This window comes from Zonotrichia leucophrys, chromosome 2, assembly GCF_028769735.1.
Source record: "Zonotrichia leucophrys gambelii isolate GWCS_2022_RI chromosome 2, RI_Zleu_2.0, whole genome shotgun sequence".
Classification (NCBI taxonomy): Eukaryota; Metazoa; Chordata; class Aves; order Passeriformes; family Passerellidae; genus Zonotrichia; species Zonotrichia leucophrys.
The window spans coordinates 65878999-65951087 of NC_088171.1; the positions used below are offsets into that span (position 1 = coordinate 65878999).

Below are 72089 nucleotides of genomic sequence, written 5' to 3' on the forward strand. Positions count from 1 at the left end.
CTGTTCCCCCCCTCAGGGTGCATGGGGGGCACCCCGATTTCCAGCAGTCAGGGATTAAGTTCACTGACTCACACAGCTCAGCCTCCTGTCTAACTCGAAATTTATCTTAGAAAATTAAGCCTGAAAGAGACCTGCTGAGATCATCTCATATCATTTTCTGCCCACAGGCAGGGTCTAATATCTGTGGGCTAACCCCAACATGTGTTTATTTAACATGCTCTGGAAGGCATATGAGAAAGGAGAACCCATAAACTCATTCAGATTCCTGCTTCACTACTTTATGCTCACAGAATTTATCTTTTTTGTCATACAGTCAACTAACTAATCTTTACTTCAAATTTATTTTCTTCCTTTCCCAACATATCTGAAAGGAAATATTAACTTGATGTTAAAATACTGAAATTAAATTTCAAAGTAAATCTGCTCCACTGAAGCTAGTAATTAGTAGGCAATTTTTTAAAGCAAAATAAAAGGGAATTGCTAAAAAGAGTCATATCTTAATGCTGTGTCACTGTGTATGGAACCTCCTTTTGGAGCTTTGCTGTAGATGTGGCAGCTCTTTGTTTATTTTGAAAGGACAAGTTAAGCAGTCACTCAAGGATGGGTAGGAAAAGCCTGAGGCTGGAGATTACCATGTAGCTGTCTAATTAAACTGGAATGAAAATAGGTCTAAATCCATTGAGTAAACAAAATATGTTTGCACACTTGGTAATTGATAATAATTATGGTTCCCTTTAACAACACTAAATGCTTAGTTGTTATTTTGTGACCTCAGGCAAATGAGTAGGGTATTTGTTTTTCTTAAGCTGACAAAACTTGTAAAAGAGGCCACCACAATGACATTCCAGAGCACAGGGAGAGCTGTCATTTCATCTGCTGGCTGGTAAAAAAATAATATATGATTTCATAATGTCATCCTACTAAATGCTTGAGGGATTGCACATTTCACTAGCTGGAAGGATCTGAGGAATTAAAGTTGAACAGTTCTAACTGTGAACAAACTTGGTCTTACCTCAGTGCAGGATAGGCAGCCATGTACACCAGCAGCAACACAAGAACAAGCTTGTTCTAGAGAAACCAGTGGAAAAGTCTGACTCTCATTTCTTTACATTTAACAAATTAAAGAAAAGCAATCAATAAGTCAACTTTCAAAATACCCAAATGCAGACACAAACTATGTGGTGAACATGTGTTAACTGACAGACAAAAAATACCTAAAGAATAATTGTGGTTATCTAGGGAGGGACAGGAAAAAACCAAGGGTACATTCATACAATGGATGGTTGTTAAATGGTGACCTTTTTCTTTGGGATCTGATTTAAATGGTCAGGACTTATGCAAAAAGGGGAGAGATTTTCAGCTGCATGAATAGAAGTTATTCAAAATCACTCCCAAAGCCACAAGCCTGGTTAGCACGGAGAGAGGTCGAGATTTGTATGTTGAAAGCATGACAGCAACCACGCATTGCCTCGTGCTCATTTCTGAGAGCCACTTAGCACTGCAGCCCCTGTAAATGTGCCACAGGACAAAACCGCATTCGAGGGACCAGCACAGTTTGTTAAACTTGTGAAACTGATCCTCAAACTGACCTACAAAATGCCCATCTGTATGAGTGTGCACCTGTGGGGGTGGAGTGTGTGTGTGCCTGGTTTCCTAAGGAAATGAAAGCTCCAGGGATGCACGTGTATGTATTTATTAGAAACTTCACTGTGCTTGCAGATGACCATTTAGCTAAAGAAACTCCCAACTCTCAACTTCCAGAGAGCCAAGGCTGGTAGCACACCCACAGCCTATCGCAGTGAGATGGAATTCCAAATTGCCTGTGAAGCCCTGGATGTAGATATAGTAACATCACCAAGAAAATCATCTCTTTGCAGTGCAGAAATCCCCTTTGTAGCAGACATGGAGCTGCAAGCTGATTTTGCATATTGAAAATTCTGGGGATTTGTCAGGGATTTCACAAAAGGAGATGATCTATCTGCACCTATAAGTGTCTCTGAACACTTTATAAGACAGCTTCTTTCTGCATTTTTTGTATTTGGGATTAAACTTGGCAACAGATGTGGTTTTCAGGTCTGGGAGATATTTAATTTCTGGACATGCTCAAAGCAAGCTGCTCAGTTTTCCAAAGATTTGGGAGATTCATACATATTTAAAAATACTTCAGTGCATTCCAGTGGATGAGTTCCAGATACTACAGTGTCCTGCAGAAGCTTCTGGCTACCTCCTTTATGGCAGCCTGGATTTTAGAGAAGGTTTTATTAACAACAGGCATAAGTCCTTTACAGCACTACCTGAGAGAGCAAGAACTGTTCTGCTGGGTAGGCAGGCAGAGCCTTAGTCTTCTTTTGTTTATGTGAATAAATAAACTACTTCAGCTGTTAGCAAAACCATGATGAGCAATAAACACAGAGATTTGGTCTTCCAGTGGAAGGTGTTTACAGCAGTAGACACTCATAAAAATATTGGCCTAAAGGAAGAAGAGGTGCTAGCCGTCCAAGTGCTCCTTGGAAGAGGGAGAAGTAGATCAAGAGCTTAAATTTATTTACATGTTAAACAAAATGAAAATAAAAATTAACCTCCCCAGTTATTGCAGAGGTTTTATTCTCTGTAATTTAAAAATGCAGGGAAATATTTGTATAATCTTAGGAGGCAAAGGGAATAAAACACTTTCATGCAACATCTGTACACTATTCACAACTAGAAACAGGGTACTACTTCCTCAGACTAGAAACCCCAAAGTTTCAACCTCCTTTTGTACATGAGAAAAAGGAAATAAATCAGTCAGAAATACCCCAAAATAAAAGCACATTGTGTCTCTTCCCAGAAAACAATTAATTACATTGAAATAAAGATCATTTGGCTTTTTTTTTAAAATCTCTGCCACCAAAAGTTTAACAATTCCATGTAGAAAGCTATGCAGTTTTTTCAATCTGCCTCATTACCTGCTGTAAACAGATTTTTTTGATACACATAATTTATTTGCCAGGGTGCCACTATTCTCAGCACCCAATGTTCATTTGACTTCATATACCAAAAATCTCATACACTACAGTGCTTAGCTAGGCTCTCTCCACCTGCATTTTCAATATAAGGGGACAACATTAGTGGGCAATACAATATTCACAGGTAGGGCATGGAACATAAGGAAAGAAAGGACATTTTTCTTCATTGTCTTAAAGGTTTTCTTCAATAGTAGGAAGGAAACTACTATTTTCTAGTAGAAAATTGTTTCCATAAAATTAATTTAGCTCATAGAAAAATTATCTTAAGATAAAGAAGAACGAACAGTCTTTAACTATCAGCCATTTATAAATCTGTATAGAAGAACTTCACATACATGTATAGTCCAAAATCTATGTAGCAGTTGGATGTGGGTGGTCATATTCCAGGAGAAATGAAGGCTTCCCATTCTGAAAACACCTGCAGAGGCAAGTAGAAGTTCCCAAGTTCCTTAATACAAATCTTTTGCTAGGAGAATTGCAATTCTAAATCCTATTTTGAAGAAGCCCAGGGAGGTAGGGAACAATGACTTTCAGCAAACGCATCCTCAGTTTTAAAACTACAGAGGGAAATGGTGATGATATTCACATTTCCAGCTCTTCCTTGTTCTGTCACCCAGAAGGGGACCAGGTTTAATTACTCCATGTCCATTTACTGGTTGGTTGTTTTTGTGGGGTTTTTTTAAGCTGAACTAGAATGATGGAAAGATTTTTAGATGCAGTTTCAGAAAGTGAGTAAGGAGGCAAGGGGAACAATTTTTCCTCATTAGCCATCCAGAAGCCCATCCCCTCAAGAAATAGACAGAATTTTCAACCAGAACCATCTATGTTTCTTATTGATCTGATTTTTGTCCTTTTGCAGAGGACTAGCAACAACTACAGAAGTCAAAGATCTATATAAAGGTAAAAGGGAAGCTTCTTCTTGATTGTCTAAGAAGAGGCAATTGAAAGGTGGGAAGCAGCATGCTCTAAAGGTCTGGTACCTCTTCCAATCTAGTAGAAAGATACTGGACCTTAATCCAATGCAAATGAATGGATAGTCAGTCATAAAAACCTTGATTGATTATCATGCAGTAGAGGTCATTTCACTCAGCCATTTTGAAAGGCCAAGTCCCTGATAGTGAAGATGTAAGTTGATTAATTCAAATCAGTGCATCTGGGATGACTTATGCTAAGCCAAGGGAAAATCCTGCAGTTTTTACACTTCTTCTTCTTCTGTCTGCACTTGACACCAACTGGGGACTTCTTTACGTTTCAGATAAATTGAGTTCCAGTGGCTGCTGTTTAAAATATTTTGAAAACAAAATTTTAGCCACTCCTTTCCCTCATTCAGGAGGATACCTTTTAAGTTGGAATCTCCAGCTCTTCAACTCAACCTTTCAATAACTGATGTCATATGGCATAAAATAGGAAAAAATGTGTCACATTCATTTTGAATTCCTTTCTCTTTGAGGTTTTTGTTGCAAAATTCCTCACTACATTAATCGGCAGAGGTGCTTGGGTCACAGTTGGTTGCACTTCCTCAGCCAGAATATTTACTTTTCACTTGCACTTATGAAAGAAGACAGACAATTTACCCAATACCAGTGCTTTGAATGAAGTATGCATTCAGTACTCACTCACTGTGTTAAGGTACACTTATGGTACTTAAAAAACAGAGAAAATTTACTCTATCAGTTGTAAACTGATTAAACTGTAAAGTGAGTATCTTTACACATAGATATAATTTTCACACATATAGATATTTTAATATCCATTATTAAATTGGAAGTAGATTGCTAAAAGCCATTATTCTCTTCAGAAAGTACTGAATCCAATATTTGGTTATCCAGATTGAAAACAACTTGGTCAATGAGTAGCATATTGAAATCAGTCATGATGCTTCACAAATGAAGAAAAATCCTCCCCTAGACACAGATTTAATAATCTGGCCTATGGACTTCTGTTGAACTTCTGTAAGAGCTGCTGCAGTCCTCACCATTGAGATACTTGCATGCCAGGCTGGTAGGAACAATTTGAAATATAAGTGTTCAGAAAATATTCAGAGAAAAGAGTGGCCTGGGAGCAGATCCTAACAATGTTATTTAAAGGGAAGAGCATCCAGTTCCCCTGGCAAACTTTGTTCCACGTGAAATAAATGACACTATTAGCAGAACAAAAGATAGCTAAATGTACACAGAATCAGGCAGGGTTCAGATTATTGGAACCACATCCTGGAGTGCAAATACAGAATGACACTGCTGTTTGATAGAAAGGTCAGGGCCATTTTCACCTGTGTTTGGTATTCTCTGAACTTGGAAAATTAAGTTAGAGAAAAGAGACATGCTCACATGTTAGCCCATCAAAAACAGTGCTGTTAAACTGAGGGCTGGCTCAGTAACCACAAGATCCACCCATGAGTGTGAGCCCCCTTGAAGCTCATTCACTGCTTCAGGAAGAAGCTTCACAGCTGCAGAACAGGGCTGCAATATTAAATTTGACATAAATATTGCATGTTGACATGGCTAGATTTGGAAAACAGACTGTGAAAAACCAACTAATGCAAGATTTTAGAAACTTTGAATGTTATGAATGGTTCAGTAGACCTGCGGCTACGTTTAACAAAAAACAAACAAACTAAAAAAGAGCTGGAGAATGTATCTAGTTTATTTGGGTTAATGCAAACATGCCCTGAGCTGGCCCTATATTTTTGCATCCCCACACTACCACGCAAATCAAAGTGGGTTTTTTTTCTTAAGTATGGGCTTAAATTTTGCAGTAACATCAGATCCAGCAGCACTTACCATCTTTTACCCTGAGTGCTCTTCTGCCATACCAGTGGCAGGATGAACTGCTTAGGCCAGAAGCCATTTTGACAGCATTGTGCCACTCATTAAAATCCCAGATGAAATCAAGACCAAAAGTAAATGGTTGTGAAGCCTGTTTTTCACATTCAAAACATATTTATGGGAAAAAGAACCCAGCCTATGGATGATGATTATGCTCTAAATATTTTCTTTTGAGAAAAAGAGAAGCTTGTCCAGCAAAAATGAGATACTCTGGAAAATTATTAGAATGTAATACAAAGTGATGTTCTTGTTCTTTTAATAGCTCTTCTTTGAAATGAAGTCATGAAACTAGGTTGTGGTTTTAGGGAAGTGTTGCTTTTTTTTATGAGGTCAGAGACCACAAATTATGTAATAATCTCAAAAGCCTGTCCTTAAATATCAGTTTACTAACTGGTGGGCAAATATTTCCTTCAAACTTTTTCTTTGGTATCAAAGTTTCAAACCATGATTCTGAAGGATTTTAGATTATAAAGCTTTTTTTTTTTTTCACTGTATCCTCTAAAGAAGAAATGGTTCCAGTGCCAGCAGTAAATAACTCCATGTTTACCATGATCCACAGCTCCAGTTCTGTTAAATGTGATGCTGATATAAATTTATCAGGGAGAATCAAGCAAGCCCTCTGGCCAAAGGCAAGTGTGGCAAATGCCCACAGGATAAGGGCAGATATTGAACAGCCATGCACATCTCCTGGTCACACCAGCAGCAAACAGCCTCAGCACACAGCACAAATGGCCTCAGCTGTTTGCCAGTGAGCAGAGGAAGGTCATTAGCATGGTAAACCCTCTTTCTTCTCCATTTAATAGCAAATCTGTCACAAAGGAGGACAGAAAGCCTTTGGTCTTCCTGTACAAAGACGCACGGACTGGTGAGCTCTAAGCAAAGACTGTATCCCTCCCTGAAGATATAGCTCCTCTGATGGTGAGCAATGACTGCCTGCCAGAAAAAAAGGAAGGACAGCCCTCTTTCCTGTGTTATGACATTCACCAGGACTGAGTTAGGTAAATTAACAAAGCTTCTTCAGCAGCACAGCTAGTCCCTGCTGAACTAGTGCTGTGTTCCTAGAAAGTAGCCCGTTTAGAAGATGCTTCAGGACAGCACTGCATTTGCTTTTCCCTTTCATTTGGTTTAAGGAGTAGATGTCCCCACCTATATTTCATCCATGCTAAGCCTCTCATAACTGAATAAGATCTAGTTGCAGAAAGTAACTCCCACAAGCTCCTCCAGCAAGGCCCTTTGCAGACCCCAAACCCAAAGGGCTGACTCTTAAACACTGGCAAGGACTTGGCAGATCCTTGGAAACCAAAAAGGTGGCAGGCATATAAGGATTCCTTATATAGGGAAGCTTTAGGTATGGAGTCAAACCAGGAGGCAAATTCTAGTTATGCACCCACCTAGGAGGATGAAAAACTCGAGATTTATTGCAGTGATACCTTCAATTTAAGCAGAAACCAAAACAAAAAGTAAGGGCTAGTTGTACTGAGTATCTGAGCAAGAATCATTGTGCTGCATATTTCCATTTGCCCTCCTGTCCCAGCTATTGTCCTACTGTACCCAGAAAGCAAGCTAAACTGAGTCTAGCCTTCCCAGCACGCCAGCTGCAGTTCAGAGGACTAAAACAGTGGGTTTCATCTCTTTGAGAAGAATAAAGGCAAAGCATGGATCCCAGCTGGCACACTATACAGCAAACTTTCTGAGTCCATTTTGCCCTTGCTGCTCCACATTGCGAGCTGAAAACCACATCCTGAATGTATGTGAGTTTGAAACCCCCGGTGTGAGGTGTGATTTCAGTCTAAAAACACAGAAAGACACATTTTGTCATGGCAACTAGCAAGGCAGTCTACTGATGCACAGAGCAGGATATTGATGCATTAATCAGTGTTAATCAGTGATGGATTTGAGGGTCTTTTACATATTGTACAAATTAGTAGAAACAGAAACCCGGAGAGAGCAGTTTTTCTGTACACTGTTTTTGCCTTCTGTGTGCATTCCATCAAATGAACAGGCTTTTCAAAAGTCCTGGGAAAAACTTACTGACTACTTTGAGCACTGAGATGCTTGACTGCAATGAATCATTTTCTGGTCCTTGCTGGACCAGGGAAGAGGCCACATTGTTTTCAAAGGATCAAAGAGGCAGAGGTCGTGGTCGCCTAAGCAAGCAGGCTGTGACAACTTCACAATGGATGAATTTTCACTTGGCTGAACCTTAGGGACCAGAAACTGGCCCCAATTTTTATACCACTGTTACTCTAACTTCCAAATCTTTCCTGCTCCCAGAACTCCTGGACCAAATTTTTACCTGGAAGAAACTCAAACATTTTTTGAAGATGTGATGATTATTATTTTATGTGTTTTCTCCTCTGCATGTCTGGCTCCTACCAGAAGAAATGATTTGAAGAGAGGGAGAAGCAGTTCTCAAACTCCAGCTCAGCTTTGCTGAGCCAGGACATTTAGGTATCTTGGCCATGATCCAAATAAACATTCAGGGGTAGGATTTAAAATTCTCAGGCCCCCATTCTCAACTATCCATGCAAGGGTGGGTATAATGCAGCTGGGCACACTGGCTATTGCTGTGTTCCTGGAGCTGCAGCTGTATGTCAGCTGGGGCACCCCAAGACAGATGTGTCCCAAACTCCATGCCCAGGGAACCCAGTCCCATTCCTGGCAGACACACATTTACTCCTGAAAGTCTCGCCCTCAATATTCACATGCCTAAGTGAGCCAAACATCAAAACCACTTTGATTTTTGAGGACAAGGACAACACAGGCCCTAGAGCAAGTGAAATCCAGCCTGGTGATATTTGTAGCACTACCACACAGGCAATGATGTAGTGGGGGGGATGCAGTGAAAATACAGAAGCCCCATCTATATGTAATAAATCAGAATTATTACCCTACACATATGAATGCAACTATCAGCTACTTCAACACAAGCTTTATCAACTGGACTGGTGTCAAGAAACAAGTGATGACTCAGAAAACTGAGGAGCTTCATTGTAGCTTGTGGGTTCTCAACACCACCAAGATCCTGAAGCAATCAAACACCATCTTTAGGATGTATGGCTCGTTTAATCAAGCAGTTATATCAGATATGCCTTTAAAACTGGCATGCCTGATGTAGCTTAGATTATCTGGGGCACCTTCTTACAGACAATATATCTGAAATCTAGAAATACAACTATATAAACATGTCACATACATGTTTGTTTTCATGTTCTGCAGAACAAACCCTGTGAGAGAAAACAACAAAGGCTAAAGCTGAGCTGAAAGCTGTCCAGAGCTGCAGGTGGAAAATTCCTCTCTCCAACAGGTGTCTTTCATTGTATCACCATGCAAAGAAAAGGCTGAAAGATGCAGACATACTTTTTACTCACACAGATTTTTGGGTGGTGATAAATAGAAAAAAAGTTGACACAAAATCACAAGTTTTCATGGAACTCCAATTTTTCTAGATAGTAACATAATGAAACATCTACTGTCATACTCAAAGAGGAGAACTGAAGTCAGCAAACAGAGCAGCCTCAAAGCCTGAGAGAAAGGGGCACTTGCTACTCACCATATGAATGGCAAGCAAAGGAAAAAGCAGACCTGACCTTTCAGGGAGACCTGGAAACAGCCCCAAGAGCTCTGGTCCTTAAAACAAAACAAAACACACAAAAAGGCATTAAGAAAACCTCACTCCAGTGGGAAGAGGAAGTGGTTTAAGGGGATTAGCTCCCAAAAAACAAAGCTCCACTCTTCCTCAGACTGCTGAGGAGCCCCAGAAATCTTCTATATTGAAGAGGGCTGTGAAAATGGACAAATGTTGGCAACCACTCAACAAATGATAGTAATGTGAGGTGACATCTCTGGACCTCAACCAGCCAGCACACAATTGTCTCATTTTCATGCTGTGTCAAATTAAATTCAGACTTTAGCGCTTTGCTTGTCTTGCGCTGTTACCTCCTTTCCAGAGCAGAACACAGAGGAACATTTACAAATTTACACTGACTTTGACCTGCAGACACAAATGCCAGCCCGCAAAAACTAGTGCTGAATCATTTCTTTTCCTAGCTGCGACCTTTTTACCCCCCCTCCCTCTCATGCCACACCATTTCTTCATGAGAGGCTCTCCTGCATCTGTATCACAGCAGCATTTGGGAAGAGCTGGTGGGTTTGCACTGAGCAGCTGCAGGGATGTTTTCTCAACCAGGAGCCTTTCATGTTGGGCAACAAACACGGTGCCCCTTTTCTGGCTGCCCTACAGCAACAGTCATGGCAACCAGCACAGCAACAACCACAAAGCCTGGGCAGCTCAGTAACCTATTTCACAAAAGTGCAACGCCCCAAAACCTTGGGATGTTAGAGAGTGGCAAAGCATTGATTGGATACAAAATAGACATCAGTTCTGCCTTGGCAATGTGAAAATGGGATAATTGATTAAGTCTTCTCTACCTTGAGGCTAAACTGATGATACAGTGGCGTCACAGCCACACTTGGGTCAGCTTTGACAGGACCAGGATTACACCCTCTCGCTCTTTTACTGGAGTAACAGCCCCTTCAACTGTGCAAACCCAGCCCATCTGGAAGTACTGTTACTGAAACCAGACACTTTAAAAGCCTTGATGCATTTTTTGGAACATTAGGAGTCCAGTGTCTTGCTGCATCAAGGCTAAAAACATCAATCACTTCAGTTGCAAAAATACTCAGAGATTTGAGCTTTAAAATGGGAGGGAGTTTATGGACTCAAAACAGGGCAAAAATTATAAGTCCTTGAAGATGTATAGTTGATTGTGTGACTTCAGGAGACTCTGAATTTGAATTTGAATCTGACTGAACAGAGAGCACTTGCAGAGGTGGATAAGGAAACAGAGATATCAAAATGAAAGCAGGCAGTGCCAGTTCTGGGTAACTGCTTGGGGATTTTTGAAAAGAGCTATCGGTATGACTGCCAAATTAGATCTGAATAAGCCTGAGTTTACCACAGAAAAAGAGGCATATCTTGCCCCAACTGCTTCTGCTCAAGCTGGAAGTACTAGAAAAATTCCCTCTGCTTGTGGCATTTTGGCACTTCTGAGTTTAGATGATCAGTACAGAGAGATGAATAAAAATCAGGGAAGTACCTGAACCAGAATTCTATCCAACATCCATGTATTTGAGAACTCACTGTGTGGGGGCCCGAATATATGTTGTATTGTAAGACCTGTGTGGGTCCGAGTTGCTCCAAACGAGCTGCAGCTGCAGAGTCCTTAGCTGAGCAGCAGCTGTAGCTCGTGAAGGTAACTGAAATAAATAGGGGTGGGTCAAGAGCTTAGGAGGAGCCCCTGAGAAGACAGAAAGGACTGTGCTGCAGAGATGAGGAGAGAGCTTCAGCAGCGAGGCAAGAACAACACTGCAGTGAAGATTACAACATCACTGCACATGGATCAAACTTTGTGGATAAGTTCAATGGGAGATGGATACAGGAGAGCAAAAAGCACAGTGATTTCTCAAAAACACTGAAAAACTAACTCTTCTGGAACAGAATTTTGTTGTACAAGTAGACAGAGACTTATCAGGAACCCAGTTCTGTGAAGCACAGACAGAAATTAATAAAGGACTTGAGAATGTGTGTAAAATTAGCATTAGCATGTGCTCAGTTGCTCTGCTGATCAGAATGTAGATTCTACTCCCTAGCAGTCATTTCCCATTTGGAAACCCTTGTCAGGAAGAGAAAGGGGAAGAAGGAGGGTTGTTTAGCATGATATTTTTAGATAGATTTTTAATGGAGTATTTGTTAAGCTTTCTTCCACCCTGACTCCCCCCTGCCTGCTGTCTGGGTTTTGTGTGTGTTTTTTTAATGGCTAGCAATGCATCACAGTGTGGCTGCTGTTTAAATATTTGCCTGAAAAAATGTAGTCTGTGCTTAAGAAAAGTGGTTTGGCACAAACTGGACATTTTCAAACATCCATTTACCAGATGGATCACTTTGTTCAATTACAAAGAAAAAAAAAGATGGTGAAGGAGTTGAAAATCGAGTGGAATGTTCCTAAGCACACAGCATTGTTTACTATCTGCATGTCTCCTGGCATCCTGTGAGAATCTATCAATAGGCTCTTCAAAAATGTTCCTTTCCTTTCAAAAGTCTGCATTTTTAACTATAATAAAAAGGCAGTAAATATATTCTACAATAGCCTGATGGAAAAATGTGCTAAAGTATTTCTATAAATCAAATGTAGCAGTTTGGCATTAGCTCTGAGGCAGTAAATTTAGTAAATTAGGACCAGATGATTTTAAAATAGAATCTTACATAACTTTCTAGCATGATATATTTTTGTTTTAATTTAACACAAGTTTGTCTGTCTTCATAAAGTTATCTTGGCTGCTACCAGAATGTGGTTCAGTCTTTAAGGACTGTATTTTTTATTTATAAAGTGTAGAATATTTAAAATATCAAAGTAAGAAGTTGAACAGATTTCTCAAAAGACAGAAAAGGCCATAATATGTACTGACCCACATAAGGTGTGGGCTGCTTTGTATCCCTGATGCCCCTATTTCACTCCTATTATTTTGATTAATAAGAGTTTATATCTCTATTCATCTTGCTTTTTTTGCCCTCCTTCCCTTTTCCCACAAATTCAAGGAATTGTCTCCCCCCATTACTCTCTAGAGTGGTTACAGCTCCTATAAAAGCAGCTTGGTCCAACAGACTTCTCCCTCACCCATGTGCTTAGGTCAGCATTTGGGACTTTGCATTTCTTATGTTATCCCACTTTGATCTCTGCACCAGAATATCCATCTCTGAGAAATAAGCAAAAAGAAATTATAAGAGGAGTCTAAGGACCTTATGCCACCAGCTCCAGTCTAAACCTTTTGGCCCTATCTACACATATATCCCTGAAACCTGCTCTCCCAGCACACCTTTGATTTTCCTTTCTGTGCCAACATCTACCTCACCAGATAGTCACATCAGATCACTGCTTATGATCTGAGGAGAGGGGATGTCTGGCATACATCTGTGCTCCATGGTCTTCTTTTTGGGCAATCACTCAGCCATACCATGGTCTTTCACTGGAGGCAACAACTTGTGGAATAGCTACAGTGAGCCATCCCACAGCAGCTGTGCTCACTAGGGTGCTACAGTGGCTGGGAAAGCATGATCCTCTTACAGAGCACTCTCACTGAGCCAGACCAACACCCTCTATCTCAGGACTTGCAGATAAGGGAGGGTCTCTGCAGTACTGACTCATGGCTCCCAGACAAATGTACTTCAGAGCATTATGACACAACTGAAGAGCTAAGCCCCTCCTCAGAAGCTGTAAGGACACATGCAGACAGACCTTAAGAGCTCCCAGACAGGGCTGAATTCTGAGGATGTGAAGTGTCAAATCCTTGTGACTCAAGCCCTCATCAGACTTCAGAAGCAAACACCATGAGTCAGCTGGGGTGTAAGGGAAAGGGCAGACAAAGACAAGAACTGAGGTGTTGAGGGTGAGGCCAGCCAGAGTTGTGCAGAGTCTTGCTTTCATATGAGCCCGAGACTGGGGCTCCCATCACCTGTGCAAGTATCCAGATCGAAGGATACCGAAGGATAACTGAGGTGGATACTTGTGAGGGCTGGGTTATCTGCAAGTGCTGTCTCCCTCAGCAGAGCCAGCCTGCTGCGAGGAGCCAGTGAAGTCCTCAGTCCAAGGCTTGGGATGCTGCATGGCATGACCAAATCCTTGTCCCAGGCAAGATGAGAGGAGCTTTGCCAATGGGAGCATGCTCTGTCCTTTTCACCCTGTCTTTGGCTACCCTAGTGCTGGAAGCATTCAGAGTTTGCAAATGGAAAAGAGAGGGAACAGAGTTCCCACGTTCCTTCTCCTCTAGCATTGTTTCCTGAGAGTCCTGCAACACACAGCAATGCAGTGATCTTTTCTCTAAACGACACCACGCTGAAATGCTTGTTAAAAATAACAGAGGAGGAGGAGGGGTTTGAAAGTCAGTCATTTTCCTTTAAAGAATGATTTTGGGAGAGTAGACCATAAACAGATTTAGATGGCAGCAGAGAAAACCTTTTTTGGCAGTTTTGTAGAGATGCAAATTTACGCTGAATATGAGATGAGAGCTTAAGCACCAACAACCCAAAGAAGAGAAAAATAAGTCAGACACTGTGAGACATTTCATATGCTGTTCTCTGTTGTTATGGATATCAACTGATCTCCACAGATCTGTTTGAAGCAAAAGAGAGAAAGATGATTGCTTTCCTATCTTATATCCTCCCTCCAAACGAAGGAATTCCTCAGGCTTCAAAACACATCTAGTCTGAGACTTCATGGGAAGCTTGGCAGTAAAGGCAAAACAGAACTTTCTCCACTGTATTTTTTTTTATCCCAAACTTGCATTTTATTAAAGTTTTATTTTTGCTTCTCCTCCTACTGGAAAAAACTGGCTGCTGGCTAGTGAACAACCACTGAGCTGATGGCCTTTCCAGAGAGAAATGCTTTTGGTTTGAAAGAGTTGCTGATGAGAGATGGGGAGAGAGAAAACATGAATATATAAAATACAGCAACAGCAAATATTTTTTTTAAAGAAGTGTGGGAGATTTGCAACAAAAGGTTTTAAAAACAGAGAGAACAAATCTAACAAGCTTTGCAAAAGCAAAATGGATAGTCCAGTCGCAGGATAATTCCTTGAATGATGTGTAAAACTGATGGACAAGTTATGGTCAGGAGAGATTATATTTTTGGGTCATTACTGATGTTTTGCCAAGTTAAAGTAGTGTGCATTTTGCAAATCGGAGGAAGGAGAGAGTATTTTGACAAGGTTGGCTTTGATCCTGACTCCCAAAATGGAGTTAAGACACACAAATGCTCTGTACAGAGGATTCATGGGTTTTCAAGGATTTTTATGCAGTATTTTAAATCTATCTAATATATGTATGAGGAGTTCAGCACATCCCCCTCATTACACACCATTTTTGTACCTTCATGTGTCTGTACGAGCTCCTTCCACACAAGTTCGGAGCAAAGTGCTAGCATATGTGCCTGGAATTGGGCCTCTCCACCCTGCCAGCTGCAGGGCTGGGAAGGCAGGAGGAGGGGAAGGAGAGGTGGGCAGGAAAAGCAGACAGGAGCAGGGCACTACAGACTGGAAAGAGCAGAACTGTGCACTACTGTGCTCAAGAGAAAGCTTCTGGGGATGAGTGTTGCTGAATATTATTCTCTGTGCAGGTGAAGAGGTGAGAGAGGTTGTATCTCCTGAGAAAAAACTTGCTGATCCTAGTCTACAAAACCTTACCTTTCCAGGGTGTCACAGGAAAATGAACCTTTTTATTCCTGACCACTCTTTCCTACTTAATTGTCCGCACTCACACTCCTGCTTCCATTTAGAAACTCCTCTGCAGGTGGGCTATGTGCTAATTGAGTCAGGATTTTGTTCCCACAAGCCCAGTATGCTGGGTGAATGTATTCAAAAGAAAATAAATTCTTAACTTGATTAATTCCCATTTTAACAGTTTTTGTATCTAGTGGAATAATGTAATATGTTCCATGTGAATAAAATCCCAGCTCTGGAGTTTCACCCAGCGTGGGGAAAGCTCAAGTAGAAAGTTCAGGTAAACATCTGAGCTTTTGGATGCCAGCACTATGAATTCTTACAACTGCATGAAAAGGTTAACATGCCTAAACTTTCTGCCCAAGTTTCTTGTCTGAGGCAATTCCGGTCCCAATTCTGGATTCCTTTCATCTTAAACAAGCTGTGATATCTAAACATACATTTCCTCTTGAGCAACCTCCCTGTATTTATCATATTTCATCCAAACAATTGTGAACCAGAAAGAACAGAAGTCCTTTGCAGCCTCCAGAGTTGTGCTATTTCTCAGTTTTTCTTAGGAAAAACAAGAAAAACTCTTTTGGCATCAGTAGGTTGAATGGCATGCACGCCACATGTCTGGAAGCAAGCTGGTATTTTTTAACCCATGCATTAAACATATTCTGTGCTGGAGGGGAAAATAAGGGAGTGTGGCCTGCAAGCATGACTGTTAGACTGGTTTGTTTGTTTGGGAAATGAATAACCCTTTGACAGTATCTCTGGAAGGAATAGGCTAGTGCGTGCTCCATGCTGACATTCTTTTCCCTCTCCAGTCTTCCCTGCATACCTCACATTCTTCCTCCCCTCCCAATAACATCAGTTCCTAGGCAAAGAGTCATTGGAGACCCAATCTGCCAGTCTGTGCTCACCTGGAAGCCATGAGGGGCTTCTGACATCTCTCCTCCCACCAGTGGTGCACCAAATCTGCACCAGTGCACGTGCCAAGGTTCCCAGAGCTCCTGCAAAGGGCGCACGACCCTTTGTGCTGTCCTCCACAAATTCCTGCCAGCACTGCTGAGAACATGAGGACTCTAGTGCTCCAGCCATCTCCATGGGGAGCTGCTGCACGGACCTGCAAAAGCTTTCCACAGTATCACAGAATTTGCTGATCTGGATCATTGAGTCCATCTCCTGGCCCTGCATAGCATACACCAAGGGTCACCATGTGCCCAAGAGGTTCTGGAACTCTGTCAGGCTTGGTGCTATGACCACTTCCCTGGGGAGCCTGTTCTAATGCCCAACCATCCTCTGGGTGAAAAACCTTTTTCTAGCATTGGCCTTGTCATGGCAAATTTGGGAGGAAACTTCCAAAGGGGTCTCTCTAGAAAGCAGATTCAAGTGGCCCCTCCCCCAACTGGTTCAGGAAAAATTTCCTTGGAGAAAAGTGGAAAAAAACTGTTTATTTAATAAGCAAAGTATTCACAAGCATAAAACCCCAAATAATATTACACAATAAAACCTCTTGCTGTTCTGAAGAGATGGCAAGTTCAGAAAGTCCTTTTCATGGGGTGTAGGTTGGCTCACTCAGTCTCTTATCAGTCCCTCCGGTGCTGGAAAATGCCATGTCCCAGGCCCAGGTGGGCCACAGGTGTGAGCTCCTGGTGTTTTTCTGGTTTTTCAGTCCAGAGCAGGGCTGATCAGTTCCAAGAAAAAGAAAAGCCACTGTCCAGAGAACTTCTCTGCCTCAGCTCGCTAAAAAAAAACTAACTGAAAAGCAAAGGAGAGCTCTCTCCCACTGTCCATGCTGTGGACAACACAGTCCATGAGAGAGAATGTGTGGGAGCAAGTGCAGCTTCTGCAAACAAACTCCACACTTCTTTTCCCCCCCTTTACTCTCACAACCAGTCTAAAAGGTGCAGAACTTAATATCCAGCATAAACAGAACAGACAATTGGGGATACAAGCATCATAAAGTCACCCTAGGACAAATATCCAACCTGAACTTCCTCTGGCACAGTTTCACACCATTCCCTTGTGCCCTGTCACTGGTCACCAGAGGGAAGAGATCAGTGCCTGCCCCTCCTCTTCCCCTCATGAGGAAGTTGTAACTGCAGTGAGGTGTCCTCTCAGTCTCCTCTTCTCCAGGCTGAACAGACCAAGTGACCTCAGCTGCTCCTCACACGGCTTCCCCTAAAGGCCCTTCACCATCCTCATGGCCCTCCTTTGGATGCTCTCTAACAGCTCTATGTTTTCTTTGTACCCATGTCCTTTTTCTTTGCTTGTGCCTCCCAGAACTGCCCCCAGCACTGGAGGTGAGGCTGCCCCAGCTCAGAGCAGAGCAGGACAATCCCTCCCTTGCCTGCCTGGCCATGCTGTGCCTGATGCCCCCCAGGACAGGGCTGGCCCTCCTGGCTGCCAGGGCACTGCTGGCTTGTGTTCAGCTTGCCATTGCTGAGAATTATTTCTGTGGCACTGATTTCCAGTGCTGGAACAGAGATAAATTTACTTCTTTTCAATTCTACATTATTTGCCTTTTCTCCAGAGTAAGATGTGTCCCTCATGCTGTTTTAATAGTCATTCCACTGTTTCCCTTTCCCATGTCCGTTCTCCCCTGAGAAAGTGACTGTTTGCTTCTCATAACAAATGAAAATTGTAGTGGTATTTATATCCACTCTTTTTTTTCCTTTTTTTTTTTTTTTTTGTGGTTTTTTGTTTGTTTGGTTGGTTGGTTTTTTGTTGGTTTTTTTTTGTTTGTTTTTGTTTTAACTGAACAAAGTTTTCAGGTTTTATTCACTGAGTAAGTCTGGTGGCTTAGTGACAGCCAGTGCCAGAATATCTAAATTCCAACTGCCTTCCATGATTTCTCAAGCTAACAAAGGCTGGATTCACTTTCAAAACCTTTTGGGTGGGAGGAACACCAGTATGTTTCTTTCTGGCTGGCATTTGAAGCAAAACAGAGAGGATAGAAGGAGCTGCATTTATTCCCCTTATCTGAAGGAGGGGCACTAAACAGGGCCTTGATGGTTGACTTACAAAGTTAAATGAGCAATTCCTGATGAAACACTGCATAAAATGCCCTTCTCAAGAATGTGAACAGCTTTTGTGCCTTATTGTGAAAGGAGGTGGGATGCCTGTAAGATTAGTTAGTATATATTAAAGTAAATGTAGAATTCTAAAGCAAGGCAAGTGAACTAACCCTGTGGTTAAAAGGCACCTTAGGCATCTTAAAATGGCAAAGCACAGGCCAATTTAAGAAGATAATTCTATGCCACAATTTTTATTCTCATAATTTGACCTTGCATTTAAATCTCACCACTACAATGACTGTACCCACTTCTCCATCTGTCAGGACAGATTTCTCATACTGTTAAATGAAATAGAACATTTGCTTAAAAATATTTCCATCACTGCTCAAAGAAAAACCAAGCAGACTTTGCTTTGGTTTGCTGAAATGCAAAATATTCCCTTCTTTGGGTGAGAACAAATCTTTTTCTTATTATCTCCTAGTGAGGTGGGAGAAGGAGCCTCTCTATGCAGACAGACACAGAATCCTGCCCGTGTCAGTGGTGAACTTTTGTTAACGTTCCTCTCAGAAAACAAGAGCGTTTCATCTTTTTTAACAGATATGTCCAAACAAGCAAATTCCACCACTCTGAGTGCGTGTACAAAACCATTCTGCACTGAAGAAATTCCATCCGCTTCACATCTGCTGAACCAGCCTGGGTAGTATTACATAGGTGACAGGACATTAAGCTAATTATGACTCCTATGCTCAGAAAGTGCAGTGGCACTATAACTAAATTAATTTTATTCCAAACCCACTGGCCAAGTATCACAGCAAGAAGAAATGCAGATGCCGCCCAACATTATCCAAGAGATAGTTAGGCCTTTGTGAAGAGGGGGAAAAAAGAAAAAAGACAGCTCAATGTTTCCCAAACACAGAGCTCACAGACCCTTCCTGAAAGGACTCTCTCAACTGTGAGGGAGACACTCTGCCGTGTCTCTCTTTTCTCAGATTGTGTCAATGGGGAAACGGGAACAAGGGGATTTTTGTTTGAGTAACCATTCAGAGCAGGATATCTGCCTCGTGTTCCCCTATCAATTGTCACAAGGTGATAGCTGGCTGCGGTGCTTCAGCGGGTATTCCCTTCCCAGCCCTCCGGCAGCTCTGCTCCGTGCTGCATGCCGAGGGCTGGGGCAGGCCAGCCGCAGAGCCCAGCTGATAAGCAATCCCTGTGGCTGCCCCATGCGGTAACCTCACCTGCTGCCACCTCCCAAACACCTCAGCACCCCAGCTGGCAGCCAGGGGGGCAACGGGAAGACACAGAGCACAGACACGATTGGACATAAAGCGAGCAATAGGCTCAGCAGGGTGGGGTATGAGAGCGGGATACAAGCAGTAGGTTGCCCAAATGAGCAGAGAGTAATATTAATTGCCCTCAGCAAAAGCAAGGAAAAAAACAAAAGCCACTGACAGAGGCACAAGACGAAGTCACAGAACCCATTTGCTACTCTGCTAGAATTGCAGTGGAATAAATATGAGGCAGTGAATCAGGCCATTGCTGTGCTGTGAAGCAAAAAAGGCACATTACATGAATTACCCTCCTGAGAACTTCAATGGGACCTTGTAGTTATAAATCCTGGCAATAGAGCTCAAGTTGCCTCTGAAACACAGACATCAGTAATGCCTGGTCCCAGCTTCCTCATCAGCAAGTTGCATTGTATAATTGAGCTGATTATCCAAGGCAACCGCCTCAAAACTTCCCTAGGCTGTGCCTGAAATACAATATTGCACAGCAAAGGCACGCCCGCCGCCAAGGTCACCAAGAGCAGCGGGGCGCTTGCACCAACCACAGACGTGCCTGCTGCAATCCCAGCTTCTTACAGCAAAGCAAGGAACTCAGCGGATCACGTTTACAAATCCCTCTTTCAAGGTATATCCAATTCCCGATATCCGTGATAGACCACGGAGCTCCGCCATGCTGCCGGCTCTACTGCGAGTGTCCCTCTGAGTGGGAGTGTTCCACCCTGGGGGAAATTAAAAACCCCCTCAGGGTAAATGCAGTAGGTGAGAGAGGGGCAGGGAGGGTGAATAAAACGAGTAGTGGGACTTTGCTGCGCAGTGCTGAGCTATGGCAATCTATTTTTCTCCCCGTAAAACACCAGCTCCTGTGCCTGCTCCTTCAGAGTGTAAAGTACAGCTACTGACAGCACTGTAAAGTACAATTACTGTAAAGTACAACACTGACAGACTTTGTGGGTTTGTGCCCAAAGTGTCGTTCCAGTGGCATCTAAGTAAAAGTATTTCATAAGAGTTATGGAGAGCGATAAAGGCAAAACAATACACGCGCAGGAACACTCCAACTAGAATTTCATATTGACACATCTGTTGCCTCATATTAAAATCAGTCAGGGACTTTTTACTCACATTAAAAGCAATGCAAGCTAAAATAATAGCAGAAGGCACAACTTCTCAAATGTGCTTAGGTTTCACAATGTGATTGTAAAGCATTCTGAAAAAACACCAATTACAAGAAAAGCACAACTATTGGTGGGATGACTGGAAACCAGATGCTCTCTGAGTTTAAATATAGGTGAAGTCAGAAATACGATGTTACTTATTTTTGTCTCCAATACTTACTTGGTTCTTACTGATGTGGTTCTACAGTCCTTAATGCATTTATCTTCATGGTAATGGTGCCATGGGAAGAGATTAAACAGAGTTTATTCAAGGAAGGAGATCTGGATGCTAGTCCAATATTATACTAACACCTTAGCCATTGCATCCTCTGTACCTAAAAGTAATTTTCTACTTGGAGTATGAAGAGCAAAAACATGCAAAAAGAAAAACAGTGTTTCTTTGATTTTTAACTCTTCAATTAAGAAATGCTCCAAAGAGATTTGCACTCTCTTAATAGTAAGCTGGTTACACATAATCACTGGAGGAATTCCTTTCTTAATTACAGTGTCTAAGGACGCAGCACACAAGTAAGTTTTAGTCTCTTGAAACTACCCACATTTATTTTGATGCTGCACTTGAAACAACCCTACCCTAAACCCAGTGCATATAAAATATCATCTGTCTCACGTTTCTTCTTGGGAAATCAGAAGAATCAACAGCAACAACAAAAATGGAAAGAAAGGCCCAGAGAAAAACCCCTACAGGGGATTGGAACAGCAAATCTACAGCCCAGCCACAGTGGCTCTTTTGCACTGCAGAAAGCAGGAGCTTGTTCTTCTCACAAATTTCTGAGACTTATTTTGTGCTGACAGGGACACACACCCATGAGCTATTACAGCATGTGCAGTCAAGAAGACAGCATAGGGGAAAAAAAAGCATTTTTTTGTGGCTGTACTCTACAAATTAGTAAATTTGTAGACTACAGCCACATATTTTATGCTGGAACTGGAGAACAGAGGAGACTGCAGATAAAAGTATGATATTCCTTATCAGTCAAGAAGCCATTTTAGCAATAGGATCCCTCTCTAGAGGATTAGTCACATGAGAATTTAAGGATAACATTGTACTATGGAATGTAGTTATGTTTGTAATCTGCTAGTACAAGATTATTCTTTGCTATTTTTCCTTAGGCCACCAGAAATAGCCTTGAGTCCATCTGTGACCTAAAAATGTTGGGTAAGATTCAGGTCGGGCAAAAAGGAGAGAATTTATTTCCTGTTCCTCTAAACAAGCTGGAGTATGTCCCATACACAAAGATTCCTATTATGTGCACCATATTAATCATGCCTGATTAAGAGATCTAACTTGAAAAGCATGGAGGATCACCACACATCTATTTTCCCCGCTCTTTCTTGCTTCCAAGATACCAGAGTTAATTATTACTCTCTTCAAAATAATCCTTATTTACAATGGTCACTCTTTATAGTGGACATCTCCAGGCCATTAAAGCATTCTAGGCCTCTGGAGTCTAATCAGCGTTAAAATAGCAGCCAGGCAAAGCCAACACTTGGCAGATTGATTTGAGCAGTAGTAGTTGAAAAAGATCCTCTTCTGAGGATGAGTGAGAACAAAAATAATTGCAAAGACATGAACAAGGCAGTGTTCAGTGCCTCCAAGAGCTGCACGTGAGAAAAATGGCTATGGGAGGGATGGACAGAAAAGGTTCACTGACTCAATTAGGAAATTGGAAAAGGAAAAGGTCTCTGAGATCATGGAGTCCAACCCTTGACCAAACACCACCTTGTCAACTAGGCCATGGCATTAAGGGCCATTTCCAGCTGTTTCTTGAACATTTGCAGGGTTGGTGACTCAACCACCTCCCTAGGCAGCAGATTCCAATGGCTTACCCACCCTTTGCAAGACAAAATTCTTCTTTATGTCCAACCTGAACATCCCCTGGACACCTTGAGGCTATGTCCTCCTGTCCTGTTGCTGGCTGCCTGGGAGGAGAGACCAAATCCCACCTGGTACAACATCATGGCAGATGGTTGTAAAGAGTGTCAAGGTCCCCCACTAGCATCTTTTTCTCCAGGCTAAACATCCACAAGTTCCTCCAGTCTCCCTTCACAGGACTTGTGCTCCAGACCCATCACCAGCTCCGCTGCCCTTGTCTGGACCTGCTCCAGCACCTCAAGGTTTTTCAGTGAGAGGCCCAGAAGTGGACACAGGACATGAGATATAGTCTCACCAGTGCCCAGTACAAGGGATAACTGCCCTGTGGACCACTGCTGGCCACACTAGTGCTGATCCAGGTCAGGATGCCATCGGCCTCCCTAGGCAGACGCTGGCTCCTGTTCAGCCACTGTCAACCTGTGCCCCCAGGTCCTTTTCCACCGAGGAAAAGTGAAGGCGAGCAGCTTTGAAAAGGCATGGCGGGGTCCCTGGGAGCAGGGCCGCCAGCCCTCGCTCTGTAGGGCTCTCTCTTGCCTGCCATCGGCAGAGGGAAAGGGCGGAAGGCGCCGCGCCCGGTCTCGAACTCGCGGCCCCGCCGGCGCCACGGCGGTCCGGGCGCGGGGGGGGCGGGGGCGGGGCCGGCTCGTGCTCGAGTGCCGTGCAAATGAGGGCGGCGCTATGCAAATGAGCGCTTTGGGCTGGCGGGGCGGTGCGCGGCGGGGCGCGCAGAGCGCGCGGGGATGCGGCGGGGCGCGGAGGCGGCGCAGCCATGAAGTACAAGGTGAGCGCGGCGGGCAGCGAGCCCGCACCACGACCCGCACTGCACCGCGGGCCGGGTCCGACCGCTCGGGGATCCCCTCCGCACCTCCTCGAGGCGAGCCTGTGCCCGCGGGACGGCCAGCTCTCCCTTCTGCCCTCCGCTGCGCTGCCTCCGGGCGCAGAGCCCGGGAAGGTGCTCGCGCGGAGTGGGAAACGAGGGCGCAGGGAATGGGTCGGGCTGCGGGGACCCCCGGGTGCTGTGTCGGTGTTGGCGGTGCGGGGAGAAGGAGCTCCTCTCGCTTTTGCCGCTGGTGCTGGCTCTGAATAACGGGCTGAGCCCGGGATCGCGGTGCGCGATGGCCAGGCGCGTTTGGGACAGGTACCCCGATCCTCCCCGGGAGCTCATTCACCTCCTTCCAGGCGCTTGTGGATGTTTCCTCATCACAGTGCGGTCTGTTTGATGGATCACAAGCGAGGGGGAAAAAAAAACCCCTAGCATTTTTTTAAAATGGGTAGCCTATCCCCTGTACAAATTCCTATCATCCCCGCTTATTCAATAATCACTTTTAGCGACTTTTTACCAGAGGGGGTTGTGGTTGGTTGGTTTTTTGGGTTTTTTCCCAAAAAACACAAATGTGGAGCCTTTTGTCCTAATATTACTCAGAAATGTCTGGGCAAGGTACAGAATTGCCGACGGGGCATTAGATTACTGTACAGACATACCGTAATCTTGTGCGATTGGAAAAAAAGGGGGAGGGAAGGAAAAACTTTCCTTGCCCTGCCAAAAATAACTTCAGCGTCAATAAAAAGGTGATTTTGGAAATGTCACACGCTATATACTTACTTGGAGACTGGGTTGCTTTGGAAGTGAAGTCCATCTCCGTACTCCGTAAAGTGAGGCAGCGTGGTGTGAAAGGGTGCTGATGGAGTGGCAGTGTGTGTGAGATGTGTGAGTGATACCCAGGTAAACGTGCGGGGATTTTTGTGCTCCTCTGTACATCTCTGAGCTCAGGCCAAGTTTTCAGGGTCTCTCCAGCCAAACTTTGGGAAAGGTCAGAGTTAAGTTTCCAAAGCAACTGCCAGTTTCTCCATCTCATGGAAAGACAAGGCAAAAGAAATTGTGTTAGATGTGGGTTGACAAAGGTAATCCGCGGTTTTCACAATTTTGAGGTGGAGCTCATGGCTTTTTTTTTTTTTTAATCGTGTCTCAAACAACTGACTGATTGGAAGTCTGAGATTAATTTTATCTATTCTCTTCTATCTGCTCCACCTCTGATCAGCCCAGGCAGACTTTATACCTGCCTAGAGAAGGTGTTACTCTGAGTAGAAAACATCAGGCACTCGAGGGTAGAGGAGCAGTGTCACTATTAGTCCAAAGCTCACAAACTGCTTTCAGGCTGCCCAGGGACAAGGAGCACTTGTATCCCAGTAGCACAGTAATGGTCCTGCATAGTTATACAGCTTCCTGATTTATTGTATGTAGGCCAGTGGCCCTGCAAGAATAGGGACAGATAAGGTGGCTCAAAAGGGGGAAGTCTTCCCTGCTCTGTAATGTTTCCTTTGCCCTGTATTGTGGGATTGAGGATTTCGGATTTGGTTTGTAATGACGTAATTCTAGACAGAGAAGACTAGACAGAGAAAGAACAAGCCATTAAAAATAAATAAATAAAAAGAGAAGACTGAGGGGTTTGGCCTCAAAAACCTTCTTGCTGGATTACAGTGTTTACTTTCCCTGGGAAATGTAAAGTAGTTACAGTGTTTAACTGGGACAAACATTCTTAGATCTATTTCTTATCCCTAGAGTAATACACAAAGGAAATACCTGCACATTCAGTCTTTGTTCTTTTGTTCTTTCTGTATTTTCTTTATCTTCCTATAGAAGAACATTATTTTTTTATTGTACACATGAAATAAAGGAACGAAGAATGTTAATGGCTGCCTGGGGACATATCACTTCAGAGGAGGCTTAGCATCCAGGTGCAGATTTGGCTCTGTTTACCTGCTCCCAGTGTTATACTGGGGCCTGTCATTCCTTCCTTTCATTGTGATAGTCTGTAAGGCCTCATTTGAAGAAATTATTGAAATGCTCATTGTAGTTTAATTCAGAGTTTTAACAGTAGGACAGAACAGGAACTGATTCATGGGTGAGACCCTGAATATGTCTCTCCATCACTCATGATTTTGCTTTCAGTGTGACTAAACCCAAGGTCATTTCTGGTCTAGAAATCCTTTTGGTACACAATCTATACATTTTTTATTCAGACATTTTCAAAACTTGTTCCCTCCCTCTCTTCCTTCATCTAAGCTTCTTTTATTGTCCATTGCATTTTTCCACCTTAACACTCAAGTCTGAATCCTCTGAAAGGGAAAATCTCTGTGGACTTAAGCAAGTTCAGAATTTTACCTTAAATATGTCTTCTCACCACTGTCTAGCTTTTGCACACTGTGTGAAATTCAGTGATTCTGTGACTATTTAAAGCAAAGAGAAACTTAACCCCAGGTCAGGTCCTGCTGTCCCATTCATGAACTACTTAAAAGCCTGAGAACACAGAAGTTATTTTAGCTGAGCTGTGGAAAGATGGGAAAGGTTAAGCATAAGAAATATTTGTGTTGGTTTGGAGCATTTCTTAGTCCTGCTTGTCTAAAAGCTGCTTTCAGAAGTAATTCCTGCAGGGGTGCAGTTGCATGAGGGCAGCACCTCAGCTCTTTGAGGACAACAGCTTGCTTTTGAGGTAAATCCCCATGTACAACAAAACTGCAACCCATCAAGTTCTCACAGGACTCCATTCCAGTGTTCTGTAATCCAGGAGTAGGGTCAGCCTTTTCTGGAACCAAACCCAGGCTGTGACTCCAAGGATGGAGCAGTTACAGCTAGCTACAGTGTACTCTGTAGCAACAGAAATTCCAATGGGTTTCCATGATGAGGGAAGGACATGGATGGGAGAGGGTGTATCTGGCCCCCAATTCCTGCAATCTTATCTCAGGCAATAAAAGTGCAACAGAAGCAAAAGGGAGAAGACATTATCATAACAAGGCCTTTGTAGCTTGGTGGCTGTTCACATGGAAGACAAAATAAGAGGGGGAAGGATGGAAGAAAAGGGGATTTGTCTGTTTACTAAAACTTCCAAACAGTGAAAGAGGAGAAGAAAAAAAGCCCTGCATTCCTTACCTCATTTAAGCCAAAAGGAATGACGTAGATGTAAAGTATGAGGTCTTGATTATCTATTTTTAGATAATTTGTTGGGCAAGGAAGAAACCTAAATAGGGTTCGAAATGCCTGCCATTTGTGCTAAGGCACAGTCCTGTAATATATAGACTTGATTACAATGTCTGCACGCCAAGACAAACAAAATAGTGTCCCTGGGAAGAAATACAATATTCCCAACCAGAAGTGCTTGTGAAAAGCTGCTTGTAACCCTGGCAATGAAAGACTTTGAGTGCTGGACCATATAAAAGGAAAAGAACTGTCTGTACTTTATTAACCAAATCCTCTCTGTTTCATTTATTCCTTCTTCCTCTTTGTTTCATTTTTTATTTCCAGTATCTCAGCAATCGCAGGGTGGCAGTCAAACTCAGAAGTAAATAGGAACTGTAAAGTCTTGTAAAATGTAGTTCGGAGAAGAACAAACTGACAAGGGGAAAACCAGTCCAAGTTTGTGCCAGGTCTCTTACTGCCATGGGTTTAGAATGGAAGTTTCATGATTTTTCTCTCACCTGTGCACCTACAGGATGAGGTGGCTGAGGTCTAGCAGGGTCAGGCCCAAGTCAGCAGCAGCGCCAGTGAGATGTAGCCAGAAGGACTGTCCCCTTCATAAAGCTTGGACGGCCACTGTCATTCTCAGCTTCTGGCTGTAGCCTTGTGTGCCCTCCTTCCCCTCCTGTACTCCCCCTGTAGATTTATATTAGTATACTTAAAAGGGGAGAGTACCCACTTCCCCAGAGTAATTGAGAAATTCAACACACTGTTGTGTCCACTTGCTCTACCAAAGTCTTGGTGGGACAGCAGAATGTTTTTACTTCTGTTTTATATGGAGCTGCTGAGGCTTAGGGATGTGACAGGGCTTATTTCAGAGAAAGAATAAGAACCATCACAAAACATTGTAGCCAACAGCAAGCAGTTTTTTTACCTGATTTCTAAACTTCTATCTTTTTATGCTAACAGCTACTCCTGAGTAATGTGGCTGTGAATGTATTGAATCAGGAACTGGCAGCCTAATCTGTCTCTGTCCAGTAGTTCCTAGTGTTTGATGGGGAAGCAGAACTAGCAAGTGAATGGCCTTCCTTATTTATTTGATTGTCCCAATTCAGTTTGATTCTAGACAGAGCAAGAGGCATTAGATACTTGTCTGGGATGGTTTTACTTTTGCTTTTAAGGTCCTGCTAGAGGCTGCAGGTTGCACATTAGACTACTACTTGGCCTAGAGGTGTCTTGGCTCAACTCTACTGATTCCAAACAGTGCCATACTATCAAAATACCTCATCCAGGGGGACCTATCGGATCAGAGAGCAGGAAAGCTGTCTAATAGTAAGACTTTATGGAAACATCTTCTGCAAAGGAAAAATGAAAGCACATTTCAATGGTTACTGTCTTAGGCTGCAGAACTCTGCTATTTTGCAGAATATAGTCTAGACATCAGAGAAGTCTCATGAAGTGTTATCAGGAACTTGCTAAAGTGTTGGAGCACAGTTCCTAAGACTGCAGACAAACTTATCTTTGGAATCTTACCATCTCAAACCCAGCAACAAGTGGGGTTAGAAGGCTATACTTGCGCTGGTACCTGATCACTGAACACTGAACTCCTGTGTGTGGGGTCTGAGGAGAAGATTGTATTTGTGTATTGCCTGTGCTCCATTATAAGTACCAGAATAATTGCAGCAAGGCCAGGTGCATCTAGAAAAGTAGAAAACCAGGAGCACAGAGCTTCCTACATGTCCTGTTGCTGCTATCAAAGGTGTTAAGGGCATGGGAGTGCCTTCTGCACACAATAGATCTGCTTAGGTCACTTAAGGGCCAATGGGAAGTCACTCTTGCCATGCTTATTTTATTTGGACTAACTTATTACAGCATTTTAAGTATTTAAATCCCATTCATACCAGTAGCAATTAGGAACCCACCTGTCTCCCAGGGTCCAGAGTTTAATTCCATTTTTAAAGCACCATGAGTGCTTAAGAGGAGTATGCACAGTCTCAGCCTTGGCTGCAGCACTTGTGGAGGACCCTTATCTTGCACTGTTCCCATTTCTGGGTGCACTTGATGGAGACAAGTAGCTGAACTTCTTAGGACATAAAAGTCCACATGCCTCTCTAGGTAACCACTTTCAGTGACATTTGGAATCATAAATGCCTAAGTCACTTTTGAAGAGGCTTCTTTACATAACAGATGCTCTCTGAGCATCCATGAAAGCAGTGGACATCTCCTGTTAGAGCAGCACTCTGGCCCCTGAAAGGTGCTTTATGCCGAGCCTTCAGTGGGCTTGATCAGACACTCCTCTGGGACTGTATTATGAAAATTGTATTTATGGCAGGTATTGAGCAATGTTTATTAAGTCAGGCCACTGCTAAGAAAAGCTGCATGTAGAGGCACTTCTGCCTGTCAATGGCTGCAGCTCTCAGCGCCAGTGAAGCCGGGTCGCTTTACAGCAGCTCAGAGTGCAGCCTCTGCATATTATTGCCTGATTATCACAGCCTGCTCTTGGCAAGTGCCCGTTTTCTTTTGCCTTTTGGTCTAGACATTACAGTAGTGGAAACTGTCTTAATTTTAAGGAGCTCATTTTTCCACAGCAGATTTGGACGTAGTTTGTGTTTGACATGAAACAGGGCTGCTAAAGCCATACTTCACACTCCTAGAAACACAAATGCATAGCATGACAAAAATTGTTTAATTTTTTTGTCTATAGGGATGAGGCCTATTCTCACCTTTCTATTTTTATGTTGGTTTTGAAAACACTTTCTTCACAGTCAGAGTGGATCAGCCTGCCAGAAAAGGAAGAGAAATGAGAATGGGTTTACTCTACAGGAATGCAAGTCAGCACATCAGAAGCCCTTTCTTAAGCAGGCCTCATCGACAGCAAGGTTGAAAATTTTAGCAATAGCAATACCATAAATCATTTGGTAACAGCAAGTCTTAGAAAATGCTGAAGGAGCCCAGGATCAAATCTCAGTTCTTCCAGCAAATGACCTGCTTAGCTGAAGACACAGAGAGGAAGATACAGACCATTAAAAAATCAATAATTCTCTTTCTAAAGAAGTTTCTGATCCAAAGGGTTAAGTACAAGACAACCAGAAGTGTGCACTCTGTTTAAGATACAGCTAGCAGTAGGTGGTGTCATGAGTGCCCTTGTCCTGTGGACTTTACATCCCGTTAAAATGCTTAGGGTAATAAACCAATTTTTACTGCTACAGGAGGGCGTATTTACAAGCAAATATCTTCTTTTGTTTTCTGTCTCTCTTTTTATACTGCTTTATTTTATTTGCAGCCCAGGAACTGCCCAAACCAATCTCGCACAAGATCAAAATCTTACATGATGAAGCTGAAGTTGTGCTTCAGCCTGAGATTGAGCAGAGTAACCAGAGCTGCTTAAAACTCACCTGCACCTTCACCATCCCTCTTCTCTGGGGGTACACTTACCCAGAAAATGTCAGCTTGCCAAAATCGAGCTGTTCTGGGAGACTTGGTGACTTTTGGCCACTGAGATGGCTCTGACTGGACCTGGCAAACCTCAGCTGCCAGCCAGGCTTGGCTCCCCTGGAATTCTCATTCACAGGCAATGTGCCTCCTGTCCCACCAGCCTGCTGAGGGCTGGAAGTAGCCTAAAAAGAGGAGTTCCTGAGCTTGCTTTTCTTTAGTTAGCTGCACTCTCAGGGCATCCCAAATTGTAGCTGCTGTGTAGTATCCTAGGTGGTAACACTAAAGTGGTAGAGTAGGATGGCTTTCCCTTCTAATGAATTTTTTTTTTTGAGAAACCTGGGGGAAGAAGAGCATGTCCTAGTTCATCGAGGTTCTAGACTTTAAAAAAAAAATTAAAAAACATACTTTTAAAGCTGAAGCCATCAAACAAGTGAGTTGGTGGCAATACTGAGGTCCTGTGTCTACATAGCTGTGGTTTCTTGACAATCAGGTTGGAATTGTTTCCCCAGAGCTGCAGAAGGAAGGGTTAATTTTGGAAGGAGGGTTTGGGTTTGTTTTTTTTTTTTTTTTTTTTTAAGGAAACTTTGTCTGGGAGAGGACTGCTCACAAATGCCAGAAAGTGGAAAACTGAGAACTCAAAACACACGTTTTGGGATTCTTTCTTTCCGTACTTTTTTTTCCCCCTTCTGCTCTGCTTCTTCAATTCTTTAGCATTTAACATCCGATCTCCTTTCATTAAGTTTTTAATTGCTTGCCTGAGGGAAAGAGGTTAAGTTTTACATCTGCTTTTTGATTCTGATGTACTGTGGTTTAATCACAGTGAGATCATATTTACTCTAAGGGTATTGTTTGCATGCTTGCTTTTTTTTTTTCCTCTCTCCCTGTTGATGTCACAAAAGGCACACAGCCCTCAGACAGATTTGAAAAGGCCTTTTAAAGTCATGGAACAAGATCACGCCCTTCCTTGGGTGGGGGGAAAGGAAACCGGTTACGAGGGTGAAGCATATACAGAAACTTAGTGAGTTAGGTGTGGTGGAATTTCCCAAAATATTAATCGATCTTGAAGGTAAGTCAGGGGATGTGATTTGTAATCCCAGAGAGAGTAAAGAGAATGCTATTTCGGCACTCCTGTAAAACCCCAGGAGTTCAGAGGGAATGAGAGGAACATGTCCTGAGTGGATCAGCGCTCTGCCTGGCTTTAGGTGTTTCTGTCACACGCTGTGTGTGACGCCTGCGATGGCAGCAGCACAGGGTGGGTGGTGTGCCAGCCCAGCAGGGCCTGCTCGGTGCCAGGCTGTTGTGCCGGGCTGTTGTGCCGGGCTGTTGTCCCAAAGGATCCTTATCCCAGCCATGTCCCCTGCCCGCGGAGCCAGGACTGCCTGTCCTGCTGGCTGCGCGCAGGGAAAGGGAGCGCCCCGCTCCCCTTGAGCTCCTCCTGCTCTGTGCCATCCACGTGGGGTTTGGGATGAGGTACAGCCCTGGCAGCGTCAGGAACAGCTTATTTAACACCTAGGATGTTGTGTTCTGTGATTAACTTTGTAATGCCTCTCATTCCCTCGAACTGATACAAAACTGGGCAAGCCAATAAACCAAAACTCAGTGAACAGATGAAAGAATATCGTCTGAGCAAACAGAGACAGCCTGGCTTTTTTTTTTCTTCTTGCCAATGTAGAATTATCATTTTGTTGCTCTCAATAGATATGGAGCCAGAAATCTTTATTTTCAACTCACTTTTCCATTGGGAAACATCAGGCATGGCAATAAGCTGATGCACTCAGTGCAGAATTGTGAAGTATTTTATTCACACAGGCTGGAGCACCAGTAGGAATTTTTTGGGTGAGCAGCACTTGACCAGAGAATTATCTTTGCTAAACCAAAAGCTTGTGGGTTTTGATGTTAGAAAGCAAGAGAGTGCCTGAAAAGCAGAGCTATGAGCTTTGCCTGAGGAGTGAACTGAAGCATTACCATGGTGGGCACTTGCAGCTGGACCCCTTATTTGTCATCAGCTGGGAGAGCCAAGGGAGCTCAGAGTTCCAGAGCCACGCTCAGGCTGGGTGCTCGGGGCCTTTCCCCTGCTGCAGCTGTGGTAGCTGTGACACCCTGTTAGTGCGGAGGCTCTTTGATAGGGGCTGTGGTAGCACTTCCTGCCTCCTCTCTGCAGCTGCACACTTCATCTTGACATAAAGAGCAAAAGCCTGCACACACTTGTTGCTGGCAATGAGTTGTTTCAGGTCTGTACATGGATGGGGGCTGTTATGGCCAAGCATTGCCATTCCATGGTCCATTCCCCATGTCACTGCCTACAGGGACCTGCCCAGGAACATACCAGGGCAGCTTTGTGTGTATCAGGTACTGCCTTTGCTCTTCACACTGCCTTCTTCCAGGTTTGAGCAGACCAGCAAAGACATTTTTCAAAGCTGAATGTCTTATTCAGTGACCTCTGTCAACTTCTGTTAAGTAGCCTTTGTGATAGGTTGCTTGTTACAGATAGACCTGTTACCTAGTGTGCTTCAAGAGTTGCTTTCCCTGCCAACACAGCACAATGAATGCTTTATTTCAGGGGCAGTGACAGTAAGAAATAGAAAAGGAGAAAGGAACCGAAGTTAAACTGTCCAATGACTCTTGCACTGAAACCCTTCTGTCAGAAGGCACAATAGAGCTAAAATTTTCCTCTCTTCTCTCTGAGTCCTGCTTGTAGGCAAATGGTGTATCTCAGAATAAAACTTTTTACAGGGTTTTCAGAACAATCCTTTTATCTCACAGGCACATCATTACTACTGGGCCTAATGCAGCCCCAGTCATTCATTTTTAAGAAATCTAAAAGATGGGAATCTGTATGAAAAATAGTGGATAACTAAAAGTCATCCAACCAAAATTAAGCTACTGGTTTGTTCACAGACATTGCCCCCACCTTTCCTTCCTTTGTTCCTCCCTTCCTACTCCCAAGCTAAACATAGGAGAGAAGCTGTTTCTCATTTTAAGAAACAGTTTGCCCAATAATAGAAAAAAGGGGTCCCACCCTCTTTCAGTGAAGAGCAGAGGCAGTTTTCCCAGTCGTGTTTGCACATAAACTCTACACACAGGAAGCAATATTCTAAAACAAGACAAAGCCGAACCAAACATACGCCTCAGCAGCCAAGCACAGAGCGGGGATCAGTATCTTCCTATTGCACCTCTGAGGGATGCAGCAGGAATTCTTTGAGCTCATGGTTGGTTGAGCCTTTTCCTCGAGCGTTCATTCATCGTGGAGCTGGCAGAGAGGTTCGAGTGGGCAGCCCTGTGCTGGGAGCCTGGCACTGCCGCTGGGCCCTTGAAGAGACCATTGTGTTTAATCTCCTGGCATGTCATTTGTTATTCCTGCCTTCTCTGCCATGGCTCTGGGCACCTCACACACTCGTTACCCACGTCACTGCATGTGTTTACTCTAACACAAGTGGTAGATGTTTCCACTCTTCTCTTTAACTCTTGCCTCTTCCCTCTTCTGCCACTTAGCCTCATCAACAAACACCTTCTTCATCCTCCAGACTATGAATTACAGAATTCAGTTCTCCTCACTGCAGAGAAGGGCAGCCAAAACAGGTCGTGATCTTCAAAGTGTTTTCGTGTGTCTCCATCCAGCTGCAGATGTGTCAGCCACCAATTGCCACAGGCTAAGGAGAGAGCAGACACCTCTGACAGTTCTGTAATAGACCTCATTTATACAGCTGAATTTGACATGTTGTTCCTCCAAGATTTGAGAAGAAAAATAGCTTACAGAGTCTTTTTTTTTTTTTGTTTGGGTTCTGCAAGTAGAACAGCTGACAGTTTTCAGAGCAGCATCTCTTGCTTATTGGGTCATGCATCCTAGGTGCAAAAGAAAGAAAAATCTGAGGTGTACAGAGAATACAAATTGTCCCTTTCCAGCTTTTATCTAATGGACTTTAAATGGCATTAAAGAAAACCTCAGACAGAAGTTTCAAATCCCAGGTTCACTTTACCTAGAGGGAGCTTGAAAGCTTTACTTTTGTCTCAACCAATGTAGAAAGTTGGGACCACGGGCACTGTAATCTGCATTTGATCTTGAGAGTATCCATTTCCATTCCCTTACTTTTAGACAGTTTCTGACAGAGTCAGCAGAGTCTGCTGAGCCTTTTCCTGCAGTGTGTTCCAGCTGAAATCCCCAGGCAGCAGTCATTAGGGTCAGGCTCCATTTTCACTTTGACCTGCTGACAACTGAGATAGCACTTTGTTAAACAGAAGACTGTAAAACTTCCGATTTTCAGTGATTTTACATAAGATGCTTTCTACTGCACTCATGAGCCCAAGGTTAAGAGGAATTTAAGCTTCTTGAGAACAAATGTGGGGTTTTTTTGTTTTACTTGTACAGAGCATTAACACCATGGGGCCTGACCCTGGCTTCAGCTTCCAGACATCCCAGTATTGCTAGCAAGGCTTGACACAGAAGCTGAACTGAGTCTTTCCAATCCACCATTAGCTGCAGAGAAGCACTCATGACTTGAAGTAGGGCTGTCACAACGCTGGGAGCGCAGGAGAATGGAGCTGCTGCCCAGGGACCACATGGACTTTTGGATTTTGAGGAGGGCACCACTGCTCCTATCATGTAGTTAATTTAACTAGACCAAAGGAGAGCAACTGATACTCCCAGTATTAGTCTTATTACAAGAAGCTGGTAGCTGCCAGTATCTTCATTTTATGCAATGCAGCTGATTTCTATAACAAAATGATTTTTTTTCCCTATGTAGCATAAGGTAATTTTCCCCAGCCTTTACAGAACTTGATTTTGTAGCTCTGCATCTGTTGCCCTCCCTTTTTTTTTTTTCTTTTTTATTGGGAATATAAATCCCTTTAAGGGGACTTTTGTGCAACTTACTAGTTTTGAAAACAAGTTCCAAGGCAATTTTCTCATTGCCCTTTCTCTAGGAAACAGACAAAGTTTTTTTAGCATTTAGTGATACAAAAAGGTCACTGCTGTGCTTTTGTCTTCTCATATCAGATCTTAGTGCTTACTTGGTGCCAGTTCTCAGGCAGTTGAGTGGACAGATCTATGCCTCTTCAGAGCAAGTCCAATTAATTTCATGTAACTGTCCCCACTCTCTGACCTGATGAGACCAATGAGAAGGAATATTGATATATGGGCTACAGTGCCCACAGAATGAGAAAATGATTCAGATTTGTCAAATCTTTGGAGATAAGGCCCACAGGTGTTGAAAGATGTCTTTGATCAGAACTTCTTTCTGTGTGATGAAAAGTAGAGACGACCATCGCGATCACCACAGCAGGTAAAAGGTACCTGTGGTTTCCAAAGCTTGCCTTCTGTGGTCACAATTGCAATTTTCTCAAGGCTGATTCTGCTGACTTGTGAAAGTGACTGTGACACTGTTTCTGAAGCTCACACTAAGCAATCCTCTGAAGGAAGAATGAAGTTGGGTAAAACACAGAAGGTTTGCTTAGCAGGAGCAGCGCCTTTGCTGCTGGCACCAAGCAGCAGGCTTAGCATTTCTGGTCCCAGTGCTTATTTGGAGGAATATTTTTCCTGCTTCACTGCTCCATCAGTGAATGGTGCTGGTGGCATGGCTCTGGGCTATTTAAAAGGCCTCAGGGAAATGGCTGTGAAACAAGTGGCAACCAGTTAGTATAATTCACATACTGGTGCCTGAGTTAACACCAACAATGAGAATCTGAAGCTGTTCGCAGCAAAGAAGTTCTGAAGCACATCCAGAAAGTGTTAACATGCTGCATGCCAGGTGGTGAGAAGGTCACTGGGACAGAGATAATGAGCAGCTAGAAAAAAAAATTCACATGGGAACTTTTATCTGCTCTAATTCTACCACCATTTCAGTTTTGTTCTGAGAATTGCTTTGCTGCAGAAGCTAATCAAGTTTTTCAAATACCTTTAAACACCAAAGTACAGAAAAATACACATTTATCTTTGATTTTGCCTGCGTGGTTAGTGCCTCCCCCACCAGCTGTAATCTTCCTCCTTTAAACAACTGCCCTGTGAAAGTCTTCTTTAAGTTGCACAGGCTCTGGTGCCATTAGTAGATTTCCCCTGTGAAAGACATGCTAGAAAGAAATGTGGAAAGATAAGAGATTGACATGAATATTCAGATTAGGCTGGGGCTTTTGTTTTCTGAGCTTCAGACTCCACTGAGCAGCCTGGTTGACGCAGCGAGAGCATAGAGGTAGTGCCCAAGAAGAGACCACTGGTTTTGACCATGCTTAAATAATAGTTCTACAGTCTTGCCAAGGCATGGACAAAAATTGCTCCCTGCTTTATCTATATTGGGATATCTTAGTGTTACTGACTGATGAGCTGAGTAGACATACATGAGAGGGAATGGTGAGCCCCAGTGCTGCTGTTTACATGGGAGTTCAAAATGGCAATCCTGCTTTTCCAAGCCAAAGCTTAATTTATACCAACCTCGCTAATGATGCTGATGAAAGGTAAAGCCAGTGTTTCTCATACATTTGAAAGCTGATCTCCCATTCAGAGACGAGGAAATTGATCTCATGCACCCCATTTCAACCCTGCATGTCTTGGGAAATGCAAGTTCACCTACCTTTTATGTGATACCTGAGCTTATCCCCCTTCCATCCACCAGTCAGCCCTGCACACAACCTGCTACACTGAGCAAGGTCAAACTAAAGTCTCTGTCTCGAGGTAGCACAGGAATGATGGGAAAACATCAGTGTGTCAACAGGGAAAGATATAACAAGTGAGGGATGGTTAAAAGAAAAAGTTCTGAAGTGTCCAAGAAGGAATATAAATATGACAGATAAAAACACTAAACTGTACTTGACGCTATTCCTTTGACATAGGAAAGATAAATCTTTAAGGCAGCTGCATATCCTTTTTGGTGGCATAGCACCATTTCAGTTTGTGTACTGTATCCAGATATTTCAGCTTGAACACTTCAGATCCAGGGCACTGTATATTTTTTCAAGTGCTTACAATTGGATTATAACCACCTCTGCTGACCACCTTCACTGAAAATCAGGCAGTCATGGTGCAATTGTTTCCAATATGTCTGGAAATATCACCAGAGCCAAGAAATTAAATCTTCATGGCCTTTTTGAGGGGTCCAAGAATGTTAGTGCAGACAGCCTGCCTACTTTCCATTGAATACCTTGGCCAGTTACTCAGAGCTGGATGTGCCATAGAGGCCTGCAAAGAAAGAGGAAAGGGAGGTGGGTCCATCTGGGAGAGGAGGTGGTACTTATTAGTAACTCATCACAGCCTTACGTCAACTCAGAGCTGGCTTAAAACTGCATAGCAGAGGTGCTGCTTGGAGTAGAACCCTAGCAGGAGAGAAGTCAGGGCAAGCTGCAAAGCCTGCCTGGAACTCTGGGCAAATGCTTGGGGATAGAGCTGTGTGAAGCTCCTTGTGTTGATGGTACTGCTCCACTTCACATAATCAAGCAAAGTGCATCTAAGAGTGCTTAAACTGTGTTGACACAAGTCAAAGACACTCTTTGGCTGCCCTAAGTCTCCCCTTATGTTACACACAAAGGCTCTTTGTGGTGCTGGTTGATACCTACATTCTTACATTCTTTTAGATGGGCACTGCTTTCCTCAAGGCACGGGCATGACCCTGCTTGGGGTCACTGGGCAAATTATTTTTTGGAATTATATTTTTCTCTTGAAGATCTTTCTACAGAAGGTGGACCTCAGAGGAACCGCATTCTTTGAAGTTGGTTTGGAGGTTTTTTTTTTTGTGGGGCTGGTTTTGAGGCAGCAGGGGAGGAAGGGTTTTATCTATTAAACTACTGCTGTGCTATGCTGTGCCCCTGAAGAAGTTTGCAGAGTGAGAAGGCACAAAGCTACATGCAAAGATGAGCATCGTAGCTCAAAACCGTGACGTTTTGTCACCTCATTTTTAGATAGGTTTTCTTACTAGGTGGTCTACAGATCCATCACTTTTAAGGCCACCTGCAAGCGTCAGCTAAAAAAGCCAGGCCACTGTCTGTACACTAAATGGGATCTGCACCTCCGTGGAAAGTCTTTTGGGACCCCACAAATGTAAGACTGTTTGGGAAAAATTACTCTGGATTACTCACTCCTTGTGAGTCTTGCTCAGGTTTATTTTTAATGGCTGCTAACTGGCTGTAGCAGTACACAGAGCATGTTTGTAGGGAAATCAGTGTCAGGAGATGAAGGTACAAGCCCCTCATTCACAGGAAGAGCACCTCAGTGCCAGGAGCAGCACTCTCCTGACTTTCTGTCTGTTCAGGTGACTAGGCCGTATAAAGAGCTTCTATCTGACCCACTGTTACTGGAAGATTTCTCACTAGCAGTGTTGCTAATGCATAATCCTCTCATTTTCCCAACTTGAGACAGAGGAATCCTGTGCTGTATGATTTTCCATGTTTTTTTTTTTTTATTTCCTACACACTTCTTTTTCAAATTCAGTCCATATTTCCTATCACGTAGAATGTGCTTGAAGATACGGAAAAATTCTGCCTTGTTTGTTGACTTGCTATTCTTGCCTTTGTTTCTCCACAGAATCTTATGGCCAGGGCCCTCTATGACAATGTCCCCGAGTGTGCCGAGGAGCTGGCCTTCCGCAAGGGCGACATCCTGACGGTGATAGAGCAGAACACCGCGGGGCTGGAAGGATGGTGGCTCTGCTCCCTGCACGGCCGCCAAGGCATCGTCCCAGGCAACCGCGTGAAGCTCCTGGTAGGTGCCGTGGTGCAGGACAGCCCTCCTGGCCAGGACGTGCCCGGCCCAGGACTGATGAATCAGCCCTTCAGCCACCAGAAGATCTACCAAGTGCCGAGCTCGCACGCCTCGGCACGGGACCCTGTCTACCAAGTGCCGCCTTCCCACCAAAACCAGGGAATTTACCAGATACCCACCGGTCACGGTCTGGTGGGACAAGAGATTTACCAGGTGCCACCCTCCATGCAGAGGTGTATTGATGGTCCAGCTGTGACTAACAAGGTGTGTGCATTTGCTTTTATTTCATAGCTGCAGAGCAGCTCACTTGGGCTGGGAGAAGCATGGGATTCAGGCTCCTCCCAGGCTGAAGCACATTTGGCCTGTGGCACTCTCACATTATGTGTTCAAAAGAGCTGCTGCAACTCATCTTCATCTTCATGAACTCTCCCACTTCTTAATGAACAGTTACATCATCTGCCCGAGTAATTTTTGTTTAATTAAAAATTATATACTATCTTGCTGGAGCAGTCCCAGTGGGTCTAAACTACAAAGAGAAATCGGTGATTGATGTGACAAGGGCCATACTTGTAAGGGTGAGGAAACAAGAGGATAAAGATATTGAGGGATGTTTTAATATTAAACCTAAACCTTTTAAGAGTGCACTTGATGTTTATCTACAGTTAAGTTTCTTGGCTGAGAGTGAGAGCTGCAGCAGCTCCATGATGCAGCCATTACTGCATTATTGCATTTTGCAAGGGTCACCCCTTGTTCCTGCTATTCTTCTTAAGTTCTCCCCATCTTCTGCCACTCCCTCATTTTACCTCACAGGATACCTGCCAGGTACCCTGGTGACAGAAAAGGAAGGATTAAGGAAGATACCCAAGGAAGGAAGTATTACAGAGCCAAAAAGAAATTCTTTCAGTCCCTCCATTCCCAACAGCTCCAGATATCAGCATCCTGCTTACCATTAGAGCTTAAAGCACAGCATTAATATCCAATTTATGTGAGTGGATGATGGCTCTCTCAGGAAGTTCTTTACTGGTTTAGACTTTCATCTAATTTAGTTTGGCAAGACTGTCTGTTTTGTGTTTTCCCCCCACATCACCCACAACTCAGCCTTTTTCGTATCAAGCCTTTGGAAGACGTCTTCTAATGCTTTTATTTCCTTGTTATAATTTCATTTTCCTTGATAAGAATAAATGGATTTTTTGTCTTCTGAGCAAGAAAGAAAGATCTGTGAAACCATTCCAAGTCAATTTATAAAGAGGTTTGCTTGCTCATCTTTTCCATAGTTATGCTTTATAGGCTGTGCAGGAAGATAATACAAGAAAATTGCACTTGCTGCACAGGCAGAGATAGGAGCTTTGTTGGAGCAATTACGTGAATTTTCTTGATAACTCCCATGTATTTTCTCTCATTTCCTTCTTTCCATATAGACTACATACATTGAAATATTTTCCAGGGATGGTATTGTTTGCATATCCACAGTGGATAACCCTCCAAGGTAGTTAGTGAGCACCTGGTAAATAGTCTGTTGATAGGGCAGCAGAGAAGAGATCTCATTTTAGGGTATGGCTGCAGGAAACATTTTACAGCACTGTTCAGAGATGCCTCAGCTATCCAGCCTGGGCACAGGAGATGCACCATACAGCAGATCTGCACTAAAGTCTGTAGGAAAGCCCAAGGAATTAGTTTGGAATGAGCACTATGTACCTTCATTTTAGTACCTGATTTGTGTAAATACTATTAGGATAGTTTGCTTAGCATAATTAATGTGCGTTTCTACTCCACACAGAAAGAATTTTCCAACTGATAAGAGGGTTTTTCTTCTCCCTCCTCCTACCCTCTCCAGCTCCAGTGAAAATAACAGGACATTTTGCATAAACCTGTTGGCTGCTAGGACTGTGTTAAAACCATTGAAACCCTAAGAGACTGAAATCTTTGTTTTAGTCTAAGTGCAAAGTTCTTGTTGAGATAAAAAAATCAGAAGCTGTGAAGCTCCTGTTTTCTCCAAGTTTCTGCTGAGAAATTTTTTCAGCAACCTTGATTATGAATTTTTCTGAATTCTTAATAGATAACTTTAGAAAGTTATCTATTTGTCAGAGTTGTGACTTGTTTTCATTTAATTCCTTGCCACCCATGAAAGACCAGCTATGCTGCTCACTGTAAAATAACTAAACATACATGTTTATAAAGTATTTCATCCTCAATCAAAGTAAATGCCAATCTGCTTAGCCGTAGCCAATATCTTAAAGCCTGACTTAAATGTATTTAGCTCAAGAGTCCTTAGTCTCAGTATTCACTGTGTTGTATTAGTGGCTGGCAAAGCTCATGGCAGCATCCTGCTTTGACCAGAGGTAGATATATCCTTTCTCTTTGGGATTGCTCAGTTCTACACTAAAAGGAACACATTTGGATTGAATCCATGACAGGCAAGAGACAACTTAGCAGTGAAGGAGGTGTCTAAGGTAAAATACTTTGTTCTGTATCATCTTGATCTTGCTAAGCTGCTTTTTTACAGCTACAGCTGTAACTCTGCTAATGCCTTTGTGAAAGAAAAGCCTAATTAAAAGGAAGCACTTTAGCACTTGTCTCCTTTGTATGGAGGAAACAGTCTGCCCTCTAAATCCTCCTCCTCTAGGGATCAGTAAAAACAATCCTTAATATTAAGAAAAGCTGGGCATCTTGAAGGTTTGATTTGGGGTCTCTTTGCTTTGTCTTCCAAACTGAATGATATCTTTTCTCGGACTTGTGACACCTGCTTCAAAGGCTCAAATGAGCCACTCTGGCTCCTTCCATCAGCAGAACCAGCTGGTCAGCAAGCTGTGTATTTTGGTAGTCATAAGGACGTTGAAGGGTTTTGCTGCAAGTTCTTGCTGTATGCAAGCCTTCTCCCTTCCCACAGCAGGAGCTAGAGAAGAAGCCTGTGTCCTCTGGACACCATTCCAAGCAGGACCAGCAGCAGTTTCTGTGCCATCCCTTTCTGCACGTGTCTGCTTGCTTCCCTTGTGCAAACGTGTGGCTTGGCTGCCGTGCAGGTTTTGCAGGCAGGGCTCAGGAGCTGCTGTCAGGCAGGAATTGTCTAGCCTGGAGCAGCAGTAAATCAACAGCAGGCATGTTATTAAGCTGTGCTGAGGTAACCCATCTCCTAAGCCAGCAAGGCAGAGCAAGTCAAAAAGGAGTCCTGAGGCAGGTAATTACAGTGATTAATTGATTCTGGCCAAACTGGTTGCTGACAACAGAGCTGTATTGGCTCCCTCTATCAAATGAAAATAGCACCTTCTAGAACTAACCCTACCAATGACAGAGATAAGGAGCCTTAAAATTAGCCTTGGTTAGCCCCAGGCTTTTGCAGCTCTGCTGCAAGTTCAGTCACAAAACCCCAAAGCGTGGAGAGCATCTCAGGGGTGTAAAGAGGTGGAAGCTGTGTCTTAGAATTTATTCCCTCTTTCTGTACTCTGTCTTGGAACTTACTCTCTTTTGCTGCAGCCAGCAAAGAGAAAGAACCTTCAGACAAATCTGACATTCAGGAACCCTGGTTTTTATCCTTGTCTCAGAATTCTGCGTGGTCTTGAGTGGTGCTTTTGCATCTCATCTGCAAAATATGTGGATTAATTATGAGGGAACTCATTCTGTACAGATTGCTTTGAGAACATCCTTTGGGAAAGGTGCCAACAGAGCACAAAGATTGTTTTGCATCTGATTAATCATTAGTGATTAATCATTAGTTCACGCCTAAGCTGTGAAGTAGGGAAAGCTACACATGAAAAAAAGAGTCACTGCCATAATTTAAACACTCATTTTCTGGTTCAGTGTTCCCCCTAACTGATCTAGTTGTGCTGTCCCTGCCATCCTGAAAGTAGCATTGGCCAAAAAAATTAAGGGAATTATTTCCTTGCTGGAAAACAGCTTTCTGTAGGAACTAGTAGCTGTCAGGAGGATTGTTGGTCAAGGAAACTCTGCACAAAACAGAGTGAGGCTGATGTTTGTCCAGGGAAGAGACTGCACTGTGGGAGTTACCAGCCCTGAACTACAGCTCCCACAAGGTACAGACCAAATCAGGCAAATAGAGATTAATGCCAGCTTGGAACAAATCACCTTTTTTGTTTGTTGGTCTGTTTGGACTGGAACACTTCAGTTCAGGAACCACTCAGATTTACCCACCTTTTAAAAGTGGATAGAGCGGAATAGGGAAGGGACTCATCTTCATCCCTGGCCTATTTTCAAGTATAAACATGTCCTTGACAAATCAAGGGTTTCACACCCCACCATCCTACTTTATCAAGAGGTCACTGCCTTCAGCAGGAGGTTTGGGTAAACCATGGCTATGGGAACGGACCTTGTTCCCTGGGTTTTATTTATGTTAAGAGTCATGCTGGTTCAAAGCACGAGAAAGTAGAAACACCACCCCACAAGCAGCACCACCCTGACAATTCTGGCACAGACTTCAGTAGCAGGGGCCAGTTAGCCACATTATGACATTTTCCCTTTCAATTACACAAATACTGTCCTAGCTGGGAAGAAAGAAATGGCTCCTTATAATGTTAGTTCCAGAAATAAGCCTGCCTTTACATTATTGTCTTATTTTCCTTGCCTATTTTTACATTTATGAAATAAGAAGATAAAGACATTAAGCACAGTAAAGAGTTGTGTGAGTGATTAGTTTGTTATCAGAAAGAATGAGATCATATCTAGTGTTTTGCAGTTTGTTGGTAAAATGTATTTACATTCCAAGATAATGTCCCCATTTACCCTCAGGCTGAAATACCACAGTTTCCTGTGGTGGGGTTTCCATAAATGGCCCTAACAGTGATCATATAGTCATTCTTCTCTTTTGCTTTCACATTACAAACTCTACTTTGGGGAATTGTATCCCTCATAACAAAATAATGCTTCTGTGTTAAAGTGCTGAACACACAGGAAGTTTGCTGAGTGCAGCAGCAATGGTAGCACATACCTCAACACTCAGAGCTTGCTTTCACAAAGTGTGTGCTGTAAAGGATGAAAATACCTCAAGTTAAATGCAAGCTCAGTGGTTAAAACAGCTCACAGCTGTTTTCTTAGGCTCGGGAGTTTCCCTTGTAACTTTCCATGTGACGTTAATAGGAGAACAACCATTTTACTGATAAAAAGTCAGTGCAGTTAATCCCTCATCCACAAGGCAGAGTAAGCAGTAGTTAGTCACTGATGTGATTTGTAGAGAAGTATTTCAAGAAAAAGACTGCATTTTATTAGGCTGAGCAAATATATGAGCTCAACATTACTCCCTGTTCCTCCTTGAGCACAGGGCTCTTTTTCATCAATTCTGTTTGTAGACCAGAGGCGCGCATTTTTCCCCTGGAGTATCAGAAAAAAAAGGCCAGTCCTGCAGTCTCATCTAATACCTGAGGGCTCCAGGGACACAAATCTGTCTCCCCAAGAGCCGAATCAAACCTCTGCTAAAAATAGTAAAACAATAACAATAGTAATAATAAAAGAAAAATGCAAGCTTATGGGCTCTTTCTTGGTGGTTAAAAACCTAACTGAGCATTTGGTTATGTCTGAAACAAAACACCAAATTCAGGTAATCTAAATTGCCCTCTAAGTACTAAAAACTAAGCACAGCAGCAGAGCATTTTAGAAAAAAAATTCCACATGAGTGGAAAACTGATTATTCAGAAAGTAAATCTCATCATAAGGAGGAAGTGTGGTTTCTGGAGATAGGAAATGGGTAGATGAAGACAGGTTGCTGGCCATCAGAAAATACAGTTCTAGTGAAATCTAAAGTCTTGGCAGGCATTCTATGATTTTTTAGATGTTTTGATTTGGAGGATGACTAATTAGCCTCAGAATATCATCATTCCATATGTTTGCATAAAACATTTCAGTTTTTATTTTTTATATAGCAGTGGCAGTATTGCATTTTTTTTCCTAACATGAATCTAAATTAATCTTTCTCCCCAAACAAACTGTTAAAATGGGTGCAAAGTGAAATTAAGGTAGCTAAGTTCCTAGGAGACAGGAACCTTCCATAAGCCAGTCTAATCCTTAAAAGACAGTAATATATTCCCATTGGGTCTTACCATCACAGCTTTTAAATATACACAGGCAGTCATGACTGAGGTCTGGCAAAAAAACAATTCAGGATGGAGTTTATATCTGTTTAAAAGGTGTCTTTGCCTTCCATAAACTTGCCAAAGCAAGCTGTGCTAATCTAAACACCTCTTACTAGAAGCACTAGTCTGTGCAGCTGCCCTGAGATACCCATGCAGAAATGGAGCCAGTACAGCTTGTGAGCCAGAGAGGCTCTACAAATGAAATAAAATCAAATCAAGCTTCTTCCTCATGAAAGGTTTTATTTGCCTCCCTCTCTCAGAGCAGTGTAGTTCCCAACTTAAATGATTTAGGGCCACTTCCATTGTTTCTGACCAAGTGTACCTCTGAGAGCACTCTTGTGGAATTGAAACTCTGGCAATGCTTTGTCTCAGCCATTTTTTTGCCCACTGGGAAATGCCGATTCACAAAAACTGAAATTGATGACAGGGAAGGATCTGTTCTGAGAAATGTCTTAAAGGAAGGGAAACGAGAAGTCATGGAAATACCCTGTTACAACAATTCCCAAATGAAGCTTTCTCCCTAATCTAGAAATTCAGTGTAGGAGGAAAGAAATAACAGAAAAAAGATGAAGCACCTCAGAAGAATTAAAATTATTTGTATGAACTGAACCAAACTGGTTTTTGATTGTCAGCCTTTAGGATTTCATGTCATTCACAGCAAGACACAATCTGCCCTATCTGTCTTAATACCTCATTCTTTTTTCTTTCTTTCTTTCCTCTCTTCTGCCAAACTTGCCCTAAATTTGGGCTTCTGTCCTTGAAAAGAGACAGTCATAGTATTATGAGCACAGAAAACAAGCTCTGGTTTGCAGTTGGTTCTTCATGTGACAACCTTTTTAAAGTGGGGAGACTAGACAGACTGGGATGGCCAAAGCAAGATATTATTTTTTTTTTATCATGGACAAGAGACCCAAATGCTGAGGTGCTGAGTTTTGCCACATACTTTTCCTTTATCAAAACTGCAGCTCAGACTTAATCACAGTTTTTCGGAGAATGCTTTAGCGGTCATGCATATTTGTCCACTAAAAATTATCACACAGTAATTGGGGGAGATTCTTTCTCTGTAAGACCCATCCATAGGCATTATTTCAGAGTTCATGCCTGTTCTATCACCAGTCCTGTGACACATCAGCTTTTTAGCTCTGTTGACCAGTGCATGCAAAAATGATGTTTCTGTCTGCCTAAATATGAGTAATTGTCATGGAGATGACATGACACTGGTAAAACTCTTATCAAGAATGTTGGACAACTATCCTCTTCACACTCCTCTTTAAAATGCTGATAATTTAATAGTAATGGTATGATTTGCTCATCTCTCTTGTTCTCTTCCTCTCCTCTGAAAAATGGGACATTCTCAGAAGTGTTAGTTTGATTGTCTTTAATTACATTTTGTGAGCAAGAATGACTCTTACCAGAATCTTGGAAATACCCCTTCCCAGTCAGCCTTGCAGTTCAAGGCCAGCCTGTTCCACTGAAGCAAGCAGAAATGTGCTCATAACACAACTGGCAGCAAGCCCTAGAGCTGATGTGAGAGTGAGTGGGATCATGTCACGAAAACATCATAAAATAAAGAAAAAAAAATTCCCAGTAAAATCTTGCCAGTGACAAAGCTGTTGAGATTTTTTTTTGTGTGTGTTTTGTACAGCTCGTTTAGTAAGATCTGGAGATACAGACCTTTTTATCTGCACTTAGTTTGCAATCATGAACATCAGTGAGAAAAAAATTCAACGCTCTCATCTAAAGCTACAACTAATGCAAGTTCAGCACTATTCCACCACACTTCATAGAGCCCTGTCATTTTATAATAATCAGAACTTAGAACATTTGTGTAACTCCACAGATTTATTTTTTTAAAAAGTTGTTTGGAAAGACTATAAACCTGCACTTCAGATTTAGGAAAAAAGCAAAACTTAAAAATATTGTAATGACCCTGCTTTTGTGTATTGATTAATGGAAGAAGTCCTACCAGAAGTTAAAAGTTCAGGATTAGGCTAGTTGCAAAGCAGTTGGTTATACCCTTTTCACCAGCACTGAGGGTTTAAATCCAGGCCAGCTTGTGATGTCACATTTTTTATCTTAAATTTGTTTCACAGCTTGTCCTCTATCTCTTCAAGACTCACAACCCAAAACTTGTGTAAGTCTTGTTGAAATAATACATCCCCAAAATTGTAACACCCATTTTCCTTACATGCTGTTATGACAATACACAGGGGTAGTTTTTAAGACTGGACATCTACTGGTGAGGCCCTTCATAGGCACGTTTAAAAGTTTCTGTTTAAATGCCTGAGCCTGAAGAGTTAAGCATTTTTAACACACCATGAATAAGTGACATCTGGACCTGCTTTAGGTTTTGAGAGCATTTACAGCAGAATCTTCATAGGTGTAGGTCTTGGACAGCACGTGGAGAAAATAAGCAGGTTTTTTAAAGATAAACGCAGCATCAAGAAATAAACCAGCTTTGTACCCGGGTAGTATTTGTCATGTGTCTGTCCTTATCTTCACACATCTGAGTATTCTAAGAAATCTCAGTGGTGAACACCCCCTCAGAAGCAGGCAGAGGTGTCACAACGCTCCCTGGTGCCGCGGTTCTTCTTGCTGTGTGTTACAGCTGATAACTCACTCAGCCCAGAAAATCTATACAGCCATTTCTGTCCATTTCCTCTTGCTGGCAGAGACATTTGGGCCTTAGCACTAGAAACAACTCATTATTGGGCTACAAGTCCAGTGCATCAGAAAACATGCCTCTACAGACTTCCTCTCCTCCATCCTCTTCCAGGTTGTGAGACTTGATCAAAGCTCTCCAGCAGCTCAGTCTTGGCAGAAAATACTACGCCAGAACATTTTATAGTGGTCCAATGTTCATGCATTATTTCGATTTAAATAAGGTGCTATGAGTTCATAATCTTAACAGCTTACAAACCCAAACATTGATAAGAGTATCCTTAGCACATGTGAAACTCCAGCCTTTACTTGTTGGCAGCAGAGAAATACACTGTCATTGTATACAGCAAATAAGTAAGTAAAAACATGATTGCTTGGTTTTTTTCAGAGCAGGCAACAGAAAGTGATATGGTAGGTATTACTGTCAGGAAATTTAGTATCAGTCACTGGAAATCCTGATGCAGCTTGCAGAATACATAAGTGGAAACACTGTGTGCTTTCTGTAAAAATGACAGTTTTAGCCAGCTAGCCAGGTTCTTTCAAATACCTAAATTACCTGTGTGCTTTTCAACCCAACCTTCCTCAAGTTCAGCTTAGCCACTGAAACATCCTCAAGGGGAAAGAAATTGCAAAACATTTAAAGAGACACACATGGCTTCCTAAGTACATGCATCAGAACAGAAAGAAAGGCTAAGAAGTGGCTCACTGCCTGATCTGACATAATTCAATGGCCACTGTCCCTGCCTTGCAAAAGGCTAGGACTTCAAGAGAATAGGGAGTTCTTTTCCTCTTAATTCTCTCTGATATTTCCCTATATTCTCTTTGTCTGTTTTATTCTTGTTCCAAGCCTCAGAGAGCCCAGGTGGCTGTTACATACCCACTTAAGGGGCTCAGCAACAGAATTTCAATAATTAGAGCTTCATGTTAAATCTAAAGAAATCATTTACAACAGTAAACAGACATGACTTTTTTTTTTTTTTCATTTTCTTACACTTTGATTTATTTTTGCCACACCCAGGCTTCATGCCAGCCCCCTTTTATGCACCATCACTGGGTCAGAACTCTTCCCAGGGCAAGCAGTGGATGGCAGCAGCTCATCAGCTGCTGAGCCCTGCCCGAGGGGTGAAGAGGAGAGCATCGTGGGGGGAAATATGTTTTAATGCAGTTATTTGTCCCAATTTAAAATATATGCCCCTTCTTTCCCACCTCCAAAAAGCACTGTTTATTTAAAAGCAGTCAGCAGGCATCAGTGGGCTCTTGGGGTTGAGAGGCCATACTGGGAATTACCAAGCTGCCCTTTTTAGCTCCCCTCTGCCTGTGATTTGGGTGGTTCAAGGTGTTGCAGAGGTGCAGTGTACCTCTGATCAGTTCTGCCACCTGTAAAACTCCCTTGTTACCCATCATTCTGCATATCAGGAATTGCAGTTCATGAGAACAGGCCAAATTCTGCCCTCACAGTGCTGCTATAAATTCAGAGTAATTTGGTTTGCCTCAGTAGTTTTATTTGCTCTTTGTCCTTGTGAAACAATGTAAACTACAGTGTTGTGTATCTGCTGTAAGCACGAGAATGGGAATGGTCTTCTTGTTTCCGTAGTTAGGAATGTTCTCTGTTGCAGCCTAACATGCCTTTTAATCCTGGAAGAAATAGAATGTTGGTTTTTCCCCCCTATATTTAGGAAAGCAGGATTTAATGAACCACAGGGCTGGATATTTTGTAAAGTACATGCACATTCAGCTCTTTTTTTCTTGGTTAGGGACATGCCATTGGCATGGAAAAGGTCCAAGTAATTGCTTTTGGAAGAGCGTGGTCTTCAGAAAGAACAGAACAAACTTTCTGCTCAGTTGTCTTTGTTTTGCAGTACTGAAAGTTTGAAGGCTCATTACACATTTCACCAGAGCCAAAGCTGGTTCCTGTTAGCTGCTCTGCACGGATTAAGTGGTTAACAATGTTTTGAGAATGTTGTTGGGCTAGATGGTTTGTGGGAACACCATCTGTTTCCTTTAACACGTAAACAAGGAAAATTGCTGGTTTGAAATGCAGGATTATTTTTTTATACTTGGGTGACCACAGGCATTCTTGAAAGAGAAGAGGTAAAAGGGAAAATAATCCTTATGAGGTATGAAGTGCAATGACATTTGTTCAAAAATAAATTTGTGAGTGTCAGATGGGGCTGCTATCCCTGTTCTAGAAGTGGCTAATGTGGAACGTTTCTCTTGCAGTCACCTCCTTCCTTCTGAATTCATCTTCAAAAGTAAACTACCATCAAAAATAAAACCATAAAAAATTGTTCAGCAATGCAGTGGAAGGGCTGAGCATCCCATTCAGAAGCAGCAAGTTAATTTAATATATTTATGGGTAAATATCCAGAATGAAAAGTTACTTCTGACTGGGTTTGTTATCTTCCATACTTCATCTGCCCAGCTCCACCTCTCTTGCTCAGACAGAAAAAGCAGCAAAACCCCATGTCCTGATGACCCATGTGAGGTCATGAGAGTAAGAGCAAATGCCCCACATTTTTCCTTTGTCAAGTAGTGGGGGCATTCTTTTAATTACTGTTACAAAATGTTTATTCAAGATAAGCTTTGGTGATGAGCTTCTTCTGTTCTGAATTGACCAGGAATAAGCAGTGCAGCTTAAGGAAAAGCATTGGAATGAAAGAGGGGTGGAGGTACAACAGGAAATTTTCTTGTACTCAGTACAGACCAGATTATCATCTGCAGGAGATTTTGCTGTGAAATTGCTCATAACATGTTGTTACTGGATAGTGATTCTCCACACAGGAAAATATACCCAAGTCACTGGGAGAAAAAAGCTGTCTTTCATGTTATCAGCAAACCTTGGTTGTTGCTGGGTGTCTTAAAATCATATTTTCTGCCTTTCATATGACTTGTTTGAAAGCCTCAAGAGGAGCTGACATAAAAGCATCTCTTGCATTTCTATTTGGAAAATAAATGCCACCATAAGTAGAGTGCACTGCTAACCACAGCCCTGCAGAACCTCAGGTCCTCTGTCCACAGTTGCACTTGCAGGCAGACTTTAGTCATGAATACCCAGAATCAAGGATTTTGCACTTTAACCTCTCACTTTCTTTGACAGCAGTTAGACACACCCAGAGCACATTTTTGTTTCAACCAAATTAAGGAGTGACACTGCTTGACCACTGCCTCAGGTCTGGGAAAGAGCAAAAGTGCCTAGATGGTATAAAAAGTCCTGCAGTGCTGAGTGAAACTGGTTTCCTTTGTGTGATCCATCTAGCTTTAGTGTAACTTTTTAGGATTGTATCAGCACAGTAAATAAAACCAGCACCCTTGTAATACTGTAAATCTTTCATATGGCATCTACTATGTCAGGATTTTTTGAAAAGTGAGGAAGGCCTCTAAAGATGGGCTACCAGAGTAACTGCAGCTGCATGAAATTCCTGTGTGCAGACTGAGGCAGAATTTCTCTGCAAGTACTGAGCATGAGCAAGCTTCTCTTCCATGCATGTTCCAGGCTCCATGGTGCAAGGATATAATCTGTTTTGTGACCAGGGATTCTTGTTACAAAAGCAAAATACCATGTTTAGCTATGAGAAGAACAAGTGGTTTTACTTGTGTGTGCTTAGGGACATGGCTTAGTGGGGCTTGGCAGTGCTAGGTTTATGGTTGGACCCACTGATCCTAAAGGTCTTTTCCAGCCTTCTGTGATTCTGTGCCTTACTGCCTGTGCTGCTTGGATCAACTCCCTTTTTTATATTAGAGGCATGTGAGTTTGTTCATGGAGATCAATTCCCTGAGGAAGAAGAGTGCTGGTGTCTTTTATCACAGAATCACAGAATTAACTAGGTTGGAAAAGACCTTTGAGATCATTAAGTCCAACCTGTGATCTAACACCTCCTCATCAGCTAAATCATGGCACTGAGTGCCACATCCTGTCTTTTTTTTTAAATGTCCAGGGACAGTGACTCCACCTCCTCCTTGGGCAGACCAGTGCCCAATCACTCTTTCAGTGAAGAATTTTTTTCTAACATTTAATCTAAACTTCCCCTGGCACAGCTTAAGATTGTGTCCTCTTGTTCTGTCAGTCATTGCCTGGGAGAGGAGATCAGCCCCCAGCTGCCTACAACCACCTTGCAGGAGCTGTAGAGATTGATAAGGTCTCCCCTGAGCCTCCTTTTATCCTGAAGCGGTTCAGTCATTCAGCTTCTGGTGTAGAACAAAACTGAGCAAGTTGCTATAAAAATTTCACACTGAGCAACCAATATCTGTCTTTTTGGAGCCTGACACATCCTGAGTCCTGCATTGTCCATGTAGGCAGCGAGCAGCAGGTGAAGCAGAGCTAACATCATTCCTCCTGCTTCCAGCGCTGCGTGGAGCCTCTGGCTGCCTGCCATGAACACCCCGTTGTTTCTTTTCTCGAGGATGGTCAAGCAGTTTCTCAGCATATTAGCAGGCAGCCTAATGCCACTGTGTTCACAGCAGCAGAAGGGCTGGTGGAGATGGGCTACCCAGGAAACAGCCCTTTGCTTTTACTATACATTGTCAGTTCTCCCAGAGGATCACTTTAACACGCTGAATGACTCATTGAACCAACTCCATGGTTGTAATTTTGTAGCCCTTGGAAGGAACCTTTAAGTAAACACGACTTTAAACCAAATCCTTCTGTTCTTGACTTGGGTAGAAAGCATTTGACTGGCAGTACACAGCTGGGGGGGAAAAAAGGATTCAAAATGTACATGGCAAACTATTCTAGCGTGGTCACTAACTCTCACTGGCAGAAAAAGCATGAAGAGGTGATGGTGATACAAGTTAGAATTTTCTCTGGCAAACAGAATAACCCCAGTACTACATGAGAGAGGCCTGGGAGGGATACTGTCTGGAGTGACCCATTATGGGAAGCTTCCAGTAACTTCAGAAAGAACTTCCTTTAAAGTTTAGCCCACAGATACCTTTAACAATGCAGTATGTGACTCTGTGGGATAGGAACGGTGTGTCATATATGCAATATTTTTAGATTCTTTTTTTGAAAAACTCCTGTGTGTTTTTCAAAAAAAGAATCCTAAGCCCTATTGGCCCCATGCCCAATTGAGCAGTTCTCTCATCTGCAGCATTCTGGAGACTCTATCACTTCCAGTTCCTGTGTCTGATGGCAGTTCAAGGAGAAGCACTTGCAAAAGCCATGGTCTTCCCCTGCCTGCCAGGTGTGACTGTTCCTCCTTCCCCCAAGGCCCACAGAGTCAGGGCAGGGCTGGTGCTGCCTTGGGATGCTCACTGAATCAGACCTGTCCTGGTGCTGGCAGGGCACCCACCCGAGGGGGAATCCAGTGGTTGTTTCATGGGACAGGGACAGAGACTGCACAGGCAAATCTGGGCAGCAAGTGAAAAGAAGGAGAGCCTGTGTTGTTAACATAGCAGAGAAGAGGTAGGGGGTCAGCATGAGGGACTTTCCCTGAAGACCTCAGTCAAGAAGAGCTCACTGTGAAAATGTGGCCAGGATGTGAGGATTCCTTAGAGCAAACACTCTTGCGGGATCCTTACTGAGTGTTTGGGTAGAAATGCTATTGGTATGTCTCTCATACATTTCTAAGGAGAGTTAGGTAGCTCTGGTATAAAGTTTTCCCCAGCCGAGTACCAAGCCACATCTTATACGAGCCTATGTAATTTATCATGTCGTGCCTTTGAGTTACAGTATTTATATTTTTTTCTTAGAGCTAAATAGCACCAGCAGAGGTTCAGATGCCAGCATTGCCACTACAAACACAGTTCTCTTTTGGGGTTAGGTAACATTTATTTTATACCACACTATACTGAAATTCTGCTGTGCAGATGCTGTCCAAGACTTAAGGCATTTTTTTTTCACCAAATTTTATTTGCACTCATTTTGGTAGTTAATGGTTTACAAAATGTCAGAAAATGTAAATTCTAAGCTTTCTTGTTTTTCAGAGGCTGTTATTGCATTATATACTTCAAGAATGGCTTGACATTTCCCATCTCTTAGCCACTGACATGGATAAACCAAGCAGAGACAGCAAAATTCAATGTCCTGCTTTGGAAAGTTTAAGCATGGCATTTTTATGTAGAGAACTTCCAAAGCCTCAACTCACACTCAGTTCTCCAGGATGTTGTGCTATGGAGTCCTGCTGGAGTAGCTGGGAAATACCTCTACAAGCAAAGGTGTAGACTCCCAGAGACTAAACACAGTATTTTAAGCCTCTGACAAGGAGTGGGGACACTCACACCTGGTGGGATCAGCCCTGATCTCAGCGAGTGGGTGGTGCAGCCATCGCCTCGTGCAGTCTGTGCTAGTGGGAGGTCAGTGGGAAGAAAGGACAGAGCTCTCAGACCTGCACAGAATCTGTGCTTGGCAAGTAGAAGACAGTGTAGAGCACTAGCAAACAGTCATGTCAGGGCTGGTCTGGAAAGAAAAAATGCTGCATTTGCAGCTACTAGCACTCATTTAAAGTGTTCAGCTCTCAGAAGGGTATGCAGACTGGTGTTACTAACATTGCCAATGATGCATGAACGTTAACAGGATTGGATTGTAACAGAGAGAACATCCTCAGAGACTTAACCTTTCCTCTTTTTGCTTTACCCACAGGTAATAACACCAGTCAGGTCAGGACAAGGTTATGTTTATGAATTCCCTTCTAAGCACCAGAAGGATGCCTACGATATCCCCCCCGTTCGCCCTCTCCAAGGGGTAAGTACCAATAAAAGTGCCAGCAGGGCTGACAGAGCACAAAAGGTGATGAATTTCTACCAGACTTTTATAAGCAAGGCAAGTTCTCTCATTTCAGAGAGAAAATATGTTTTAATTAGATGCTGTGGCTTATTCACAGATCACAGACGTATTTCAAAGTTTTATTTGATGTTGACTAAGATTTGGCAGCACACCAAACGCAAAAGTCCCATTTGTTCTCTCTGTTTTGATCAAAGAGTATATCTAAACAGAATAAACTTGCTGCCTGGGAACATTTTTTCCCCCTGTACTCTGTTGATGCATAGTTGACAGTAATTCACTCAGTAAGGGTAAAATTATCACCCAGATGAGCAGCTGCTATGCAGGGAGTTGTTTTCACCATCTATTGGCTGCACCATGTCACTGAGCTTGAACTATAGCATTGTTCTGGGGAGCACCCTTAGCAGTGAGTGCCCAGCACCACAGGATTGCAGAGTGGATGCTGGCAGGACCTGGAACTCAACCCCCCTGAATGGAAGGGTGTGATCAGTTCTGGTAACATGTTCACCCCAAGAGTGTGATCAGTTCTGGTAACATGTTCACCCCAAGAGGTGTCTGTAATAGACTGACCCTGATTTACCCTTCAAGAGGGAAGTCAGCCTTGACTTCGTCTCTCCAGCCTGCTGTCCGCACCATTGCCCAGAGGAGACATGGCAAAGTGCATTTCCTCCTAACTGTCCAAAATTGTAGGCAAATCCAAGATGTTCTCTCATATAAAAAAAGCCAGAAGAGCTCTGGTCATGTTCAAACTTTCTTAGAGGAAACACAGAAAATACGAAAATCCATCTAATAGCAGAGCTTTCCCTGAGGTGACTTCTTTCTGTAATCCATTTATTCTTTCTTCAGATATATGACATTCCCCCCACATCGGTTAAGGGGCCTGCACTTCCAGTTCCCATGGGAGAAGCAAAAGGAGTGTATGACATACCACCTGCCAAAGGGGTAAGCATTGCTCTGTTTCCACAAGATCCTGTATTTTCATGTCTGGCCAAAGACGTGTTATAACAAGGATTCATGTAGGATCCTGAAGGAGAAGGAGATTCAGTACTTCAAAAACTTCCTTAGGTTTTTAAATTGTTACAACTGGTGAAGTGAAGCGCTGCATCAAAATTAAGGTTATGAACTATAAATTGATAATTAGAGCTACATTATCATTGTGGCAGCATGCTGCCTTTTTGGATTTTGCTGCTTGTGGGAATTTGTATCAAGATGAGTGATAAAAATGAGATATTAAAACTGACTCTCAGTCAAACTTCAGATAAGTATCTGACTCTTTGAAAGTCAATAGCAGATCTTCCATCCCAAATGGAAGATGGTAAATATTTCACTATTCTAGTCAAAGGTTTCATGTTTTGTTTTCTGTGATTCAGGTCTATGCTGCACCTCCATCTGCATGCCAAGATGATACAGCCCTGAGGGAAAACTTGCAGGATTTTTCATCTTCAGTGGGCCACAGTGTAAGACCAGAAGGAGTATATGATATTCCTCCTCCCATCACCAAAGCAACTGGAAAAGAACTTAATAGATTTTCTCCTGAGAGCCTGTTATTGCCAGGTGGAATGCCACAGACACATAGTGTTTATGACATCCCTACAAACCATCAAAACCATTTTCTTGGACAGCAAATTGCACCTGAAAAAGATGTTTATGATACCCCGAGGGGAGTTGCATTCCCAGGACAACAGACAGGACTCAGTGAAAATCCCATTGCAGAAGGAAGAGAAGGTGTCTATGATGTGCCACCACCAGTCCTCCAAGATAATAAAGGCTTACAGGATGTGACTGATGGGATGAATAGGTTGTCTTTCTCCAGCACAGGAAGCACAAGGAGTAACATGTCCACATCGTCAACGACATCAAAAGACTCTTCTCATTCAGCATCAACTGCACAGGACAAAAGACTAATCCTAGATCCAGACACTGCCATAGAGAGGCTGTATCGCCTCCAGCAGATGGTGGAGGCAGCTGTCAGTCACCTCACAGCCTTCATCACACCAGACTGGCGGTCCTATGGGTACATGGAGAAACACATCAATGAAATCCACGCTGCTGTGGATAAGGTAGAGCAGTCGCTGTTGGAGTACCTCCAGTTTGCCAAAGGATCGGCAGCCAATGCCTCCTGCCTGCCTGAGATCAGCCTCCTCAACAAAATGAGGAGGGAGGTGCAAAGGCTGGAGGACTCTCACCAGATCCTTACCCAAACCAGTCATGACTTGAACAGCTACAGCTGGTCTTTGAATGTCCTAGCTGTCAACAGAGTGCAGAACAAGTGCGATGACCTGGATCGGTTCGTTATGGTGGCAAGGACGGTCCCGGACGATGCCAAGCAGCTGACCACCACCATCAGTGTCAACGCTGAGCTGCTCTTCAGACAGGCACTGGGCAGCTCCCGTGTCAAAAACACAGCAGAGAACATAATGAACGCTGCTGACTGTGTGTATGACAGTCCTCAGATGCAGCGGCATGGAGAAAAGGCACAGAACCACTGCAGCTCCCTTGCCCCGCTCCTGGGTAAAGGCCAGCACCCTTACAGTGCCACCAGTGAGGGCTCAGAAAAGAGCTGGATGGATGACTATGATTATGTTCACCTGCAGGTAGGTAAACCCAACACCTTGTTCTGCATGTAGGAATTGTTTGTGGTTTTGCTGGAAGCTTCTTGTGGGAAAGCAGCAATTGATTGCCATGCTAATGTGTATTCAAGATTTTTGATAATTTCACCAGGATGATTACTTCCTGTCAAAGAGGACTGTTGGATTTCTAATAGTGACAGCCTTTTGCTCTGCCACACTATCCTTTCATTTTCTGTACTCTTGGTGGAGCACTACCAGTGAAAAAGCCAATACAAAGCAGCCTCTTTCCTGACCTCTGAACTGCCATTTAGCTCAGAAGCAGTTTTGATTTAACACAGTCTCTTATGTTATGCAAAACAGGGGAAAGAAGAGTTTGAAAGGCAACAGAAGGAGCTTCTGGAGAAAGAAAATATCATCAAGCAGAGCAAAATGGAGCTAGAGCACCATCAGGTATGTTCTCCCAGGTGTATAATTGCCCTGAAATGCAGCATTCCTCACACCAAGGGGCACTGGTCAAATAGAGCAGGAGGGGATCTGCCCTTAGTAGTGTGCAAAGGATACAGATAATAAAAAGCAAGGAGTTTAAAAACTCTAAAATTTCACCACAGAAGAGAAACAAGCTTTTGTGATGTCTCACAGCAGGTCAGGCACAAAGCCAGCTTGAGAACTGGGCTTTCCTCACCTGCCATCCAGGGCCTTAATCACTGAACCATACTGAATACATGTGCCACCTTCACATCTGCTCAGGGAACATCAATACCATCAGCTTAAATGTTGTGCTGAACATCACTTTTAGTGTTAAAAACAGTAGGTTCACAAGATCAAAGGCTGTCACTTTTCCCTCATATTAATTCTTCAGTATGTTGTTGCCGTATTGTATGGCAGAAAATTGTACAAGCAGTGAGGAGGTGAGATTTAAAGGGTTTTCATCTCAAAATCCCACAGAGATGACAGCTTTTTAAAGATTGTGTAGGAGTCATTGCCACTTGGATCCATCTCTCTCACTTGTGATTTCAGAATACTCCAAATGAGCAACAGCCTGTAAATTCAGGAGTTTGTGTTGTTGGGGTTTTTTAATGCAAATGAGGTATTTTAGATGTTTCTCCATTCTGAACTCTGCATGTTTGGATTTACGGTAATCAAATCACTTGATCCTAGAAAACATACTGTTTCTTTTGACTTAGCATAAGGTAGGATACCCAGGGATGTCCTGAGGCACAAAGTGAAATTGCAATACATAACAACATCTTACAAGAACACTTGCTGATGGGAGCTTTTGTTTTTCCTTTCAGATCAATCAGTTTCAGCGTCTGGAGCAAGAGATCACCAAGCCGGTGGAGAACGACATCTCCAAATGGAAGCCCGCGCAGGCCCTGCAGACCTCCCACGACAGCCGCCTGCTTCTCTTCTACTCCGACCAGTGTGAGACTCACTTCAACTCCCTCCTCAACGCCATCGATGCCTTCTTCAGCTGTGTCAACTCCTCCCAGCCCCCGCGGATCTTCGTGGCACACAGCAAATTCATCATTCTGAGCGCGCACAAACTCGTGTTCATCGGGGACACGCTCGCGAGGCAGATGACGACTCAGGACATGTGCAACAGAGTGATGAACTCCAGCAACCAGCTGTGTGAACTGCTCAAGAGCGTTGTGCTGGCCACCAAGGCGGCTGCCTTGAGTTACCCCAACACGGCATCCCTGCAGAGGATGGTGGACCGAGTAACAGAGCTCTCGCATCACGCGCAGTTGTTCAAACTCTCACTGGCCCAAATGGCGTCCTTATGAAACCCAGCAGAATCCAATCTGTGAGCAGCAAAGCAGAAGAGCAGACAAACTGGAGCTATTTTTATGTAAATGTTATCTTTTTTTAGATATTTTTTATTAAATATTTTAAATACATTCTTATGCATTAGAGAGTCTAATCAAATCAGGGATCTGGGAATGTTGTCTGGTTCTGTATTATGTTTCTTATATACATTTAGATTTGTATACACACCGTATATGTATATGTTGCTTCTTTCCCTAAAACATCAATTAAGCACCTTAAAAATTACGTGTCAGGTAAACAGTGCATATCTTTTGTATATACAGCCTGTTTCCTCAGCATATTTGTTAACTGGATGCTGCACTCTTTTTGTTTCATTCCATCTTGATGCTGGTGCATGGACTTGGTTGTGAAACCTACTTGTAGCAATCCATGAAGCAAGTGTAATGGTTCTCATAGAACTCCATTCCCTTTTTAGAAATTACTTTCTATAGATTAATTCTGTGAAATTTAACTCCTCTCAATGTTACTTTGTTGTGTAAAACATTTGGTCATTCTGACCAACATACATGCACAGCTGCAATAAGCAACAGATCAAGCAAGGTGTACAGCATTTGGGAGAAAAGCATTTTTAGGCCATGTAAGAAACAGGACCTTCAAAGGAGGAGTGCAGAACTGTATATATTTAATATCTTTTGGCATTCCAATTTCGTTGTTTCTAATAACTGTGCAACATGGGATTTCAAAACCGTGGATGGATTCCAAGCAATGTAATTTCATACATGTTTACTTTGTATGTCCTTGCATTGGCAGTTTAATTTAGCAGTCAGGCATGAAAGCCTTATTGTTTATGGACTCGAGTTATCCTGAGGGTATCCCAGGATCCATTGGGCTCATCTTTGAGGCTGTGGATGAGCAAAGTTTCAGAATACCAATCCCTTTCAGAACGATTAACATACAAATTATATTTTGTATGGAAAGAAAAGAGTTTAATTTGAAATAACAGATATTTAAACATCTCTATAGCATATACACAATTTAATGAAGAAGTAGCACTTAATTTTCTAGGACGTATTATTGAGAATTAATTGCATCTGTTGCAATTCTGATTTCCATTAAACTACTGGGCTTTTTTTCCAGAATTCTGTTGTGTAGATGCTGGTCTTTTCTGCACTACACTGTTGCCAAAAATAATGTCCTGTTTTAATGGGACCATTCCATCAGTAAATACGCACAGTCCCACCTAGTAATTTTCAATGTAGACCCTTAAAAATTGTTAGCAGAGTGTTAGGCTCCTTTAGAAATTTCATGTATGCTGGTCGCGCCAAAACCCATATAAGCTTATTTGTCATTGCTGCCTTTTGTGAAGCCACTAAAAATAAGTCACTGAACACCATTTGCCTGTGATCCACAGGCTAAAAGCTGTGCTTCAAAGTGAGCAGTAGCTCAGGAAAATTCCAGGTAATTCTGGCATTTTTAAAGCAGAAACACTACTGTCCTTATTAATTCAAGGTGGTCCCACATTAATGTGTTCAGAACATTTGCCAGGTCACTGGTGACAGCAGGGTTGTGAGATCAGTAGCACCTGGGAAACAGGCACTTCTCACTTCTGCCTGACTCCTGCCTTTCCCATTTTGTAGCCAAACACGTGCCTTACTGAAATGGGATTTGCTGTCTGAGGTGACAGAACCATTTCAGCTGTGTATGAAACCCTGCAGCCTTAAGGTATTGTCTTAGAGCAAAGACCACTGGTCACTACCATAACATTCCAGAGTGCATAACATTCCTGGAAGGTCAGTGGAAGCCAGCACAACCCAGCTGGCTCAGGATGGGCTCCGAGGCTTGGCCTGGTGTAACGTCCTGGAAGAGCAGTTGTGATTTTGTAACCTATAACCAGTTGCCAAAAAGCAATCGGTGTGAACCTGTTTTGTACTATTGTTGTTTGGGATTTCCTTGTCCATTTTTTTCACTGTATATTCTTAGAAAGTGAAAAGGTGTTTCTAAGTGTAGTGGTTATGTTGATAGTTTGTGCTTTCCAAAGAAGAACCTTTATTGCAACCCTGTATTACAGTTTGTTATCTCGTAGAAAGTAATTTTTGAATGATTAAAATTGCTAGCTTTTTTTATATAAAAAAAGGCAGCTTCATCTTGTTTTTTCTTGTTTTCAGAGTCTTCTAGGTATATTAAAAGGAAATACTGCTGCTTGCTGATGCTATCAAAGCCATTCTAAAATGAGGAACTCATTTTCCATCTTTTCACTGGTCATTGTTTATAGTGTGAAATGAGAACTTGGTGATTTAAGAGGAAGGGACAGTTTCTCTGCCTGTCCAGAAGCAGCAGGTGAAACATTTATACAACTCAGCCACTCTGTCGAGTCCAAAATACATCTGTGAGGGTCTGCAGTACACTGAGCCACAGTCCTGCCCCATTCCTTGTGTGTATTCCTGCTGCGTAAGCTGCATCCCTCACTTCAGCCTGGCACTGACAGGCACTTCACCTGAGCAGGGCAGTTCGTCTCAACACGATCCCACAGGAAGGTGGGGTCACGGGACACAGCTGTGCCTTCCACCCATTCTGGCCTGCTCCCCCTCTCCAGCACTTACTGGTGAAGCCATTATCCATGCAGGAACTGGAAAAGCAGCTTTGCTCAGTACAGGCACCTTTCTCCCCATAGCCAGTGGTAAGAGCACCCCTCTTTACTACATGCCACGCTGAGCATTATGCGGGTGTGAGTTCCATCTGAAACTCCATGGCTTTAAGGATCACAAAGTTTTCCCTAAAGTTACTTTTACATTTCACCGCTGCCAAGGCACTCACTGCCCAGCCTCCTGTCAAACACCCAGGGATGCAAGGAGGAGAGAGAAAGCCCAGGGCTGGAGCTGTCCTTGCCCCAGTTTTTGGCTGCTAATGCCAGGACATGTAAGAGCAATGAAAACCTTGAGAGCAAAATGCTTGGTTTGGCTCACCATGTCCTTGCAAGGGGACAGATGGGGATACAGGGTTGCTCTGTGGAGCACTCTTCCACAGAGTGCTCCATTTTTGCTCCCCTGCTAAATGTAAAAAGGTCAACTAACAACAAAGAAGGGACTGGACAAACAAAATAGTTCAGAATAGAAACCAGAGCCTCTTTGTTCCCCTCCCTCGAGCCACAATGTCTCCATGCAGTTGTCAAGAAACTGCTGTTGTTTGGCAACCAAGATGATGGCCAGTGTGAAATGACTGTCTCATGGCCAGTGTGGAAAAAAGTCTGCCTCGCACTAGTGGCAGAACACACATGGCTCTTTACTGCATCCATTAAGTAATTACTGTTTCAAGTTTGTAAGAAAAACCCTTCCTCTTCCAGGATGATGAGCAAGGGAGAAAAAAACCAGGCAAAAGCCATCCTTGAAATGAGCATAATTGTTGCAAGGAGCCTCTGACACAGAAATAAAGAGCCTTGACTCCATGCTTTCAGAAGGCTGAACAAAAGCTTTATTAAGCTATACTGTACTATATTACACTACATACTATACTAAACTAAAGAAAAACCCCGTGACCCTTTCAGACAGTCACAACACAGCTTTGACCTAATAGGTGAATCAATCCAAACAACCATTACCAGAATCCAATTCAGAAATCTCTCTTTGGTAAACAATCTCCATAACACATTCCACATGTGCCAAACAACAGGAGCAGTAAATAGAGATAAGAATTGTTTTTTCTTTCTCTGAGCTTTCTCAGGATTTTTTTCCTGGGAAAGTTGTGCCTGCTGGTCTCTGTGAAGAGAGCTGTGGCCACATGGGCATGTATTACAGAAGTTGCCAATTCATAATAATATGACACAGGCCATAATTCATACTGCACAAGGCCCTGCTGCTACCTCTGCCATCTCTTGGAAGCCAGGCTTGTGCAGCTCCTGCCTTTCCCACAGCAATGCCCTGCTGCAGCCTCAGCAGAGCCACTGCCTGCTGCTCCAGCACAGGCAGTATGGGCGAAGGACACTCACTTCCCACACCATCACCTGATGCCAGAGTACACCCCAGCATCTTCACATCCCCCATAACTTCTAGGCCCTGGAGCTTTTGGCACTCTCTGACACGAACATCTGGGCTGCATTTCAGAAGTGTCCCTCCCACACCTGTCACCAGCTCTTCAGAGTGTTGTCACACCAGTGACACCTTCCCTCTGCCTACAAGCCAAGCATCTGTAGTTTTTCAGATCCAAATTCAATTTTTCCTTATGCAACTTCCAGGCTGCCTGCTCTACCTTAACATGCCTCAATCTCCACCTAAAGACTTTAGAAGTTCATGGGATTTTCTCCAAAGGTAATTCTTAACCTTCCCTTGCTATTTCTCCTCTCACAATGTCCACAGCTTTAGTCAACATTTAGACAGAAACATTCCCAGGGCAAAGCCAGGGTCATGCCAGTCCCAGAAGACAACACAAAGCATTTCACCCTACTCTAAAACATGCCTGCTCATTTCATCTTAGCCTGTTACTCTGGCAGTTTCAAAAGCTGCATGTGAGTATCTTTCTTAAGTCAGCTGAGCCCTTTTACTGCTAAAAGGCTTTCCCATCTCAGAGATGGACTGTCTAGATAATGCAGATTTGGGGCCTTTTATAAAATAATATATTTTTGTTACTTGCACACAAATTCATGTGACAGCATGCTTTCTCTGTCTAAGAGCCTGGATATAGCTGTGTGGTTTTTCAACACCACAGCAAAGCTACAGTTGTATCTAGCGCAGCAAAGTTCCTCCCAGAAATTCTTCTGACTTGAAGAGGGCATTGAAGCCAAGGCTTGAGAGTACCTGCAAAAAGTGAACAGCAGCAGGAAAAATATCTAATCCAGCCCTATTATAAACCAGTTGACTTCACAGAGAGCAGGAATGATGTTTCACTTCCTGGGAGGGTGCATGAGGGGAAGCACAGACTCTCAGTAACTTGTACTACTTCATTTTCCCTCTGATGTGCTGCCCAGAGACAATTTCACTTTGATTAAATTAGAGCTAAATTTGGAGCGGAGTTCACATCATGAGCAAGGCCTGACCATGCTGGACATATTGCCGGCTGTTGGATTCAATTCGGAAACCCAAGTACATCATTCTCTGTTCAAAACCCAAATATTTAGCCTTCAGTGCCAGGGAGTTATGCAGGGTAGGAAATAGCCAGTCAGCTGCCTGACTGGCTGTTTGAGCTCCTGGGAAGCTGTTTGAGCTCCTGGGAAGCTGCTGGGTTCACATCAAGGTGATCTTCATCCCCTCACCTTCCAGGTCAGTGGCTAGGACCACTTAGGGGTGGCTTCCCAGAGCAAAGGACCAACAAGGATAATTTTGGGTCAAAATTTCAGGGCACAGTCTGGGCATACACACAGCTGCTGTAGAGGCCTCTTCTTCAGCTCTCAAAGCAGCAGACAATCAGTAGTTGCCCATCCCATGGGCAAAAGCTCCTGGTGCCTCCTGATAAACCCTTGTCTCTGCAGAAACAGCCTTTGCTCTCAGATGTTGTGGACTGCTGAACAGGAGAAGCTGGAATGCTCAGAGGGAGAAGCAGTGCTGAGCGGAATATCACTTTCCCATCTCTCCTGGGGTTTAATTTGCAATAGTAACCTCCTCACAGAAGTTTGTGCTTCAGTTCTGTCTTTTCAGCAGACAGCATCAGGTTTGGCTCAACCCACAATCCGGCTGCAGTTTGCTTTTGTCTTTCTGCACCTCTCTGGGTTTAACTTCTGGCCCTAGCCCCCACAAGCAAATTCCACCAAGTCAATGCTCCTCACAAGAATTCACCCTGTTGCTATTGGCCTCTCCATCTCCAGGAGTCCTTCCAGTCCCTGCTGAGGGCAAAGCCCAGTGCCTGGGAAACCAGTGCCTAAGGAGCGCTGCTGCAGCTGCAATGGGCTCGGCATCCTCAGCACCGCCCTCACCTTCCCTTCCTCTGCTGAACACCAAGGGAAAGGATGTCTCTGTACAATTCCACGTGCCAGGCTGACTGTGGTGCAACCAGAAGCACAGAGCAGGAAGTCTCAGGTGTCCAGGAGATCCATGAAGCTCAGCTCACCGGCTCTGCGCTGCCTTTGCCGCAGGAACAGCAGCAGCTGCCGCCCCTGCCCGCAGTGGGCTCCCAGAGGGTTACACATTCCGTAAGGCCAGGCACAAATCACAATTCCCTGCTTCCGTGCAGGCTTGTGCCCACACAGTATCTGCTCCTGTAAGCCAAGGGAGGGATGTAAAAATCCTGCTGCTGGGTGGGGGGAGCTGTCCTCTGCAATCATGAGGACTTTTTTTCTCCTTCCACGTAACTTCCCTTAATTACAGAAAGAGCGATCAGGGCCCTTTCCTTGATGTAAAGCTGCAGGAAACCAAATTCAAGAGGCCCTTCACAGCTTCCTACTTAGCCAGATTTATCTTGCTCAACACTGCAGCCAGGGCAGCCCAAACCATTGCCAACCAGGAAAGCACAGTAACAATGTCCCAGAAGTGTTTGCTATTTATATGAAGGCAGACTTAACTGTGGTTAAATGAAGGTTACAGTCAAGGACAAGCAGAAAAATCTGGAGGAGAGCAGAGGATAAGAAAAGACAAAGTAAAAAGCCTGCTTTGGCTTTAAATTTTCTTACAGAAAGAATCCAAGTAATTCTTACAACTTTTTGTGCAGTTAGAGGATCCCAGAGTATTTTGCTGCACAGTGATCCAAGTTCTCCTTTATTCCCAGTCAAGCGCAAAGAGAAAAAGCCCCAAGGGTGAGTGGCCATGAACATGAAAAAGAAAAAGTAGACTTTTGCTGTTTTTTTACCTTATGCTTTGTTTTTATGAAGGATGTTGGGACCAGCTCACCCAAAAGCCTTTTATCTCAGGAGGTGACTCGAGCTGGAAAGAGGTACTTGTAATTAGCTTGCATTCCAGAAGGGGAGAAGTTAATTTACCTTGCTTTTCTTCAGGAGGCATTTCAAAGAGAAATTAATTTTTGATGAATGAGCATGTGCATTCTGTTGTGCTTGACCTGCAGCTAGGTTTTGCTCTAGACACAACTTTCACTTGTCCACCCACAAATGTACTAAAGTAATAAGTACAACAGCCTTGCTGGAAACCTGTATCACTTTCATGGCAATTACTGCAATGACCAAATGGACATTGCCAGAGCAGGGCTGCACTGCACAGGACACCTCATTCCACCCAGAAACAGCAGCAGGTGGAGCTGCCTGTGCTCCTGAGAAGGTGGAAATCCACAGGTCCCTCAAATACAGGCATTACACAGAAGCAGTAGTTCCATCTAAGAAGTAGAGCTGCTGAAGACACCAAGACACACAAATAAGAAAGCTTCTTCCTCACTCCCTCCTTTTCTCTCCATGGGTGGTGATGTTCAGAAATGCCTCCATTTGGATTAGCCTGTATCTACTCTCAGTGTGAGACACCTCAGATGCAATCCATCCTGCGTATCTAAAGACATTTGCTTGTGAGAAATATCATCAGAGTCCCCTTTAAGCTCATCAGGGTGCAACCTATATGATTTAATCTACTTTAGGATGAGACAAATCCTTGACATGCTCCAATGATTGACTGCATCTCCTTAGATCTTCAAAGACAGCCGAGACAAGCAGCACAGGTGCAAATGACCACATCATACACTCCTAAATTTTGAGGATGATGAATACTACCTGGAGACCTGCCTCCTGAAACTTGACTGGGGCCACAGATACAGCTCAAGTCACAATCTGAACACTAAAACACTGTAGAAACTCATGGACTGACCCCGGCCCACCGAGCCCAAAGCTGGTATTGGTACCATCAAAGCGCTGGTCCTGAGGGTTCAGCAAGTCAGGGCACTCCTGGAGCCTGAGCCAGCAAATGTCACAATCTGCATCCAAGCTGAGTACCCCCAATCCTACCACCTCCTCCTGCCCTCAGGCTTTGCAATCAGCCCTGGCTCTACAGGCTCATCAACAAAAACATGCTCTGTGCCACATAGGGGAAAAGTTGAGCATGCAAGCAACTGACAGCTCTGTGCCTCCACTCTCCCAGCAGTTTTCTTGCCAGCTCTTGTGATTGTAGCAGTGCAAAATCCAGGTAGTTACAAAGCTCCTTTCTTAGGAACTCCCAGCCTGAAGGATTCCTGGGTTAGGTTGTTCTTCTTTGTACCAGAGCAGAGAAGAGGAAAATAAGGCAGATTTCCTTAAGGTCATGGGGCTGGTTGATAGGTGAGATGTAACTCCCCTCCATAAGTTACCTGCATATATCTCTGCCCTGCTGAAAAGTGTAACCTGCAGTTTCAGACACTCATTTCCAGGGAGAGCATGCACCAGATGCCAGGTTAAATGGCTTTGGCACAGGAAGGGCTGAATCACCAAGAGATGTTAAAGGAGAGTCAAATGATAGAACAACTCATAGTTTTGAAATGTTGGTTACAAAATTATTTTCTGACAAAGTGAATTTGCTGTCTTCTTCTAGTTAGAAATGTTTTGTGAAAGTCTTTTTTCATTTACTCTGAATTCTTCTCCACTACAGCACATATGCCTCATTCCATTTTTGTCTGTTTTTCTCCTCATATGGGAATGAGAATGTCACAACTACAAACAGTAAGTACCTTACATGGTGAGTATGTAGATCTAGCTGACAGAGATTTCACATTTTTATTTTCCTCTTGAGAAAAAAACCAAAACCTTCTAAAGATCTTATTCTTGGTGCTGCATCAGCCAGGCACTGCCTATGCAGTGACCCGTGGTGGCAGCTGGCAGCACAGGAATAAAGAGTCACATATTTAGGCACTGTGCTCATTAGCTGTTAACCAGATAGAGAAGGGTCACAATACTCCTAAGCTACTTGTGTCCCACAAACAAACAACACATTATTGGATAAAATAAAAGTACCCACTTGGAGGCCAGCACAGGATACCAGTACTGCCATATAATCCAGAGCCCTGCAGTTGACTGATTTTCCAGCAAGTGATTCTGCCTCAGGCTGTTCTAGCACGGGGAGAAATCCCATCATTCATATATTTCATATGTAGCCATTACAGTTCATCAGCTACTTATCAGAGGGGCTCTGCTACAGTTAAGTTTTTATGCTAAAATTCCCATATTAGGCAGAAACAGGAGACTGTAGCATCTCTTCTCCAGCGAATCAAAATCTTTGGAGCAGCCCATCTGATCCATATAAGTTATTCACAAGTAATAACTTCAGCAGAAAATGCCCACCTCTACTTCCAGGCAAGGCAACAGAGCATAAAAATCTCCATGCCCTGTGATCATTGCTCAGTTTCCTATCCTATGAAAAAACCAATGAAGGAGAAAAGTGAAATTCAGTGTTTGCCACATGAATGCATCCATGGATTCCCAGGAGGACATTGTGTGACAAGCAGCTAGGAGGCCATTTAAGCAGGCTCTGTTCCTCAGCAATGCTGCTTTTCCACGGGCTCAATGATGGAGGCACAAGCCTTACACACACAAGCCACAGCTGTGGCTCCATCACCAGCTGATATCTATTTTTAAAGCTGTCTCCATGTACACAGAAGCAAGTCCTCCAAGCCTGATTTTTCTCTAGCCCTTGCACTTTAGGTAAAGAACAAATAACACTTTTTCCATGAATAAGAACTAATTAGCTCTTCACAGCTCCCCTACACAGGTGACATCAGCTACAGGAGGGTGGGACAGTCTAACACCTGCTGGCTGCAGCTCAAAGCCCAAAGGCAGAGCCCAGCTCTGATCTCTGCTGGTCCTGCTCAGTATGCAGGGCATCCCAGGCAGGAAAGGCTGCCATCTCCTCCCATGTGCTGCACTGAGTGCTGGCTTCTTACTGACTGTTCAGAGCAGTAAATATGACAGCTACTTGTGAAACAAGGAAGGGTTTTCTTCATTCTCAACTTGGAGGACTTTTCAGTTGAGGGTATGTGCATGTATTCCATTGGTTTTGTTCTCTGAGCATTTCTAGCTATCAGCCTGACAACATTTAAGTAAGAACTTACCAGGTGGATCAGGCCATTCTATTTCTGAAGGGGCAAGTGAGTCTGCTTAGGGTACATTTGCAGGCCGACTCTCCCTAGTTTTCACAATCATTGGATATTGGATGTTAGGAAGCACAGCACTGACTACACCTCTCATTATCCTATAAACTTGGGATTTGCCAATGAAGTATCTATTAGTTGGTATCTGCAGGTTCACAGCCTTATCTCTGTGACATCCTGCGGCAGCAGATTGCAGGTTTTCATTACCTACTGTGTGAAGTATTTATCCACATGTGGGACATCCCAAGAAACCTGGTGCTGCAGCCACCATGGTGATCCTAGAAAAGATAATGCTCCTGTCATGTACCTGTACCTTGAAATGGTGTCCTTAGTTTGTTGTGCTGTGTTTCCTGAGTAGGAAGCCTGCACTGAACCCACCAGCCCCCTCACGCTCCCCTCATCCTAGCACACTTTCTTCCTTTCCCTAGGACAGGCTTACCCTGCTGTCCATCACAATTACTTCTGAAGCACCCGCCAGTCCTGGTTAAAGTGTTGATGACAAGCATATCTCACCTAACATGAACTGAGAGAAGGGGTCTTGGAGAATGGAGAAAATACAGTGTGACTGAAGTATTTACTGGTTTTGTGGTTAGATCCTGGCTAGTCAGCCTTGGGCTGGAGTCTGGCCAAGAGAAAAAGAGAAGCCCTGTCTTTTAAAGCCTTAAATACCACACACACAAAAGGCTGGCTTCAGCTCTTCCTCCTGCTGGCCACAGGGCAGAGGCTTCTTCCTCCTGTCCATGCTCCTGCAGGATGGGTGGGTGGCCACAGCTGCAGTGGTCCAGAGCACTGGCAAGCATTGCCTGCTTTCCAGTGGCATTTGTGCTCCCCATGGAGCTGCCAGCTGCCAGGCAGAGGAGTGGTGTAAGAGGCTGCCACCCTCAGCCCTGCTTTGGTGTTACTGACAGCCCAGTTTTTAATCCCAGCATTTCATCTCAGTTTTGACTTGGAGAGTCTCGCAAACACTAGAGATCACTAACGCAAGAGCAGCAGCCCTTCAGACCCAAGCAGCAGATGAAGACTCCTCAGGCACACACCTGCACAGCTGGAACAAGCCTGAATTTCCCTGGCAAGCCACACAGACTGAAAAAAAGGAAAAAAAAAATTTTTCCTTGTTTTTAATGCCAGCGACCCTCTAAGTGTAAATGCTAGATTTGCTAACGGAGACTCACTGGAAGTCTTGAGTAATAAATGAGGTACTCAATAAGGGGAAAATAGGTTTCTCCAAAGCCCTTTGACTTTCTCCAAAGTCTTTCTCTTTGTGCAACAAAGTGCTTCCTCCTCCCTTAGCCTGAATACAGAGTCAGCAGCAGCATAACTGAACAAGGCTCCCACCATATCTCTTATCTCCTAGCTTTTCTCAAGAATTTTGGTCTTTAATTCAAGGAAAATGTTAACACGGGCTCTCTGTCCCCAAATCTAATATTTATATTGTGCTATTAATATTATATTTTATATTAATGGTAGGCTGCTATTGGACTAATACTAATATTAGACTTCGGGAGAAGGTTTTAAAATAAACTGATCTTAAGCACTTGTTTTACCTGCTCAATAACTAGCAAGATTTACACCAGCTTTGATGGGATGGAATGTCACATCACATCTCAATTGTGAGAAGCATGAGGATGCAACATCAAGAACTGGTTTTGAAGACATCTGAGCAGTGGGGAGCTTTCCCTTGCCATCAGACTAGGGAAAGACCCCACAAAACCAATATTTTTCCTAAGCTGCTGCAGATATTTGTACAGTATGTTTGTAACCCTAAGAAGTGGTGTGTTTTGTAGGCTTTTTTTCTTCCTCAAGCACGGTGAGAGTTTAGAAAAACAGACCTCTCTTGGCACTTTTGAGACGTCTCTTCCTGAAGCAGACAGCTTTGAGGTCACTTTCCTTTACAAAGTAAAGCAATGCACCAGTGCCCTTAGACTTGAGGTTCCATGCATTCCCACAGGTACACAGTATACAGCCAAACAACAACCAGGCTCAATACCTACAAGCAGCTGCCCTTGTACTTCCCAATCCCACCAAAAAGCAGCAGAATTACTATTAATTAAAATAATAATAATAACAATAATAAAGCGACAGCACCCGCAAAGCAGCATCGGTCCTGCCAGGAGGGCCCATCCCCAAAGCCTGGCGGCCCGTGCCATCTAGTGGTGACAAGTGCTCTCCCCACCCAAACTGGATACAAAAGCCTCCAGGATTTTACTATCTATTTATTTATTTAGTATTTCAGACTGGATCTATTATCTGGAAAGGGATAAGCGTTTTCCACTATCCATGACATCACTTGAGGGCTCAGGAGAAATGTGAGGACATCCTGGAAGCAGGGACAAGGAAAAGCAAAACCAAGTCTACCCTCAGTATGTGAATCTTTTGGAAAATGTAAAACTAAGGCTGCAAAAAGTGTCACTGCTAGTACTTCAGTGCCACAATTGTTAAATGAACATTGTGATTTTGCCCAGAGAAGCTGTCAGTGCCTCCCATCCTTGAAAATATTGGTTTGGATGGTGCTTTGAGCAACCCTGTCTCGTGGCAGGGAGGGTTGGAACTAGATGATCTTTAGGGTCCCCTCCAGCCCAAACCATTCCATGATTCTATGATTTCAGAAAATAGAAAGGCTAACAAAGAAATTCAGTAAAAGACCTGCAAATCAGAGGCACAAAGTGAAATTCACAGCTCCCTGCCATGGCATGGCCTCCCTGCTGGCCTGAAGGACAGATAAACATTTCCCCACGTGGCTGTAGTACTCATGGTGGTTTGTGTTTGCCAATGTGCCCCCAACCCACTGGCACCAGAGGTTGATCAGACTGGTTCTGTTCTTGGAAAACCAAAAATCAAGCTGTGCCACAATCAGAAGTCACAGCAGATGTGGTGCCACCCAGCCACCACCACGAGAGGGCTTTAGGGAATTACCATCACTGCAGAGATGTTGCAGACCTGGCACGTCCAAGCTAAGCACATCCTCTGCCTATGCCTTGCAGACACCTGCACCAAGCTCAGCCCTCTTGCAACCACCCAGAGGTCACCAGGCAGCATCTTCTGCTTCTCCTGAGGATCTTGTCAAAGCAGGGTCTTTCCAGAACCTGAGGGGAGCAAGTCTTCATATTTCTAAAACCTGAGACCACTGATGTTGGAAGTAAGTGGTGGGCAGGGATAGATTTTGATGCCTTCCACCATGACAAGGAAGTTGCCTAACATGTTTAAACACGTTAAAGACCAACAGCTGATCATCTGGCATCAAAAGATTCATTTGCCACAGGAACTGCAATTAACCCAAAATAAACAAGAAGTTCTCACAAAGACAGAAGGCTCCTGATTAAGTCCTTAAGGAAGAAGGAGCAGGGCACTGCGCTAGGGAGTTAAAGATTGACTTTAATAAAAATTCAGTGTTGACATACCCCCAGTGGTACCTTAGCACAGTTGTAGCAAAACTTGCTTTGAGCCACAGCCTGTGTTACTTGCGAGCAAATAAATTTGCTGCCAGAAGTCTTTAGACTCCCCAAAAAAGATGGTAAAATACTCTAGTGCAGAGGAGAGGAAATTGACATGACATAGAGCAAGGTATTCTCCTTTGTAGCGTTCTGAGGAAGACACAGGTTACATGTAACTTCTCATTTTGAAACTTGACTGTTACCTGCATAGAAGGCTGGATGTTTTAATAGACTGTGGACCGAAGTCAGCTGCCTGAATTGTTCAGCACACCCAGACCCAGGGAGAAAGATTCACAGGCAACTACCTCTCAGGCCACAGATCCCACATCTTCTTACCCTTCTCAGTTCAAGTACACTGCCAGCATTTGGGACGAGTCACGGTGGCAGTGACAC

The 72089-nt window shown here is 43.4% G+C and overlaps 1 protein-coding gene across 2 annotated transcripts; it reads left to right on the forward strand.

The window, feature by feature from the left end:
- Window positions 1-23144: 23144 nt before the first annotated feature.
- Window positions 23145-60405, forward strand: NEDD9 (neural precursor cell expressed, developmentally down-regulated 9). Of its 2 annotated transcripts, none has more exons than XM_064705276.1 (7): window positions 23145-23214; window positions 38324-38500; window positions 53816-53917; window positions 54803-54898; window positions 55327-56550; window positions 56887-56976; window positions 57819-60405. In XM_064705276.1, exons 1-7 carry the CDS (start codon window positions 23203-23205, stop codon window positions 58308-58310), a joined length of 2193 nt encoding a protein of 730 aa, XP_064561346.1. In that variant the 5' UTR covers window positions 23145-23202; the 3' UTR covers window positions 58311-60405. The 2 variants fall into 2 exon arrangements, with proteins under 2 accessions (XP_064561346.1, XP_064561345.1); XM_064705275.1 differs by having other exon boundaries at window positions 38324-38764; window positions 57819-60404.
- The last annotated feature ends 11684 nt before the right edge of the window (window positions 60406-72089 follow it).

Excerpts from the sequence above, each read along its gene's own strand:
- NEDD9 (XM_064705275.1), top strand. Across the intron at positions 38,765-53,815 it reads GTCCAGCTGTGACTAACAAG|GTAATAACACCAGTCAGGTC; the intron begins GTGTGTGCATTT and ends CTTTACCCACAG. Across the intron at positions 56,977-57,818 it reads TGGAGCTAGAGCACCATCAG|ATCAATCAGTTTCAGCGTCT; the intron begins GTATGTTCTCCC and ends TTTTCCTTTCAG.